The sequence below is a fragment of the Malus domestica genome, chromosome 06 (assembly GCF_042453785.1).
Source record: "Malus domestica chromosome 06, GDT2T_hap1".
Lineage (NCBI taxonomy): Eukaryota > Viridiplantae > Streptophyta > Magnoliopsida > Rosales > Rosaceae > Malus > Malus domestica.
The window spans coordinates 18,404,946-18,475,790 of record NC_091666.1 but is presented as its reverse complement, the minus strand read 5'-3'; the positions used below and the strand labels follow the sequence as shown (position 1 = coordinate 18,475,790).

The 70,845-nt window shown below is 40.4% G+C and overlaps 5 protein-coding genes and 3 long non-coding RNA genes across 9 annotated transcripts; 5 read left to right on the top strand and 3 right to left on the bottom strand.

Moving 5' to 3' along the window:
* Positions 1-4,835: 4,835 nt before the first annotated feature.
* On the top strand, positions 4,836-6,776 carry LOC103410202 (uncharacterized). The gene is made up of 4 exons (XM_029104635.2): positions 4,836-4,891; positions 4,971-5,126; positions 5,202-5,701; positions 5,775-6,776. Coding segments are annotated over exons 2-4 (1,173 nt in total). The 5' UTR covers positions 4,836-4,891; positions 4,971-5,125; the 3' UTR covers positions 6,447-6,776.
* Positions 6,777-12,694: 5,918 nt separating this feature from the next.
* Positions 12,695-17,905, bottom strand: LOC103411618 (probable LRR receptor-like serine/threonine-protein kinase At1g63430). Its single transcript, XM_008350248.4, has 12 exons — positions 17,170-17,905; positions 16,605-16,743; positions 16,403-16,474; positions 16,154-16,297; positions 15,917-16,066; positions 15,380-15,496; positions 14,847-14,911; positions 14,255-14,506; positions 13,825-14,163; positions 13,589-13,746; positions 13,264-13,479; positions 12,695-13,147 (listed from the first exon to the last, which is right to left on the bottom strand). The coding sequence occupies exons 1-12, from the start codon at positions 17,255-17,257 to the stop codon at positions 12,902-12,904; spliced, it is 1,986 nt and encodes a 661-aa protein (XP_008348470.3). The 5' UTR covers positions 17,258-17,905; the 3' UTR covers positions 12,695-12,901.
* A 1,092-nt stretch (positions 17,906-18,997) lies between these two features.
* Positions 18,998-20,204, top strand: LOC139197037 (uncharacterized). Its single transcript, XR_011582012.1, has 2 exons — positions 18,998-19,429; positions 19,607-20,204. It is a non-coding gene; the product is annotated as an uncharacterized lncRNA (long non-coding RNA).
* A 14,996-nt stretch (positions 20,205-35,200) lies between these two features.
* LOC103429307 (serine racemase) lies at positions 35,201-37,841 on the bottom strand. Of its 2 annotated transcripts, none has more exons than XM_008367456.4 (7): positions 37,414-37,841; positions 37,100-37,311; positions 36,911-36,997; positions 36,594-36,824; positions 35,984-36,060; positions 35,676-35,862; positions 35,201-35,538 (listed from the first exon to the last, which is right to left on the bottom strand). In XM_008367456.4, exons 1-7 carry the CDS (start codon positions 37,483-37,485, stop codon positions 35,292-35,294), a joined length of 1,113 nt encoding a protein of 370 aa, XP_008365678.1. In that variant the 5' UTR covers positions 37,486-37,841; the 3' UTR covers positions 35,201-35,291. The 2 variants fall into 2 exon arrangements, with proteins under 2 accessions (XP_008365678.1, XP_008365679.1); XM_008367457.4 differs by having other exon boundaries at positions 37,456-37,655.
* Positions 37,842-46,299: 8,458 nt separating this feature from the next.
* On the top strand, positions 46,300-46,815 carry LOC139196845 (uncharacterized). The gene has a single exon (XM_070823189.1). The coding sequence runs from the start codon at positions 46,300-46,302 to the stop codon at positions 46,813-46,815; it is 516 nt and encodes a 171-aa protein (XP_070679290.1).
* Positions 46,816-61,513: 14,698 nt separating this feature from the next.
* Positions 61,514-63,231, top strand: LOC114825531 (uncharacterized). Its single transcript, XR_003774288.2, has 3 exons — positions 61,514-61,720; positions 61,940-62,016; positions 62,886-63,231. It is a non-coding gene; the product is annotated as an uncharacterized lncRNA (long non-coding RNA).
* Positions 63,232-66,324: 3,093 nt separating this feature from the next.
* LOC103429050 (probable CoA ligase CCL9) lies at positions 66,325-68,612 on the bottom strand. The gene is made up of 4 exons (XM_008367198.4): positions 68,141-68,612; positions 66,990-68,034; positions 66,794-66,897; positions 66,325-66,716 (listed from the first exon to the last, which is right to left on the bottom strand). Exons 1-4 carry the CDS (start codon positions 68,579-68,581, stop codon positions 66,498-66,500), a joined length of 1,809 nt encoding a protein of 602 aa, XP_008365420.3. The 5' UTR covers positions 68,582-68,612; the 3' UTR covers positions 66,325-66,497.
* A 936-nt stretch (positions 68,613-69,548) lies between these two features.
* Positions 69,549-70,206, top strand: LOC139197036 (uncharacterized). The gene is made up of 2 exons (XR_011582009.1): positions 69,549-69,784; positions 69,863-70,206. It is a non-coding gene; the product is annotated as an uncharacterized lncRNA (long non-coding RNA).
* Positions 70,207-70,845: the final 639 nt, after the last annotated feature.

The window sequence follows — 70,845 nt, the reverse complement described above, 5'->3', positions numbered from 1 at the left end:
TGTTGGGAGTGTTTTCTCGAATGTGAGTAAAGGTTAGGCATTTTTGCCAGTCTGCTTTGCAACAGAGCACAGAGGTTGATACATATTAGGACTTTCTAGTTATGAAGCAATGGGTTGTTCCTTTACCCTTGTGGGTAATAGTAGGGTAGCTGGATCTTCAAAATTTATGTGTCTAAACTTTGTCAGAGATCTTTAGCAAAGTTATCTGCGGTACCCGAGGAGCTAATGTTGCGTGTGGAAAGTGGTGTCTCTTCAAAATCCAGAGAGTGGTACCTCTTCGATTTTTGAACCAATAGCCATGTTGCCCTTTCTTTTATAAGGGCACCAATTGTGTGCAAGAAGTACATTCAGAGAGTTATTGCTTGTAGGAATTCTCCCCTTACTTCAGAGATTTATTGCACCTCATTTCTCTTTCATCATTTCTGAGAATGTCTGGCCCATCCGACCGTCGTTTTAACTTGAACTTTGGTGAAGAGGCAGCAATGCCTTCTCAAGACAACATATGGCGCCCATCCGTCTTATCTCATACTGGTCCTCTTACCGTTGGGGACTCTGTGATGAAGAATGATATGACCACTGCGGTGGTGGCCAGGAACCTTCTCACTCCCAAAGATAACAGACTACTTTCCAAACAGTCTGATGAGTTGGCTGTTAAGGATTCTCTGGCTCTCAGTGTTCAGTGTGCAGGTTCTGTGTCTAATATGGCCCAACGCTTATTTGCTTGAACCCACCAAGTTGAATCATTGGCTGCTGAAGTGATAAGTCTCAAACAGGAGATCAGAGGGCTCAAGCATGAGAATAAACAATTGCACAGGCTCGCACATGACTATGCTACAAACATGAAGAGGAAGCTCGACCATCTGCAGGAATCTGATGGTCAGATTTTACTTGATCATCAGAGGTTTGTGGGTTTGTTCCAAAGGCATTTATTGCCTTCATCTTCTGAGGCTGTACCGCGTAATGAAGCTCCAAATGATCAACCTTCGGTGCCTGCTCCTTCTGGGGTTCTGCCTAGTACTGAGGCTCCGAATAATCACCCTCTGGTGCCTCATCTTTCTGGGGCTCTGCCGACTGCTGAGACTTCTCCTGAGCAACCTTTATGAAGGCTCCCTCTTGTTTGTTTATTTTGATTCATGTATATGTACATATTTGTAACTTATCGGAGATATCAATAACCAAGTTTTGCTTCATTTCAACGTATTGTGTTAAATACACCAAGGCCTTCTTCACTAAGTTCTTTGAAATTTTCCTTTTGTTGAAGCTTTGTGAGTGAAGCATGTAGGTTGAGGTAATGCTCCCTTAATTTCCCGAGTGAGGAAAACTTCTCATTTGGAGACTTGAAAAATCCAAGTCACTGAGTGGTCGTGAGACTTCCGAGTATCAAGGTGCAGTAGCATATGGTAGGAGTCCCCCAAGTCTCCGGTCGAGGAAGTTGACGAATGAGGCATTTCCTTTCTAAGTGGTAGCCCAAAACTCCTTCTTCATATATATTTATTATGAAAGTTGTTAGGCCCAAAGAAGAGGAGGCCTAGGCAATTCTTTTTTTTTTTCGAAATTTTTTTTTCGACTTTTTTTTTTCGAATTTTTGAATTTCCGAATTTTTGAATTTTCGAATTTCCGAAAAAAAAATTAAATATATATATATATATATATATATATTAAAGCTTTGTAGGTGAAGCTTTGTTGGGCACCATGAATTGATTTTGCTTCACACTATCTTGATCAAGATAGTGTGAAGCTTTTGTAGGTGAAGCTTTTGTGGTGAAGTTTTGTAGGTGAAGCTTTTGTGGGTCAAGCTTTTGTAGGTGAAGCTTTTGTGGGTCAAGCTTTTGTGGGTCAAGCTTTTGTAGGTCAAGCTTTTGTGGGTCAAGCTTTTGTAGGTCAAGCTTTTGTGGGTCAAGCTTTTATGGGTGAAGCTTTTGTGGGTGGAGCTTTTGTAGGTCAAGCTTTGTTGGGCACCATGAATTGATTTTGCTTCACATTATCTTGATCAAGATAGTGTGAAGATTTTGTAGGTGAAGCTTTTGTAGGTGAAGCTTTTGTGGGTGAAGCGTTTATGGGTCAAACTTTTGTGGGTCAAGCTTTTGTAGGTGAAGCTTTTATAGCTTTTATGGGTCAAGCTTTTGTAGGTGAAGATTTTGTGGGTTAAGCTATTATGGGTCAAGCTTTTGTAAGTCAAGCTTTGTTGGGCACCATGAATTGATTTTGCTTCACACTATCTTGATCAAGATAATGTGAAGCTTTTGTAGGTGAAGCTTTTGTGTTGAAGTTTTGTAGGTGAAGCTTTTGTGGGTGAAGTTTTTTGGGTCAAGCTTTTGTGGGTCAAGCTTTTGTGAGTCAAGGTTTTATAGGTCAAGCTTTTATGGGTGAAGCTTTATAGGTCAAGCTTTTGTGGGTCAAGCTTTTGTGGGTGAAGCTTTTATAGGTCAAGCTTTTGTGGGTTAAGCTTTTGTAGGTCAAGCTTTTGTGGGTGAAGCTTTTGTGTTGAAGCTTTTGTGGGTGAAGCTTTTACGTTGAAGCTTTTGTAGGTGAAGCTTTGGAGTTGAAGCTTTGTAGGTGAAGCTTTGGAGTTGAAGCTTTTGTTGGGTACCATGAATTGATTTTGCTTCACACTATCTTGATCAAGATAGTGTGAAGTTTTTGAGAATTTGTAGTTGTCCTCCATTGATGAAGCTTTTGTGGTTGAAGCTTTTGTGTTGAAGCTTTGGAGTTGAAGCTTTTGTTGGGTACCATGAATTGATTTTTCTTCACATTATAGTGTGAAGCTTTTGTGAATTTGTAGTTGTCCTCCATTGATAAAGCTTTTGTGTTGAAGCTTTTGTGTTAAAGCTTTGGAGTTGAAGCTTTTGTTGGGTACCATGAATTGATTTTGCTTCACACTATCTTGATTAAGATAGCGTGAAGCTTTTGAGAATTTGTAGTTGTCCTCCATTCATGAAGCTTTTGTGTTGAAGCTTTTGTGGGTGAAGCTTTTGTGTTGAAGCTTTATAAGTGAGGCTTTGGAGTTGAAGCTTTTGTTGGGTACCATGAATTGATTTTGCTTCACACTATCTTAATCAAGATCGTGTGAAGCTTTTGAGAATTTGTAGTTGTCCTCCATTGATGAAGCTTTTATGTTGAAGCTTTTGTGTTGAAGCTTTGTAGGTGAAGCTTTAAGGTTGAAGCTTTGTTGGGCACCATGAATTGATTTTGCTTCACACTATCTTGATCAAGATAGTGTGAAGCTTTTGAGAGTTGTGGTTGAACTTCTTTGATGAAGCTCTTGTTTGCACCATAAATTGGTTTTGCTTCACACTGTCTTGATCAAGAGTGTGTGAAGCTTTTGAGAATTGTGGTTGCCCTTCATTGATGAAGCTCTTATTGGCACCATAAATTGGTTTTGCTTCACACTGTCTTGATCAAGAGTGTATGAAGCTTTTGAAAATTATGGTTTCCCTCCTTTGATGAAGCTCTTGTTGGCACCATAAATTGGTTTTGCTTCACACTGTCTTGATCAAGAGTGTGTGAAGCTTTTGAAAATTGTGGTTGACCTCCATTGATAAAGCTCTTGTTGGCACCATAAACTGGTTTTGCTTCACACTGTCTTGATCAAGAGTGTGTGAAGTTTTTGAGAATTGTGGTTGAACTCCTTTGATGAAGCTCTTGTTGGTACCATAAATTGATGAAGCTAATATGTTCACCTCCTCCCTTTTTTTTTTTTAAGGGGGAGAGGGGGTGCTGTAAATTTGAAATTTGAAAACTCCCTAGCTTGTGCGGAAGTCTGAAGACTTTCCATGTGGGGTTTTCTCATGGTTTGAATTTTGAATTTCGAATTTCTTTGGCCATGTTGAACCCTATAAGAATGAGAAGTTTTCACTATTTTCATTGTCTTCATTTGCTCATTTTGTAGTGATTTTTGGAGATAAAGTGCTCTTATAGTTGAGAGGGATTCCGGCATTGCTTTGCACCATCTTCAGGTTGGTAATCTTCTCTACTAGATCACATGCTTTCATTCTTGTTGAATTGTTTGAGTGTTCATGTATTTGGTTGAGAACATAATGAACTGATTGAGCTTTTCTCCACCCCCTAGGAATTTCGTTATGTTTAGATCTTTCATGTGGTGATAAAGTTTGTTTCTATTTGTTGTAGATGTCAGAGTTTGGAAGTCCTAATGATGGGGGCTCCCCTAACACTAACTCTAGGTTTGAGCTTGCAACGTTGGAGTCTTCAGGACCTTTGTTGGAGTCTTGTACAAAAAATTCAAGATTGGGTGATCCTCGCAATTGCCAAGCCTTAGCCAATATTGGTTCTTCCTCCTTAATGTCAATGGGTGAGGGGGTTCTTTGTGACGTCATACCCATATTTCACTTTGAGCTCACAGCAGACCATTTAGTGCAAAACTTGTTAGATAGCGAAAAGCAGCTTGAGGCCCTAAGGCAGTCATGTAGTATCCCCCGTAGTGTAGGAATGCGTTTGGGGCATCATGAAGAATTGTCCTCTGAACCACGCAAGGGTCATGTTATGTTCTATACCCAGATATTATTGACTTTAAGGGTGAAGTTGCCTTTGCACCCGTGGTTGCAACAGATGCTATCTTTCATTGGATATGTGCTTGGGCAACTCTACCCTGGTTTTTGGGATACCTTGATCAGGTTTTATATTATTTGGATGGAATGTGGGTTAGGTGAGCCTTCCTTTCATCAATGGTGCTACTGCTATAAAATGCGCCCGGTGAAAGCATGCACTGGGTATGCCGAGTGTGCATGTTGGAGTGAGAGATAGTGTATTGTCTTTGGTAAGAAAAAGGCGTACTGCACTTGGAAAAACCTTTAGTGCTTTCTTTATAATGATTGGGAGTATGTTAAAGGTGTCACGCCTGAGCGACGTGTTCCTACTCACTTCCAGACTGTAGGTTGTAATGTATCCATTGTTTGCATTATTTGCTATTTGTTGTGATTTTCTCTTGCTTCTAACATTTTTTCTTCGTGCAGTGACGCGAGGGACCATCAAGCTGTCTGGACGGGAGCTAGCTGACATAGAGAAGGTGTTAAGGGTGCCCAAAGAGGATAGACATTTGGGCAAGCTACGACCCTTATTTCGAAAGTACGGTTTCCAGCCCCTAGTGTCAGAGTGCCAGAGACGAGCAAGTAAGTTGTGTCTTCCATTTCACCCCCTCTTTCTTTTACAAAGTTGCATTCCTTACTTTGATTTTTCTTGTTCAGTGGAGAAAGTGGGAAAGAAAGGGGAGACTAACGCCAAGAAAGGGAAAGTACCCATGTTAGTTCCCGTAGATGACATTTTGTTTCACAAGGGAGCTCGTAAGCACCGGGTGAGGCCAACCCCTAAACTTAAGTCACAAGAGGAGGTCCTCAAGATTGCTGCCTCAAAAAAGGCTGAAGCTGAGGCCATCGGGTGTGCTGCTACCATAGTTACAAGGGAGGAGAGACGATTGTTGCCTCATCTTCCTACCATCAATCCCATATTTCTTCCAACCATGGAGTCTACTGACCAAGAAGGTGGCCCTAGCTGTAGCCATAAGAGAAAGTACAAGGAAAAGGTTGGCAGCATTCATTGGAAGGACTTGAAGGTTGCCATGCAGCCAAGTAGTTTTAGGTATGTCAATAATTGCCTGGCAAGACGTCGATCCACTATTGATGAGCTTGGCAAGCCGTTAGATGAAAATGAATCAGATCGTGACCGGATGATGAGGTTATCTTCTTATGTAAGTGTTACTTTGTCATTTCTTTGCTTTCTCCCCTCTTTTTCCTAGTAGTGACGATTATCTTGTCATGTAGGTCATGACCAAGTACGATGACAGATTACGAGAAGTCGAGCGGTACAAGGCAAAGTTTAAAGAGAATAAGCAGTTTGTGAATGACGCCAGAAAAACAAGCAAAGCTTTGGCTGATGCCATCCACCTTAAGGATGAAAACTTTGAGAGTTTGAAGAGGCGAAATGGTGAGAACGTGAGGCTCAAGAAACAATTGGAAGCGACTAAGGAACAGTTGGAGACAACCATCCTTGAGGTTTCCAAGGTTAAAGGGGAGTTGGATAGTACCTTGGTTGAGGTTTCTAGGCTGAAGATGAGTATCCCAACTGAGAGGGATGCTGCTGTGCAGGAGTTCTTAGGTTCCCAGGCCTTTCACGATGCTTTTAGACCTCACTACATCCGAGCAGCTAATTATGAGAAAAGGAAATGGATGGCCGTCCTTGAGCGTTACAACAATGGAAGCATTATCCGAAAGTACCGTGATGAGATGGATGAGTACCGACAAAAGGGTGAATCCTTCGTCCTCTCAGTTGATCCTAATAGTGATGATGACTCTAATAATGAGGCTAGTATCAGTAAGCAGTCTCAGGAGAGTGAGGATGGTCCTAGAGATGCTGAGGAAGGTGGTGATGACGATGGGGTTGAAATGCAGAGTGATATTGTCAGGGGTTCGGCCTCAGATGAGGATAACTCGTAGTGCCCTATCTTTCTGCATGTACTTTGGATGTACGAATTTGTTGTTTGTGTGGCATGTGCCATGTACTCTGGATGTACTAGTTTGTTGTTTGTGTGGCTTGTGCCATGTACTCTGGATGTACTAGTTTGTTGTTTGTGTGGCATGTGTCATGTACTCTGGATGTACTAGTTTGTTGTTTGTGTGGCTTGTGCCATGTACTCTGGATGTACTAGTTTGTTTGTGTGGCATGTGCCATGTACTTTGGATGTACTAGTTTGTTGTTTGTATGGCATGTGCCATGTACTATGGATGTACTAGTTTGTTGTTAATTACCAAGTATTTGCACTATCATTGATGAATGCCTAGCTATGTTTGAGCAAATCCTTTGTTTAGATATAAGCCATAACTTGGATGTACTAGTTCTGTCCAGTACTGTTTGTTTATTTGTATAGTCTTATTGACATATACTTAGACTTGATTTCCTGTTGGAAGCATTCATGTCGAAGCTTTTAACCCGAGTGTTTCATTGTTAGGAATGTAAGAGGATTAGGACTGAGTTGTCTAAATCGCTTCTTTATTGAATTCATGCCAAATAGTCTTCGTTACATAGGATGCCGAACGGCTGAAGCTTAACACTTGTACAATGTGAATTTACTTGTAATAGTACTTTAAGTGATCAGCGTTCCATGGATGGCCAAGGGTCTTGCCATCGGAGCTTCTAAGCTTGTAGGAGCCAGGGCGACTGATGCCAACAAATTCAAACAGTCCATCCCAGTTTGGACTAAGTGTTCCTTCACTCGGGACTCTGTCGCAGAGTAATCTTTTCTTCAATACACAGTCCCCCACTTTGAAAGAACGAGGTTTGACCCTAGAGTCATAGTAGTTGAAGATGCGCTGCTTGTAGGCGACATTCCTCAAGTGAGTCTGGTTTCTGTGTTCCTCGACTAGATCTAAGTTGAGGGTAAGTTGTTTGTCATTTTTGCTTTGCACGTAGTTCTGGACTCAGAACGTTGCTTGCTCAAACTTAACTGGGACAACTGCCTCTGTACCAAAGGCAAGTGAGAATGGGGTTTCTCCTGTTGATGTCCGATACGAAGTGCGGTATGACCAAAGAACTTAGGGTACAAATTCTGGCCAACAACCTTTAGCCTTGTCCAAGCTGGTTTTCAAAGTTCGCTTGATTATTTTGTTGATGGCTTCAACTTGTCCATTAGACTGGTGATGAGCTGGGGAGGCAAAACATAAGTTGATGTTGAACTTAGAGCAGAACATCCTAAACTTATTGTTGTCGAATTGTCGCCCGTTGTCAATGACTATCGCATTGGGAATGCCGAATCTGCAAAGGATGTTCTTTCATACGAAGTTTTCTATTTTTGCCTCAGTAATGGTTGCCAAGGGTTCTACTTCGGCCCACTTTGTGAAGTAGTCAACTGCAACAATTGCATAGCGGACCTTACCCTTCCCTGCAGGCATTGGGCCGATCAAATCCAGTCCCCATTGAGCCAAGGGCCAAGGGCTGATCATGGAAGTGAGCGGCTCGGGAGGGGAGTAAGGAATAGTTGCGTAGCGTTGACACTTATCACATGAGCGGGATATTCTGATGGCATCTTGGTGGAGTGTTGGCCAGTAATATCCTTGGCGAAAAGCCTTGTGTGCTAGGGATCGAGATCCAGCATGATCTCCACAGACTCCTTCATGTATCTCCCGAATGACGGTTATCGCATCGGGAGAGATGCCTAGCATGTCCTCGTATGACTAGGCGAAGACCTCAGTGTTCTCTTGCAAAAAAGAGATCAATGCCAACCGAATGGGTGGTGACAAGGTGGTACCAATCTTCACCATGCGATCCGGATAATCTTTTGAGATAGAGACCTTCTCCAACTCTTCAGCGGGTTGTGCTTGCTAGGTGAAAGAGTCATCTCAAGAATCGTCAGGTTGACTGTTGCCACCGTGAAGATCCAAGTTGGCTTCGTCTGGGCTAGTCTTTATGACTTGGTCATGTATAGAAAGGGTTTCCTTAGGCACATGCATGTGTTGTTGCTTGACCGAAGTGTTGTAACATGATCGTGCACTAAGTTGATCTCCTCTGATGTAACCATTGCCATAGGGGGTTGGAAATTTCATCAACAACATATGTGTGGATACCATGGCCTTGAGATCATTGATGCATGTGCGTCCGAAGATGACATTGTATGCCGTTGGGCAATCAACCACCAGGAAGTTAGTGGTAATGGTAGTTGTGTAAGGGCTTGTACCAATGGTGAAAGGTAAGTGTATGCTCCACAAAGGTTGCACAATATCACCGGAAAAGCTTATTAGAGGGGAAATCGAGTGGTCGAGCAAGTGTTCAGCTACATTAAGTTCCCTGAAAGCTTCAACAAACATGATATTGACCGAAGCCCCCGTGTCTACCAGGATTCGTCGTACTTCAAAGTTGGCTATGTGAGCTTCCACGATCAGTGGGTCGTTGTGAGGGTAGATGATACCTCTTTCTTCCTCAGGGTAGAAATATATTGGATCCCAGTTAGGCTTTTGATACTTAACTCCCCTGATGTCTTCCACGTGAAACACTTGGTGGCCAGACCTTAAAGCTCGTTCACTATTTTTCATGGCCCTGTTGGAAGATTTAGATATGGGTGTGCCACCACTTATGGAATATATCGCATTTACCTGCCGTTGGTTACGGTTACCCCTTGGAGGGTGAAGGAGGAATTGATCAATTTTTCCTTCACGTGCCAAAGCTTCAATATGATCACGAAGGGTGATACACTTCTCGCCGTCATGGTCATTATGCTCGTGGTAGCAACAAAACATGCCCGTGTTCTTCGTGGGCTTGTAATCCGGGTGCCTCGGCTTTGGCTTCGGTATCAAGTGTGCTATGCTGGGGTAAATGGCCACACATGTGGCGTTTAAAGGTGTGTATGCCTCATACCTCGGGGTAGGGGTTGTCCTGACACGTGCTTGACCCACTGTGTTGACTGCCTGGGGTCGGGGATTATCATGGCGATAACCTTGGTTATCGCGGTAGTGTCCCTTACTCTTTTTACTAAAATGAGACTGTTGAGGATGGAAATCTTTCCTTTTGCCCTGAGATTGATATGTCTGTTGACTTGGCAAAGTATTAAGTAAGGCAGGGGGAGGCACCGCTACCGTTTGGAAGGTCGAGGTCTTCTCATTTGGTTGGATCTGGCTTCCACTCCCTACTTGCTGATAAGGGGTGGTTGTAGGGGGTTTCCCTTGATATGTCCTTGCCTCGGCGGAGGCATGGTTGTAAGCCTGTGTCATCACCTCAGAGTAAGTCTTCCAAGTGTTGGCATTGATCATGTACTTAAAAAAACAATCACGTACGTGAAGGCCTTGATGGTGGTTTTGTCATCTGCCTTAGCGCAGCGAGAATACTCATGGATGAAACGACCAACATACTCTCGTAATGACTCATCCAGCTTCTGGTGAATAGTATACAAGTCATCTGCAAAATGCAAGCGATCGGTTTGGAAGATGTGTTGAGAGACAAACAGTTTCTTTAGTTCGTCAAATGAGTATACTGTCTCAGGTGGAAGACAGCAATACCAGTTTAAAGCTCCGCCAGAGAGGGTAGAGGGGAAGAGAAGACATCGCTCTTCGTCGGTGTGCATCTGATATGCCATGGTGGACTCAAAGAGGATAAGGTGTTCAATTGGGTCCTCCCTTCCAGTATAGAGTTGTAAACCAAGCTTTTGTTTTGTCTTCGCTTGAAGGAGGTGTCAAAGATCCTCCTTGTGAGAAGGCCAGGCCTGGGTTGGTTCCAGTCAGGTATCTCGGCCTGACGTTCGGCCTTCAACTTGTTTACTTCCTCAATGAGCTGTAGGACAAGGGGGTCTTGAGTGAAGTCATGTACCACTGGGATTTTCTTTCGTAAGTCTCCGTCGCCTCTTTGAAGTAGGAAAGTTTGAGCAAGGGCGTATGATTTTTCCTTGGACTAGCTGTACTAACTTCTAGGGCGAGAGTGTCGGAATACCTCAGAGTCCCATGTACCTTCATGTTCCTCTAGGACATGTCGTTCCTTCCTTAGATTGGCAGCTGGCCTGGGTCGTGGGAGGGGACCGAGTCTTTCAGAAACCCTTGGGTCATTGATCTTCGAGCATATGTGAAGGGGATTCTCTCGACATTGCTTTAGGAAGTCTCGGCAGTCACGATAAACGGGTTTCGATCCTTCCAACCCTTCTGCAAGGAGGTGTCTGCCTCCACTTCTCTTGCTTCGGGTCGAAGCAGCTGGATTAAGAAAAGTCTCATGTTGATCAATGTTTTTATGATTAGCTCGCTCCTCATCAGGAATACCTGTGTCCAAAGAAGGTGACCCTCCGTGTTGGAGGGCACCCAGATTATGGTTGATATCCACAGGGGCAACAAGCTCGCGTGTTTGAGTACGCATAGTTTCGTGGAGCGTCTCAAAGAATTTCTCATACTGCTCCTGGAGAACCTCATTCTTCATTGCTATCTTGTTGTTTTGAGCTTCTAGCTCATCGACTTTAGCTTGAAGAGCAACCCTCTTTCCTTCCATCTTTCGTTGTTTCGCACTAAGTGCAAGAAGGGTGTCATTCTGTGTGATGTGGCTTCCTTCGCTCTCCATGTTGGAAAGGGATGCCTGGTCAAAAGAGAGTGTACGAATGGTGGAAACCAGCTTGACAAAGCTGAAGAGAGTGGGAATAAGTGTTGTTCCCACAGACGGCGCCAAATGTTGATGCACAAAATCAGTGAGGACTTTGGTACAACAGAAAGTGTTAAGTTTGTGACCTTCGCTAGATTGCTCCGGTCACTAGTATGAATAAGTATGTAAATGGATAGAGATATGGAAGCAAACACAAGATGTACGTGGTTCACCCAGATTGGCTACGTCCACGGAGTAGAGGAGTTCTCATTAATTGTGAAGGGTTTACACAAGTACATAGGTTCAAACTCTCTTTTAGTGAGTACAAGTGAATGATTTAGTACAAATGACATTAGGAAATATTGTGAGATAATGATCTCTATTTATAGACGAGAGTTTCTAGTTTCATTCTGACATTGACACGTGTCGTGTTGTGATTGGCTTCTGATGTTGACACGTGTCGCACTATGATTGGCTTCTGATGTCGACACGTGTCGCGCTGCGATTGGCCTCCTGGTTGTAGGGAAACTCTTCTGTGTCCTTGACGGTATAACGTTGACCAGTGCTCAGTAGTTTCGGGATTTGTCAAGTATGGTACAAACAAAATGTGTGTTTGGTATTAGAAGTAGAAAATTAGAAAAAAAACATATATATAATTTTGGTTAAAACCGTAAACCGGCATGAACCCAACCGGAATCGTCACGAACCGAACCGTACGATTTTAGTAATAAATTTAAGTAGAACCGCACTGAACCGAACCGTTGAAATTTTTCGATTTCGGTTCCATTTTGAGGGCCAAACAGGACCGTGCCCACCCCTAAGATCAACCAATATGGCGGCAGATACTTTGGCATCGCAAAGCAACACGGAGATGTGCAATATCACTTGGGTCAACAGACCTCCATCTTCGTTGGTTCATGTACTCAATAAAGATGGCTTACCTTGTCCCCCTTGAACTATTGTGGCAGTCGAAGGGGCGACGCTTGAACTCGGTTCTAGTGTCTTTCTCCCTATCCCCTTCGCTGCTTTGTTTTTTGTTGCTTCGTTGCTTGTTGGCCTCGGTGTAGGCTTTCTTTGTAGCTCTCTGGCATCTTTGCCCAAGTAATATATTTCCAATTTCCCAAAAAAAAAAAAGAAAAAAAAAAACAACAACACTTTCCTTCCTTATCTGAATTAGCCTTTTTCTAAAGCACGCCATACAATGACGTAGTACGATTCCATCCTTTCCCATTGGCCTTAAGAATCTAAACCATACAGATGTGGATTGATATTAACTATTCATCTTGGTTTATATATCGGATGAATGCAATAATTGGCATGGGTCACGTCCCTTACTAAATATTAAGCTTCTTGTCCACAAATATCTCCTTTCCTTTTTCCAAATACCCAAACTTGAAACTACGACGTTTTACAGAGTTGTTTGTCGAGCTTTTTGATACAATAATGTTGGGGTTGGGGTTTAAGCGAAGCCACATAATGCCGCAAAGATAATAACTGGTATCGTACTCATCATGCATAAGAGTCAAACCTAAGATCTCTCACTTACAGAAGAATACTAATAAACTATAAGTTTGTAGATAACATCTGTCACGTGTAATATATCAAACATCGGAAATGCACTAATGACCAGAAACACGAGTCATTGAACAAACTTGATTAGCAACTCTAGTTTTACTGTAATCTGGGGCTTTCCTGTTCAGAAAATGGTATACAAAGAGATTTTGTCCTGCTTATGCATCCTTAAGCTCCCTCTCCAATTACAAACATTTACAAGGAACAAAACGTCGAGAAAACGAAAAGGCGAGTATTACATTTGTATATTTCTTTACGGTATGTTAACTTAGCTCATTTATGACGACAGTGCAAGCTCCGCCCATGCTAGATTAGACGCCTTGAGCTCAGCCGAAACTGATGTGTCGATTTTGCTCTCCAACATGGTGCATAGTTCCTGCATCGAAGGCCGCTTGGTGGGGTCAGGATGGGTGCAAAGATTCACCACATCACATAGAACTTTGAGATCATCATAACTGAAATGTTTCAGTTCAGGATCAACAACGTACGACATCACATCTGGCAGCTCAAGATAGTCTTTCGCCTGCAGAAGACAGGAGCCTTAAGTTGTTTGACGCATAGCTAGCATAGACTACACTTCTCAGATTACCTTAAGAGCAAATTTGACAAAACACAAAAACATCCACAAAATTTACTTACCCAGTCTATCAAGCACCCCTTATCCTTGCAGAATGGAGGCCTCCCGCTTATTATTTCAAGTAAAAGAATGCCGAAAGCATAGACATTGCCTTTAACATCCAGGTGGCGTGCTTCCATAGAATTCGGAAGGACACAAATAGCACCTTGGCCGCTAATAGAGCCCAACTTCTTTTCTGACCTCGCAAGAATTGTCTTCCAACTTTCAAAATCAACCAGCTATAGTAGAAAAAAGAGTATTAATCACGTAGACTTGTGGAATTTTCATACATCTGAATCATGTTTGAACAAATCTGAATTAAGGGATTTGCTAAGTTTTATGGCGTACCTTGGGTAAAAAATGTTCTGTAAGATATACAGCACTAGAATTCAACTCTGATATGGTAAATGGTGGCTCAAGTTCCGAGTGAAAATACTTGAGTCCCTGAGCAATGCCTATAATAATTTTCATGCGCCGTGTCCAACTTAACTGGCATCCCTCTCCAACTGCATCAAAATAAATTATGGTTAGAGCCCATGAGACCTATAGAAATCAAATGCACTTAAAGAAAAATCTTCACTTACAATGGAGGTGCTCATACAGTGTCCCATTTGAAGCATATTCAAAAACCAGCATCCTCGTAAAAGGGGCACTCTCATTACAATAACCCAATAATTTTGCTGCATTTTCGTGATTTAATCTTGCCAAATCTGTCACCTCTCGCTGAAAATAGAGTTCAAGATAGCTCGTCCAATGCTCTTCGTTAATGCAAAAGGATATCACAGCAATCTCAGGCCCACCTTTTATGTTGCCTTTGTATACCAAACTGTCAGGTGAGGAACCAATAATGTTGCTAAAGTCTTCACACGCAACCTCTAGCTCTTGCCTGCTGAATCTGGCAACATCTTTCAACATCTCGGAATCTGTATTGAAACCAGTAACCATATTAGCAATTGTTGCTTTCCTATATACAATTCAAAAACTCAATTGCACTGAGTTCAACAAGGAACAAACCTATGTAGACTGCGATATGGTCCTTTTCACTTGATGATTTCTTCCAAGGAATTATGATAGATGATTTGCTATTGCATTTCTGAACAGCAGTGAAAACAGCAACTAGAAAGAGCGAACACACCATGGTTCCAGTCACTATTTCCAGAGCCAAAAGCCAGGCAGGTTTTGAAGCCTCCCGATGTTTGGAGACCTCTTTAGCAGGTTTATGCTGTGGGTTACTTCCGGGATGGCCTTTCGAAGGGGGCACACCAGCTTCATAGGACCAACAAAAGAAAAAGTCACTAACTACAACAATCAGTACTGACACAAATTATCACACATCAGATTCAGTTTTATAAAAATCAACTGAGCATCAAGTTGACAAAACTTTCCTATTACATATTAGGATCACCAAAGCAATTTCGGCATCACAAAATTAGTATTTAGTGATATAGGATGCTCACTCAGAAGGATCATAAGAACATTTGTTCACGATTTTGAATTTGCTAAAGGGTTTGGTTTGTGTTCAGCGTCCACTATAAAAGTTCTTGAAACTACTAAGCATGTATATCCAAAGATAGTTCACTTCAAAAAAATATAAAATCACGCATACCACATAGTTCTGCAGGACGCTGCTTGGGATCCTGTTTCTGGAGACAATTTCCTTGAAAACTTGTCCTGCATGGAATAACTTGAGTAAATGAAGGTTCACAAGTAGCATACAATCAAGGATAACAAGGGCAATTTTCAAAATAGTGCAAGTGCGACACAAGATTAGGAGATTATAATGGTACTTGACAAAAACATGAAAATAGCACAATTTTGACAAAACAAACTTCTTAACTAACAATGTAGGAAAAGGATTTATGACCTCCTACATTTGTTGGTCTGGTATTGCATTAATCCTTGTTTATTTGATTTTATGGGAAAGCAACAATTTGGTTTCAAGATAACAGGGTCCTAAGGCTAGAGTATTTTGTCAACCCAAACATGACCCAATCAATAAGCAGGCGTGTTAGGATCAAACAGGCCACAAAAATTATTAAGATTTGACACAATAATTAAACAGGTTAGGATTGATTAATACTGGACATGAACAAACAATAATACCACCTACACATGATGCGTCCTTGGATAGGACAGTACCTGGGAAGATACTCCAAGCACTCAGGTATGCTACCAACAAAGAAGTTGTACGAGAAGTCTGCAACTTTTAACTGAGATGATCGACAGAGGCCTGTTATGTTTGAAGTTGAGGCATACCTGAAGCAGAAAAAGAAAAACTATGAGCAAAAAATTCAAGAAATAAATTGCTAGTAAAGGTCAATAAACTTCTCAAAATCTTTATGACAAATCAAATTTAAACAAAGTCTTCGCTGACCCTTGAATTTTAATCCCGACTTATTTATCTCAAAACTGCTATTTCAATGTCTTCATCTTTTCTACTTCAACAACATAGTACTAAATACAATGCCGGCAATCCAATGATTCACAATGCATGCAAGAAACACAGCAGTATGGCCATCGACACATTTTTCTTTTCTATCTCAATTTTGAATAGCTTAGCTAATGTTATGATGATCATTTTACATCCTCAAAATTATTGTTGGCTCTAAAAACATCGGTTTGTGTAAATGCAGAGCTGCATGAATTATTCAACACTGTAGCACTTCTGCAACTTACATTCCATGTACGTTAGATGGGAGTCCTGTATCTCCATTGGCTGGAACGGTTCCTTGAAGCTTATTCCTATCTAAACAAAGTTCCTCAAGGTGTCCCAAATTGCCAAGTTCAGGAGGTAGCCGACCAGACAACCCATTTGACTGAAGATTTCTGCAACAAAAGTAATTCCCACAATAAGAGAAATCCCAAACAACCCACAAATGATCATTCAGAAAATGAATGTGAAATTCCTAGTACATTTTCACAACACTGGTTAAATTCCCAAGCTCTGGAGGAATTGGACCAGTGAGTTCATTCGCCCCCAAGTCCAAGACCGTGAGGTATTTTAACAAGCCCAACTCTTTAGGTATTATCCCAAGCAGCCTGTTCCCATGCAGAGTTCTGTAAAACAACAAGACACGTAATCAAGCTTCAACCAACTAAGATTGGAATTAAGGTTAAATATCTTCAGAGTCACTGTGGTAGGTGGGAAGACGGGAAGCATACAGTTCTTGCAAGAAGCTGAGCTGACCCAAGTCTGGTACAAGAAATCCCCTTATTGATGAACTGGAAATATTACTGCAAAAAAAGTAACAAATCGAAAACAAATTGTATACCAATCATTCTAAAAGTCTGCTCTCGAAATCGGAAACAAACTGGAAATAATATGCTATGATTTAGCACTAATATAGACAAGATCATATCTTACATTTTTATAACATGGTCTCGAGCCACAGAACATGTGATGCCGGACCAGGCACAAGGATCGGCATCCAAGGCATTCCAATTGGAAAAAACCAGATGCGGGTCTTCATATATCGCTTCCTTAAACGTTGTAAGGGCCCAAACTGTGCAAAATCCATTTTTCACTCAGAAGAATTTCTACTAAAACAACAAATGGGCAAAAACACATAAACACATTACACCTTGTCTTAATTTTTTTCATATGTAGAGCTAATCTAGTTGAACACTTCAATCAAACTAGCAATGCGATTATATTCGATTAGATAGTGATTTAAGCATCACAATCACCCTCACCCTACTCCAAGAGCAGTCGTTCTCTGCTAATTAAGAAAGAAATTAATCACAATCTTGAACCCTGTACAATTTTCCATCAACTGTAAAGACAGGAAACGTAGTTCAATCAATGTAACCGCACTTAACCCAAGATTGACAATCATTTTCACTTTTCTCCCCACATTTTCTCAGCAACCAAACAGAGATTTGCATAAACCAAGATCTGAGAAACAGAGCGAGAACACAGAAACACATACCTTCATGTGAACCAAAAGATTCACCTCCCACAAAAAGAACCCCAGCTATCAAGCAGCACAGAAGCTGAAAGGAGGCAAAACCTCTCATTTTTCTCCTAGTTTCTCAAGAAAAACACAACCCAGAAGAGGTTATCTACCCATCACTCAAAACCCAAGAAAAAAGAAACCCCAAATGGCCTAAAGCTTCAAACTTTATGAGAGAATAAAGCCTTACTAATACTGTAAAAATGTAGTTACTACCCAACAAAGTAGAAAAAGAAATGCTACCCAGATACGAAAAGGATGTGAATTTCTTGAAGCAAATAATTCCAAGTCTCAAATCCAAGATTTTGGCAACTACCCACCAAAAATACTGAGCAAATTAGTGACCAGACGAAGCAAAATTTGGAAGATGAAAGATACCAGAGTTGTGGACTTAAAACTTGGATTCAAAGGGAGGTTTGGTAATGGCAATAGTAATGCAGTTGCTTTGGTTGGTTGCTGCTACTAAAAGCTTTGGCAAAAGGAAAATGGATAACAAAATTACTCGGAGAGAGAGAGAGAGAGAGAGAGAGAGAGAGACTATTTTCTTTGAGAATGGCGGTCTTGGATTTTTCTTTTTCTTTTGCTTTTTGAGTAGTGGGTATTGGTGTCGTGTGATGTGAGTGTTTGGATCTTCGTATTTTTGCAGTAACACTTGCTTCACTGTTAACTGGATCCGGAGCCTGGTAAATTTAGGGGATTTGAATCCTCTCCTAAGCTAATGGAAAGGATCTTCCTGACCCATTATCTTGGACTGTTGGATTTTTATCCAACGAATACAAACAGGGAGTCCTTTTAAAATTATAATAATTATAATTGTTGGATAAAAATCCAACGGTCCACGATCATGGATCAGGAGGATCCTCTCCATTAGCTCAGGAGAGGATCCAAATCCAAATTTAGGTATTACGATATCTCGTGATGTGATCTATTGCAACTGAATATCTCGTATTTTGTATTAGGGGGTGATGCGACCATTGTACGAAGGTAGGTTGCATTGATGGGGTAATGGATCCGACGGATATGATTACGTGGCCGCTCAAATGTCGGCCTGTAGTCATTGATCCTTGTTATATTATTATTTTTTTTATTTAAACAAACTGTTCTCAAGTCACTTAGGTGATTATATAGTCACTCAATTATGGTGGCTCAGTAATATGAGATGAATTTTATATTTATATTTTATATGATACGTTTTGCAGGGGTGAAATTTTTGGACTTGGATTCTCTGATCTCCCATTTCGGTGTCCTCCTCGTGCCTTCCTGTTTTGTGTGGTCACGGTTAATCCATGCTAACATTTTATATTGTTTTTTTATAAAAATAGTAAGACAAAAAAAAATAGTAATATAAAATATTGACGTGGCTTAACCGTGACCACACAAACAGGAGGGCACGGAGAGAGCACCGAATTGGGAGGGCAGAGAATCCAAGTCCGAAATTTTTTCCTTTTACGGATGTACAAACCAAACCTTACCAGTTGGTTTATATTGGTACGAATATGATAGTATTTTGGTAAATTTTCATAATCGATAGGTAATAAGACCGAACCAATTCATAACGGTTGGCTTTGGTATGGAATGTTGTCTACCGGCAGCTTACCATACCGGTTGCTGCTTCAATGATGTTGCCTTATCAAAATTGCAAATTATTTGTTTTTAAATTATAACTAAACAACAACAACAACAACAAAGCCTTTTCCCACTAAGTGGGGTCGGCTATATGAATCCTAGAACGCCATTGCACTCGGTTTTGTGTCATGTCCTCCGTTAGATCCAAGTTTTTATTCTTCTGTTGAGATATCCATCTAATTCTCCGTTCTCTTGCAAGATAGATCCTAGGTAGCGAAAACGGTCACTTTTTGTGATCTTCGCTAGATTGCTCCGGTCATTAGTGTGGATAAGTATATAAATGGATAGAGATAGGAAAGCAAACACAAGATGTACGTGGTTCACCCAGATTGGCTACGTCCACGGAATAGAGGAGTTCTCATTAATTGTGAAGCGTTTACACAAGTACATAGGTTCAAGCTCTCCTTTAGTGAGTACAAGTGAATGATTTAGTACAAATGACATTAGGAAATATTGTGGGAGAATGATCTCGTAACCACGAAACTTAAGTACCGGAGTGTGGTATCGTCTTGACTTGCCTTATCTGTCTCATAGGTAGATGTGGCATCTTCTCTGGAAGTACTCTTCCTCCATCCAGGGGTGGTATCTGTAACTGGTGGAGATGCACAAGGTAATGTATCAATTTCACTTGAAGCTTACTTGTAGTTTCAGGCTTGGTCAAGCGCGATACAAACCATGTAGTATGAGTCCCCTAAGTCGCCGAGCTAGGGTATCTGCTGAAAGATGTGACAGACAAGGTAAGCAATCAGAGCTCCGGCTGATTGTTCACATTCTCCCTATCTTGCAGGCAGCATGAAGGATAAAGAGAAGAAAAATGAGAAGAAATGATATGGGATACTTTTGCTTTTGAAGAAGTAACTTTCCACAGGCTTATTCTTGAACTGGGCTGGAGGGTTTTCTGGTTTCCTCCAGAGTATAAGGCCGACTGAAGAATTTGAGGGTCAAAACAAGTCCATCAAATCTAGAGTACGTTCGACCCTGCTGATATGGGATACTTTTGCTTTTGACAGAGTAGTGGATGTATCGGCACGTGTGCTGTTACGCTTGTCTCCACATGCTTCCTTGTATCCTTCTCACTTGCCCTAGCTGTTCCTCAGGCAGATGTGGTATCTTCCCTGGAAGCCTAAGATGTTGAAGATGAGTACTCGAGAGCAATGCCAGGTAAGTAATTCCAGGCAGTCAGTTCCTGGCTGGAAGCTTGATTCCAAGTGCTGACTGATTGCTCTCTTTCTCCTTGTCTTGCAGGTGAGAACAAGGCCAAAGGAAAAGACAGGGAAAAAGCATGATATGGGATACTCTTGCTTTTAACCCTGATGATATGAGATATTCTTGCTCTAGTATAGCTTGTTTACAGAGGTATTATCGGGGGGAAAGAAAGCTGAAAATTTCGAAAGGCTTCGTTGGGAGTGCCCTCTCAGATAAGAGGAAGGGTTGAGCATTTTTGCAGGTCTGCCTGTCCGTTGGGGATGGAGGTCGACATATATAGGAGTATCCCTAACATCAAGTAATAATGCTATTCCTTTACCCTGCTTGGTCATAGCACGGTAGTGGGAGCTGTCAGCTTCACATGTTTTAACTCTGTCAGATCACTTTGAAAAAGTGGTCTGTGGTATCTGGAAAGCTGATGTTGCGTGTGAAGATTACAGACAAGCTTTATCCAAGGAGATCCAGCTCTTGAAGTTGGGAAAGTGGTGCCTCTTCGGTTTTCGAACAAGCAATCCTGTCGGGGATCTGGCTCTCTAGATTCGGAGAACGATGCCTCTTCGATTTTTGAGAAAGCAATCATGCTGGGGGTCTGGCTCTCGAGATTCGAAGAGCGGTGTCTCTTCGATTTTTGAGAAAGTAATCATGTTGGGAGTCTGGCTCTCGAGATTCGGAGGACGGTGCCTCTTCGATTTTGGGGCAAGCAATCTTGTTGGGAGTGTTTTCTCGAATGTGAGTAAAGGTTGGGCATGTTTGCTAGTCTACCTTGCCACGAAGCACAGAGGTTGACACACAGGGACTTTCCAATTATCCAGCAGTGGTACTGTTCCTTTACCCTCTCTTCGATTTTTGAGAAAGTAATCATGTTGAGAGTCTGGCTCTCGAGATTCGGAGGGCGGTGCCTCTTCGATTTTGGAGCAAGCAATCTTGTTAAGAGTGTTTTCTCGAATGTGAGTAAAGGTTGGGCATGTTTGCTAGTCTACCTTGCAACGAAGCACAGAGGTTGACACACCGGGACTTTCCAATTATCCAGCAGTGGTACTGTTCCTTTACCCTCTCTTCGATTTTTGAGAAAATAATCATGTTGAGAGTCTGGCTCTCGAGATTCGGAGGGCGGTGCCTCTTCGATTTTGGAGCAAGCAATCTTGTTGGGAGTGTTTTCTCGAATGTGAGTAAAGGTTGGGCATGTTTGCTAGTCTACCTTGCCACGAAGCACAGAGGTTGACACACCGGGACTTTCCAATTATCCAGCAGTGGTACTGTTCCTTTACCCTTGTGGGTAATAATATGGTAGCTAGACCTTCAAAATTTATGTGTCTAAACTTTGGTAGTGTTGTTTCTTTGCTATTCTTTTACCCTTCTTGGTCAGAGCAATGTAGTGGGAGCTGCAAGCTTCACGTGTCTCAACTTTGTCAGAAAACTTTGGCAAAGTTATCTGTGGTACCCATGAGTTACTGTTGCGTGTGGGAAGTGGGTGATTGAACAGTACGATTCATGTGCTTTCTACTTCGCCAGAAATCTTCGACAGAATGCCCATAATTTCCGCAAAGCTGAGTGAGCGTGTGACAGGTGTTGACGAGGCTGGAAAAGTAGGTGCCTCTTCGATTTCTGAGATTGGCCCTCGTGGTCTCTGAGCAGCCCAGCTTTTGAGAAAGCAAGCCTCTTCGATTTCTGATATCGGCCTTCGTGGTCTTTGAGCAGCCCAGCTTTTGAGAAAGCCAACGCCTCTTCGATTTCTGAGATCGACCTTCGTGGTCTCTGAGCAGCCCAGCTTTTGAGAAAGCAAACGCCTCTTCGATTTCTGAGCAGGCGCCTCTTCGATTTCTGAAGCTTCGTCGAGTGCAGATTTTTATAGGGGCTGACATTAAGTTCCAAAGCACACTTGAATATCCACCAGTAGAAGCTCCATTCTTGCACTTCTAAGATCTTGATTTGTCCGACCTCTTCTCTCTTCAACACCTTTGAAAATGTCTGGCCCCTCCGACCGTCGTTTTGACTTGAACCTTGTTGAAGAGGTAGCCCCGCCTTCTCCAGACAACATATGGCGCCCATCCTTCGTCTCCCCTACTGGTCCTCTTACCGTTGGGGATTCCGTGATGAAGAATTATATGACCGCTGCGGTAGTGGCCAGGAACCTTCTCACTCCCAAAGATAACGGACTACTTTCCAAACGGTCTGATGAGTTGGCTGTTAAGGATTCTCTGGCTCTGAGTGTTCAGTGTGCAGGTTCTGTGTCTAATATGGCCCAACGCCTATTTGCTCGAACCCGCCAAGTTGAATCATTGGCGGCTGAAGTGATGAGTCTCAAACAGGAGATTAGAGGGCTCAAGCATGAGAATAAACAGTTGCACCGGCTCGCACATGACTATGCTACAAACATGAAGAGGAAGCTTGACCAGATGAAGGAATCTGATGGTCAGGTTTTACTTGATCATCAGAGATTTGTGGGTTTGTTCCAAAGGCATTTATTGCCTTCGTCTTCTAGGGCTGAACCGCGTAATGAAGCTCCAAATGATCAACCTCTGATGCCTCCTCCTTCTAGGGTTCTGTCCAGTACTGAGGCTCCGAATGATCCCCCTCCGGTGCCTTCTCTTTCTGGGGCTCTACCGACTGCTGAGACTTCTTCTAAGCAACCTTTGTGAATGCTCCCTCTTGTTTGTTTATTTTGACTCAAGTATATGTACATATTTGTAACTGATCGGGGATATCAATAAATCAGCTTTCCTTCATTTCAACGTATTGTGTTAAATACACCAAAGCCTTCTTCGCTAAGTTCTTTGAATTTTCTTTTGTTGAAGCTTGTATGTTGAAGCTTTGTGAGTGGAGCATGTAGGTTGAGGTAGTGTTCCCTTAATTTCCCGAGTGAGGAAAACTTCTCGGTTGGAGACTTGGAAAATCCAAGTCACTGAGTGGGATCGGCTATATGAATCTTAGAACGCCATTGTGTTCTGTCCTGTGTCATGTCCTCCGTTAGATCCAAGTACTCTAAGTCTTTTCTTAGGGTCTCTTCCAAAGTTTTCCTAGGTTTTCCTCTACCCCTTCGGCCCTGAACCTTTGTCCCATGGTCGCATCTTCTAATCGGAGCGTCAGTAGGCCTTCTTTGCACATGTCCAAACCACCGTAACCGATTTTCTCTCATCTTTCCTTCAATTTCGGCTACTCCTACTTTACCCCGGATATCCTCATTCCTAATCTTATCCTTTCTCGTGTGCCCACACATCCAACGAAGCATCCTCATCTCCGCTACACCCATTTTGTGTACGTGTTGATGCTTCACCGCCCAACATTCTGTGCCATACAGCATCGCCGGCCTTATTGCCGTCCTATAAAATTTTCCCTTGAGCTTCAGTGGCATACGGCGGTCACACAACACGCCGGATGCACTCTTCCACTTCATCCATCCAGCTTGTATTCTATGGTTGAGATCTCCATCTAATTCTCCGTTCTTTTGCAAGATAGATCCTAGGTAACGAAAACGGTCGCTCTTTGGTATTTCTTGATCTCCGATCCTCACCCCTAACTCGTTTTGACCTCCATTTGCACTGAACTTGCACTCCATATATTCTGTCTTTGATCGGCTTAGGCGAAGACCTTTAGATTCCAACACTTCTCTCCAAAGGTTAAGCTTTGCATTTACCCCTAACTCGTTTTAAATTATAACTAGAACAAGTTTTTTTACGTTTTTGTTTTGCTTTTTGCTTTTGCAGAGGTTTCTGCATTAGATGTAAACAATTATGAGTCAAGAGTCTTAAGACTTTTGAGTTTGGGACTTTTTTGTATTATGTTTGCAGATATTGTTGTTGGCTTATGAAGTTACGATTTAATTTATATTTTATATTTTTAATTTAGTTCAGTAGTTGTTTTAGGGCTTAAAATATGATATCATATTAATAATGCTTTCCAGGGTTTGATGTAGTTGTGTGTCCTAGACCTCCATCCTCTCTTGTCCATATATTGAAATGCTTCTGTAGTGTTCCTGACATCCGCAATGGACTGGCAAAGCCACCAGCTATCTTCTTTTTAAAGAAAGAAAAAGATTATATACTAACTTTTTTTTATTTGATATTAAGAATGGAGAATGTCACATCCTGGCCCGGGCTTCATCACTTTTCAGGCCCGACTCCATCGTAGCACGATATTGTCCGCTCTGGGCTTACCATTCCCTCACGGATTTGTTTCTGCAAACTGGTCGGGGCCCAAAGCGGACAATATCGTGCTATGGCGGAGTCGGGCCCGGAAAGTGGTGGAGCCCAGGTCAAGATGTGACAGAGAATGAATAATGTGTTTTTAGTGTTTTAATCTCCATTTTTTATATCAAATTTAGCAATGTGTGACCATAAATTTTTTGTCCTTAAGTGACTAAGAGAACGAGACCCTATCTTAATATGTATTTGATTGTTGCAATGGCATACAATAACAATAGTTAGGACGTGATTTTCAATTATACCATTTTTCTCTTCATGCATGCTCATGTTTACTTTTTAATTTTAAATTTCCTCATAAAATTATTGACACTTAGTGGACAAAAATAAATACAAATGTATAGAACATAAAAAGTGCATAAATTATTTTTTGTTTTTAATGGTTGAGAACTTATAGAATGAATAATAGAAAACCGTTGACCACCCCAACAAAATTTATATTTTTTTTGTTACAAAATATAAAAATAATGAGTTGATCACATGTGGTTGGAATGTTGTAAGCTAGATGGCAATTATTTTTCTATTTTATAGAGGAAGCAGCTGGGAAGGAGGAACAAATATATCTTTAACAAGAAATGCCAATATCATATAGAAATCTAATTGTGAAATAAACAATTAATTGATTTTGTATATTTATTTTTAATGGTTGGCTAGCTTTTGCAAATGCCTTCGCCCATGAGCGGTAGGTCTCGGGTTCGAGACTTGAGAGCAGCCTTTCCATAAATGGGGGTAAGGCTAGCCGACATTCACCTCTCCCAGACCCTGCGTAAAGCGGGAGCCTTGTGCACTGGGTACGACCTTTTTTATAAGTATAACAAAACAAATTAGCACAGTAGTTTATTGATAAATTGATATTTACCTTAACTCGTAAGTAAAAGATCTCATGTTCAACTCACATAGACGTATTATATTTGTGTTAGGTTCAATATCCGGTTAATGACTAGCTCATTGGGTGGCTTAGCTCAATACTCACTCATAATAGAATATCCTTCTTCTTTAAAAGCAGAATATTGTTGTATTTATGTTTTTAGAGCAAACTAATGGAAGACAATAAAAAATGCAAGGCATCTTTAGAAGCATGTAGTGTCCGTAGTTAAAAAAAAATCGCCAATGGAGAGGTAATTTTCTTAATGCTCATGGAAAAGAAATATACAGCAAAAATTTTTACACGAAATTTAAAAACTAGAAAAGCAAAGAAATATTTGGAAAGGAGTTGTCCCCCTTTCCTAAGAAATAATAGAAGAGAAATTTGGAAAGGAAGGAAGCATGTCCCGGTAATTGCGGCAGTAATCATGTGCCTTAACCTCATAGTCACCACCCACTTCCCCCTAATTATTAGCACACCCTGCACATGCTTGCTCGCTCTCAACACTATGATAATCTCCTACTTCTCGTAAAAATATCATTACTTTGACTCTGACTTTTTTTAATAAATAACTTTTACCTCTAATTTTCTTTTGACCTGTAATTTTGCTCAAGGTAATTTTTACTTTGGGAAATGAATTGAATTTTTCTTACCTGTTTTTTCACACTTTATTTATTTATTTATGATCATCTGATTGAATATGTCAAATGAAATCAACGATTAAGATTAAACAAGTATGCAATAGGCTAAAAAAGGTATGGAAAATCACTTCTCTTTCAATTTTTGAGTTGAGTGATAGCATTAGTAGGTTAGAAGTTAATTGTTAGGGGGGCAAGGGAGTCGGTAGGAATCGAACTCACACCAAAATGCATAGGCCTGAATACTCTCCACTACTGTGATAAAGTGTCATTTGCACTCTCTTTCAATTTTACCTTCTCTACTCGTAATTCTTCATTTTAAGAAAATGATTTCTAGGCACATTTACTACCTATATAAAAGGTTTATTCTAGCCCTTGAAGTGGATTAAGAGAGAATAAAAAACAAAAATAAACATGAGGGTGCAAGAGGAGAAAATAGGTGCCAAAATTCATTTCCCTACTGCACACACATTTTTCGCTTTGTGCACAACCTTATTTGTCTAGGGAGTTGATCTTCAAGTCATTTGACTGAATAAATTAAACAAAAACAACTAATTATATTTAAGCATGGGTGTGTAAGAGGAGAATTAGGGACATCCCATACTAAGTTTGGGGGCGCCTCAAACTAATAAGAATCAAAATTAGAAAACAATGCTAACTTGGCCAATTTATACGTCAATTTAATCCCATTCGAATGTCTTCAATTTTTTTTTTATTATTATTTTTAGTTAAACAATTCAAAGATCACTAATATATTATGCGAAAACAACACATTTTTTTAAACTACTATTAGCACTCCAAAAATCTTCTTGTGTACTCCAAATTTTCTATAATTAAAAAGAAAAATACACTTGTGAAAAAATGTAGGATGAGATTTTCAGAATCCTAATACAATTCCTTTTTTTCTTTACCTTAATATGTAGGAAATAGTTCGTGGAATCAATTTTTTCCTTGAAAATCTCTTACGTGACTTAAACACTACTAAATTTTAAATTGTAAATTTTAAGAGAATAAAATATAAAAAGAAAAGTTTGGTTCTAAAGCATTTTCCTAGTAATTTACTTGGCCATTTGTGCTACTTTCTTTTTCTTTGGCCACCTCTATGATGCCGTAGTATTAATTAAACCCTATTTGTAGTATTGTTTTGAGTTTAAGGTAAGTTACACTTGAAACTTACAAGCATTATCTTCGAATTTGGTGGACCCACTCTTGGTCTAAATTCTAAAGCTAGCCAGGTGTTCATGGCTCCAAAGGCACCAAAAACATGAACAATTTGAAAATATTTGGCTCTAACAAGTCTTGAGTATTAATATATCTCTTCTAACTTTTCTTGGTCAAGCCAAAGATTGATCATAAAATTCAAAATAACTTGACTATATTACCATTCACATGTGAGTTACACTATTTGTGAGAAATAAGTTATGGTAAACGAGCAATCATATTCATCAACAACACTGTTTATATAGAAATGTAAATTACATCACATACTGCGATGAGAAATGTGATTGGTGATATGATATTTAATTACAACTGTATAAGGCTAAATCCTAATAATAAATAAATGGGTTGGGGGTTATACGTCAATGTTAGTCACGCGGTTAAATTGCTCATCAATCTCCGTTCTATCAAACTTCTCATCTAAACTTTTTTTTTTTAATTAGTTTGTCTACGCCTCATACAAAATCGTGAAAAGGTCATTTAAAACATTGTTTAAAGATCGAACAAGCTTCAATGTCTTAAAATGGCCTTGTAGATGAGTAAATTTAGGATGGAAAGTTAAGTTGGATTAAGATTGACTACATGTTAATCACAACAACTGACATTGACATAACCCACAACATAGATTGATAGTGCAATTTGAAAAAATTATAGCCCAGGCCTAAATGTGTTTGTTAATCACAAGTATTATTCCCTCTAATTATGCCGAATGAGTTTAACTTTTTTTTTCCCTTGGTTTAGCCCAAGGCATTTCAGACTTTTTGTCAAAACATTAAAGTACATACACATGATCATTGACTCACGGAAATTTTTGCCCGCAATTTTTTCCATGAGTGAACGGTTAAAATTCAACCATTTTTTGTCCTGTGATGTGCAGGAGAGCAAATCCAGTGACTCATCGTTGATTGTTTTGGTTTGATTTTGTAAATTTGCAAACTTGCACCCCTCTCTTTCTTCGACTTTAAATCGTGGTTTCTCTTTCCCTTTTGACTTTAGTATGATATACAATAGATGTTTGTCACGTCACTAAATACTAAGATCTGGTAGTATTCATTTTTACTTAGAAGTGATAAGTCTTAGGTTTGAATTTCGTGGATAACGAATTTGATACCAAATTAGGTTGCCTATTATGTGACATAGCCGAACTCTCCCTCCCCTTAGTGTAAAAATATCGATGCATTATAAAAAAAGATGTTTGTCACGTATTTAAAAAAATGAACTACTCATCATTTGATAGACGTTTGTTTACATTAAAAGTTAATGACATAAGAGTATTTCTCGTATATGTTCTTTAATATAAAAAAAAAAGGCCAAAGAGATTGAAAATTTGAAATATCTCCTCAAGTTTACACATCACAATCCAGTTGTTCTCCATCAAAATTATCAATGGTGTTTGTTCACAACGACCCCCACTCTGTTTCCTCTCTCTTTTCTCTAGATTGTGTTATTTTGGGTATTACAAGGGACAAACACCAAATAAAATAGGGAACTTTAACGAAAAGCACCCGGTACTGTTCACTTTAACGAAAAACCACATTTTTACACTAAAAAGTCAATCCTGATACTATTCACTTTACCCTTTATTTTGTCCTTATCATTAAAACTCAAAGTTTTCAAACCCTTTTCATTAGTTTTCCTAATAAAATATTGCATGCATCTGGTACGTTTTACTAAGATTATTATATATAAAAACATAAAATATAAATAAAAAAAAGTTGCACATGATTAAAATAGCAAAGTAGTTAAATATGCGGACCATTTTGTAAATATATTATGACATTATATGATCGCCTTTACGTTTTAGCTTGATTTTTTTTTTTTTTTTTGTCTAATTTGGATGTGACATAAGAACTGGTCCTTGTTTATAAACATTATGGTGGGTGTCCTCACCGACAAGGGCTTCTACTCGGAAGAGAATCCTCTCCATGTTATTTTTGTGAGAATTTTAGAGATTAATTTATTTTAATTGTTAATAATATATTTTATGATTAACTTTCGTTAAGTATTATTTGTATTTAATTTTAAATGAAAATTTTAAAGTAATTTTTAATTACATAATAATTGATAAACGAATAGAATGCACGGATAGAATCCTGTACCCTTCCGCTCTATAAAAGTTTTTGAGTAATTTTGAAGGCAGGTGAGGGAGCCTCGTGATTTTGATTTAAGTACCATGCGTGGATTAAAATTCAAAAAGTATTCAAAACCCCGGCTAATCTTGATCAACACACGTGTCAAAATGTTATTAGATAAACCTTGGTGCGTCACTCAAAGTAATAGAATGAGGGGGCTCCATCTCCATCTTAGAGTCGAAAGACATTTGACATGCCATGATGCCATCACATTTTATGAGCTTCATCTGCAGAATTGGCTATTAGTGTCATATTTCATATAGGCGATAATATTACGCTCTAATCTATAACATGGAACGAATGAATGGAAAATTAAATCTTCGATCATACAATTTAAACGATCAGTGATTTAGCAATCAAAGATCTCAATATATAAATGTCAATCGTTAATTGATTGTAAAACTTAATTTTATCAACGACTAATAGTTGTGACTACCTGTCCCGAATAAAAATATATTTTCTCCCCGAATGTATGTAAAATGATGATTATACCCTCGTTGGCTTAGTGACGTGAATGTACGTATATAGTTTAAATTATTTTTCCCGCTGACATGATTAAATTGTACTCGACGTCATGAGAGCATCAACTCGAGTTAGGGCCGAATCGGGTTCATAGTGGAAATGCTTTGAAGGAATAAGGGAATTTGAGTTGGTTTTCTTAGTTGGACTCAATTATTTGAGCCCTAAACAATGCAGCTCAATTAGGGCTTGAGGCCATTTTAAATTGGCCAACCTGTGACCAATTACACACACATACACGTGCCAAACCTCCTTCACACTCTCCTTCTTTCTCGAACACTCTCCCATCCGTACAACCCATAACTCACCATACCCAACCACCCTCAAACTTCACAGATCGAACATGAACTTTACATCATCGTGTTCCTCGTGGTCTCACGATCCTAGTAATACCTTTGGGACAAAGAACAGTTCACGGGAACTCAAGAACTTAGGAGCTCCGATAGGGTGCCATGTTTCCCTGACATGATCGCCGAAGTTTCACTTGATTTTGAGACTTAAAAGGTATTCATGCGACTCCCCTAGTGGTTTAGACTCGTTTTGGTTAAGGTTGGACGTCGGAATAAGCTCGACTGTGGGTTTCTAGGTTTAGCCGATTTTTCCAATGATTTTTTCGGCCAGTTTCTGTTAGATTTTGGACTTCAAATAGGTAAGGTTATGTTCTGCTCTCTGAGAGCTTCAAATCCATATAAAATTCATGAATTTTGGTTGAAAAATGAGTGAGATATTGAAGTTTGAAGTTTTTCCATAAATCTGCGATACAGACGGCGGCCGGCAACGGATCCCGACGAAGCACCGAAGAAGAAAGGAGCATATTCCATCAACTTTGACTGAATATAATGACGGCGTCAGGTAAAGTTAATGGTATATACTACTATTTAACGGAATATTCCCTAACGCCGTTAGGGATTCCGTCAGTGTGCCAGGCACGTGCCTGCGCGTGGCCGGCACGTGGGATGTCGGAAAATTATTCTTAAAATATGGCGATGCTCGTGGTGTTGAGTATGCCATGATAATATATTCAAACATCCCAATTGAGCAACGTATGAGAAGTTATTACACGGTTTTGGTATTGGGGTTAAAATTAACGTTAAAATAGTTGTTTCACATATAGGTGAGACGTTTCTGGAGGACGAGCACAGCCAGGCGAGACTCGAGGGTTACGACCCTGCAACATACCAGTGAGTGGGCTTTTGGTTTTCTATATATATATATATTCTTTACATTTTTCCCAGAAATTATTTTAAATGGATTTACATTTTTAAATGCCATGTCAATTGCATTACACTTTAGTATATGTATTAGTATAGATATGCATATTATTGCATGATGCTACGGACGCACAGGTAAGCTTCAGGTGAGTACATATTGATAATAATGATTGTAGTGTGTATGGTTATGTTGAGATACATTTAGTGCTCATTATCCTGCACCTCGGCGTTAGTGCTCCGCCCGAGGCCAGGGCCTAGGCTTCACGTGATCGTTCACCTCCCGCACCACATGCTCACCTTGGATCCAAGGCAGGTGCCAGCCCGTCATACAAACCACATTAAGTGGTTTCGATTTGTAGGTGACTTGCGATTCTTCGCACAACCTTCACGTGATCGTAGCACTTGAGCGTGCCTATTTACACCCAGCCTGTCGTACAGACCACATTAGGTGGTTCTGACTCGTGTGTAGGATTTGGTAGATGAGATATAGGTTCAGTCGTACAGGTCACGTTAGGTGACTCCGGCTGACATATCATTTTACATTGATTTATTCCACCTGGTTTACTTATTTCATTGCTGAGATACTTGACATGGCATATACTTGGTTTTCATTACTCTCGAGCTTCATTTCTATAAATACATATTTATTACTATTTTTTGGGAAATTATACAGGTTTTACGGTGAGGGGTTATTACTTTTGGAAAGAGAAATGGTTTTGAAAAGCTTTGTTTTTGCCCACTCATGTTTTCTGTTTTGCGCCCCTCCAGGTTCTAGGTAGAAGTTCGTGTTGGTGGCTTACGAGGATTCTATGGCGGTTCTGATAGACTTCAAATAATGTAGGAACTTTATTTCTTTCATATTATGTTTAATTAATATTTAGCCTGCTGGACTGCACTTAGGTTACTTATGCTTTGAGTATGTGAATTTATACTTTAAACACCCACACTCATACTTATATACTCACCTAGTGTAAAGTAGCTAGTTTGGTTTTTTTATTTACCCACATTTTCATGTTGCTATCACTTTCGCACTGCACACATGACTACGTCATCCTCACGTGACGGCCAACATGCCTCGATTTAGGTCGGGATGTGTCAATAGTAGTCCACGTATCACTTTTTGAAATTTTTTCTTCTTTCTTAAGTAGAGGTAAAACTATCCTCTTTGAGAGATTTTTGGCAATTAAATTGATTCCCTCAACACCACCATACCACATCACATACTCTTTTTGTTTTTATCAACTTTTTATTCTGGCTACTTAGTGCTACGGTCTAGTGGTATTCCTCTTCACTTGCAAGTGAGAGGTCTTAGGTTCAATTTTTGTCAAAGGCGAATTTGAACCACATTATTGCTAGCTCATTGTGAGGCTTAACCTACTTCCCCATTCTTTTAGTGTAGAGAATATCATTTGTTAAAATATATATATATATATATATATATATATATATATATATATATATATTCTTCTGAATGGTTCAATATTTTCTTATTTGACCTAGTGAAGGTAAGGTTAAGAAGAAATTCAAATGCAAAGCCTTTAATTAGTTGAATAACTCAGCCAGCGAAAGGGGACAAACCATATCTAAAATAAAATAAAATAAAGTTGAACTTAATTTAATGTGTTAGTTTTGGGAGTTTGTGGCTTAATAGTGCGATATTAGATAATCTGTCTTCGTCACAGTGGATATAAAAGGTAAGAAATTTCAAAGTGGTCAAATTAGGAAAGGGAAGAAGAGCTCATTCCTCATTGATTTGGTAGAAGCAGCTTGCAGGTTCTTTTCTTTAGGGGATGAAAATGGTACACACTTTGGTGAGATTAATTCTTCGTCAACGATCACATGTGAGCTATCAATCATTTGGTAAAGGAAAAAGGACCACCACAATCAGAAACCCATACATCAAAGTAAATCAGTGAAAACGATAATGAGGGTTAAAAGACAAGTCTCGACTATGAGCAGAAGTCACAGATCCTAGGATCATAGATCACCGATAATAAGTACACGCTGCAAACCCATAAAAAGCTAACAAATTAACAACCTGATTACCTTCTCGATAGTTATGTGCGTAAATAAATCTATCAAAGACACCTAAAAAAATGAGTCATTTATCTAGTGAAACAAATAGAGTTTTAATTCATGTCTTGTTGTGACTTTCGACGCTTTGTAATTTAAAGGTGGCAAGTTTGTGCCCTATGTCATTTTGACACAAATAATCACATTGGATCCATCAAGTAGTATCATGTTTTCTCTTCATCAAGAAATTAAACTATTTGTATCATCTCAATTGATCATACGAGTGCATACTAGACTACATGTTGAAATGGTTACAAGAGCTACCATCAGTCGCTCGTCCCATCGTACGCATAAACCGTCCGCCATCAACAACTGCGATCAATACAACACATATACAACTGACCCTAGCACTCGTTGAACGTTTCACAACCAACAAAGGTGGTCACCATGGCAGTGGTGCATGTGATTCTCAAATTGTACGTGCAATATGCGTGGATCTGCATCAATCACTTTGTTATAAATGTGCGAATTGAATTAAAAGGTCCATCCCCAACGACATTAATTTCGTCACCTCACACACTAATTAACCACAACAGGGATACGACAGCTTCTCAATCATATTTTGCTCAAAGAAAATGCTAACATTGATATACATACATATATATATATATATATATATATATATGTATGTATAGAAACAAAACCTTCTTGAGCATGAACTTGACTTTGATGCATTAGACAAATGTTAATCATAACCAGATGCATGAGGGTTCAACATTATGAATGGTAGGTTTCGTTTTCTCGGGCTACATTATACTTCGGGAAAGTGAGTTCCACACACCATTTTCTCCTCGTGTAGAGTCCTGTTTATTTTTGGTCTATAGTATAGATTGAATCAATCAAAGGAGAATCAAAGTGACATAGGTAAACAAAGTGCGCAGAAATCATTTCTCTATACTTTTGGTTCATGTGGTTTTACTTGTTTCCTATTTCGGTCGTGTCATTTTAATTTTGGGAATTTTAGTTGCGGACCTCGGTTTGATTTGCAATCAAGTCCAAATCATAAATTTCGTTAAATTTATCGATGGAAATTTATAAATGCTCTTAACAATTAAGAGTGAGGAGTAAAGGAAAAGAACCTAGAACTTCTGATGCAGAGGTAAATGCTCTTGACAATTGCGCTACAAGCCCCTTGCTTTTTCTTAACTAGACTTATATGACTTACATTGCTAACTAAACCAAACTACATGGCCAAAATTTTGTGACCTAAAAATTTCTGCAACATTGACATCATATCCTTGCTTTTTCTTAACTAGACTTATATGACTTACATTGCTAACTAAACCAAACCACATGGCCAAAATTTTGTGACCTAAAAACTTCTGCAACATTGACATCATATCATAGTGGTCCCTAATTGCTAGAAAAATAGTTTACCACATTTAATTGATAGCGTTGCTACTGCAAACATAGTACGTATATCAACCTGCCAACCGCAACAAACATTGATGAGTGATGAAATATAGATATCAGTCACATTCTCCTCTCCTACACCCCATTGTCCAAGAAAATTGTAGTCACCCACCTTTCGATCTTTCTCCAAGGGGGATGGTCATCTAATTTTCGTTCTTGTACTTTCTTCTTTACCGTTGGACTAAGATCAGAACGGTGGATGACCACAATTTTCTTGGACCAGAACTCGTAGAGATATATAGATATATGGATATAAAGATATAGAAGTGGTAAAGCCACTGTACCGTGGTTCATTGAATAGCAAGACCAACTCACTGAAATATCTGATTGCACTAGGATAGGCTATCAGAGGGGTTATCACAACTAGCATCTGGTCCTACTGGTAGAATTTGATGCCATCACTTTCCTTTTCCTTCCCATTATTTAATGTAAGAACCAACAACAAATCTTTCAAGGAGATTCTTACAAGCTGTAGCTGCTGTGCAAGATTGGCTGCTCAGAAATTTATTGGGTTTTGTATGAACAATTCAGCCTTGTTTTGTTTCTCGATGATAGATCCGAACTTGGCCCAAAACTGTGAGTATAGATTGACACGGGTCTCCATTGGAGATGGTCTAACAAGACATAGTTTTCTAAAGGGTTTTTCTCCAAACTGTGAACATCTGTCTATATATTGGGCAGTCAATTCAAGCACATTCCAAGTCTCCCGTAAGTTAGCGTTACAATCACCAACAGGACAAAGAATGCAAGCAATGGGTGAACATATAAATCCAAAAGAAATTTAAACAGGTATTCATGAATTTCGTTTCTTGAACTTTTGAAGCAGAGAGAGAGTTCTAAAGCTGTTAATTGAGAATACTACTCACGTAAAGCAAATTAGCGGCTACCGTGCATGATACATGAAAAGTGTGAAGGTTTTTCGTTTCAATTTCCGAAGAACAAGTATCAGTATTAAGGGAAATAGAGAGTTTGCAGACAAGAACAAAGTAATTTAGACTTCACTTTTTGTAGGCATCCCATAGGATGCCTAGATCTACATTACCTCCAGAAAGTATAATTCCGATGTTGCTGCAATCCTTCCAAGCAGAATTTTTCTTGAAACTTTTGGACAAAACAGCAGCAAGGCCTATTGCTCCACTGGGTTCTACTGCAACCTTCAAAATCTCGTAACAGAGTTTCATAGCATTTATTATCTCCTCGTCATTTACAGTTATAACGCCATCGACAAGATCTCTCACAATGGGCCTGGTTCCAGTGCAAAGAAAGAAAGAGTTAAGGCAAATTGCTAACTATGAGTAGAAGCTCATTAATACTGAGCATTATCGACAAGATGAAGATAGATTTCTAATGAACTGCTTGGATAAAATGTGATCTTCCTTTACCAAGTAAGGTCTCCAAGAAAAGCTCGAAGCCCATCTGCAACAGTGTTGGTCTCAGGCAATGTTATTATCCTCCCAGCTGATTTGGATTGAGCTGCATCGTTAGCACCCTCAGGTTCAGCTGCAAAAATTCGAATCGCGGGGTTGATGGACTTGGCGGCCAAAGCCACCCCTGATATCAAGCCACCTCCTATACAGACAGATATACATAAATCAATACTACTACAAAGATTAAAAGTCAACAACAGAATATTCAGGAACAAAAGTGAACTAATCAAACAAATTTTATGATTATATGTAACTAAACCAACCGCTTATGGGTACTATAATGCCGTCTAACTGCGGAACTTGTTGCTCCAGAAGCTCCAGTGAAATGGTACCCTGCCCACTGCAAGAACAGTTAAACTTAAACATGCCATAAAGCCCTAATCTCATTAGTTACGTTAAGGAATGTTACTGTTTTCCAATACGTCAATACGTAGTATAGCATTGTCTAGCAGCATCTAATGGATTAACCTACAAGGAACAAGTTTCGCTAATGCATCTGAAATTATTTAAGTAATAGTAATACTTGCCGAGGAGTAACCAGGGTAGTACATCGCCATGAAATTCAAGGGAACGGCTATTGGTGTTTTTCCGAGAGAAAATATGGGAAACGCAATACTACCAGCAGTTTCACAAATCATAATATGATTTTGATTCGGTTCTTTAAGTAAACACACACTCTTACTGTAAAGCAATCTGTTTAAGTTGTCTTTATTGTGCATCAGCTCATTAGAATTTCAACATACATTTTACGTTTCAATAACATTTGCACAGAACAAGCCTATCTTTGAGCAAAAGATTCATGTTCTTCCCTTATCATAGGCGAAATTTCAAACATAAGTGATTAAATGCAAATAAACTGAGGTCAATTTGTACCTTATTATGCGCCTATCATTGTAAGGATGGAGAAGAAGTGCGCCAGTTTCATGCAACACCTTAGCTGCTGTACTTTCCCTTGACTGCATAGTGGCCTCACTCCAGATAACCTGACCACCGTAACGAATGACATTCTCAACTTTGCAGTTGGGAGCATTTTTTGGTATAACTATGTATGCAGGGATCCCCCGTAGTTTTGCAGCCAAAGACAATGCTGCAGCATGGTTACCACTAAATTCGGAGGACAAAATCAGGGCGTAATCAGACAAATTGGTTAAGGAAAGTAGCGATGACACGCAAATGAGCGGAAATCAAACCTGCTGTGTGTTACAACCCCCTTAGCAGCCTGATCATCATCAAGTGAAAACACGGCATTGCAAGCGCCTCTGAATTTGAAAGCGCCACTGCATAGGCAGGCACATAGATTACCCTAATGAAATCCAAACCAAGTTACGAAAGAAAAGAAGACACGCATACGCATGATTGAGTGCGAAGTAGAGTCTCACCCCTTCTGTAAACATTCGCATTTGAAAAAAAGGCGTCTTCCTGAAAGAGCATTGAGGGATTCCGAGGTCAAGACCGGAGTTTTGTGCACGAATGGCTCGATGCGTGCTTGCGCTTCCTTTATAGAGGAAATATCAGCAGCATATTTCGTCTCCGGCATTTGACTCCCTGCTTCCATCTCTATCCCAACACCAACAGAGTCTTGATTTTGGAGCTGGATTGCAAAATTGACATGGAATTCACAAAATTCAAGTTGGATATTTAGAAAATTGACAAGTAGTGCGAGTATTTGGAGTTTAAACTCTCAACAACTTACGGTGTTCGTTGGCCAAATATTCCAGAAACGCAGATTGCTCACCTCTTCTACTTCCACACTTCCAGAGTTCATATGTTGCTATGCCCAGAACCCCTGTACCCACCCCCCGCCTGCCTACGGTGTTGACAAAGGAAGAACAAGTAGACAGGTCGCCGACGGTTTGAGCGTAGGTGCCAGTTTCAGTGGCTGGTTTGGTTTAATTTTTCTAATTTTCACGCCCTAATCAGATTATTAGTTTCCGTGATAAAATGATAGTTCTATGATATAAAAAATTAAAATTTAACCTCCTGTTGTAAAGTTTATTAGGACTTAGACATAAAATTAAAAATTATATAAACTTTCTGTTAATTATTAACACATGAGCCATACATATAAGGCTAAAATCGAAGCCGCATGTGTAAGTCTCATGTGCTATTTAAAGGAGAGTTAAAGGCATTTTCAATTTTTGGTTTAAATCCTAACGGATTTTACTACAATGACTTAAACCTAATTTTTTTAACCACATACGCTATTTTAATATTATCCTCACAAGGGAACTATTAACCCAACTAAGTTAATTTTCAAGGCTAACAGAGTTATAAAAGTGTTATTAAGAGAACACGTGTCCAAACTATAAATTTTGTGACAGGCTGGGCACATCGTCATTTGGCACAGCAGAAATAAGCAGAGCACGCCAATGAAGTTGTTTGTGGATAAGCAACGGGCATCATCTTCCCCAAAAGTCAATAAAAACGACACCTGAAAGGGTTTTGTGAATTGGAAGTTCCTAAAAACAAATATTGTTGTTTTATGGAAAGGGATTTGGGGGAATCCGGGCAATTAAAGTTTAATCAAACGGTTACAAATAGGAGTTAATTTTAACTGTTTGATCAAATTTCAATGGCCTGAATCTCCGAACTTTTTAGATTTGGAGAAAGGGATCCGGAGGGAAACCATTTTCTTGTTTTATAACCTAAAAAGCATTTTAGACTTTTTGTGCATAACGCTTGCAAAATAGAAATGCTACAAAGACTCTCTCGAAGTGAATTTTTTTATGGAATTTTTGTCACCTTATAGTTCATATACCAATATTATAAAACATTGTGCTAAAAATATGAGGTGGTAGAGAGTCTATGGAGAGTCTCACTTTTGAAAGAGTCTCTTTAGTATATCTCTTTTTAGAATTGATAATTCAAAAAGCGATTCGCAAATGAAGAGCTTGTTTGAAAGTGCTTTTAAATTAAAAGCGTTTTCTGATCACAAAAATCACTTATGACCACGTTTGTGGAAAAAAAAAACACTTTAGAAGAAGCACCTACTATGTGTTTTTTTTTCTTCGTGAAACCAAAATGTCAACATGCTTCAAATGGATGCGTTTTTATTGAAAATGCATAAGCATAAATGTTTTTAAAGAAGCAATTTCAAACAAGTATGAAGTCTATGCGTTCAGTTCGACGATAAAATGTTTGTCAGCTATGCTTCCAAATTCTAATTTGTTAAACCATAGTTGAAAATTCTAATTTGTTTGCCAAAAGAACTTGGCCTCTTGACACACCCCGATCCGGAATGTCCACTTGGACTCTGAATCGAGTTGTGCTGGCCGACACCTGGAAGGTGACGAAACCATAAAGTGTAGTGTGGTGGAATATGTGAATAAATTTAACCTAAAAGTGCTTAAATATAAGAATGCGTTTTGAGCGGGAATGAACCCATTTCATACATGATGTCAAAGCATAAGTACATTACAGTAAAATAGGGTGAGAATTATACCATAAGGTAATCATCTACACCAGCCAAGAATCCTCGTTGATAAGAAAGTTCAGCTACTAAAACCTAGAGGGGTGAAAAATAAGGATGAGTGGGCCTGAAAATATAGTTTTAATAAAAACATTTGAAAATGTTATAACCCCTCGCTATAAAACATGTATAGTTTCCAAGATTTACATACTACATATAGTATGAAAATACTCACCGTAGCCTGCAAAATATTAAGATATCAATACGGCACAATAGTTCTTATATAAGTGCATGACGTCAGTAATCATATACTTTCGCATAAGCAAACATATCAAACTAAGTGCTCATCGACATATGTTAACACACAAGTTCATGCAAAGTTATTATGACATGAACATGACTGAGTGTAATAATGATATACGCTCTAGTGCTACAATAACTTGAAGACTGGCGCTATTCGCGGTCACATACGAGTCGGAGTTGCCTATTGCAACCTGTACAACATGACTGGCACTTACTTGGATTCAAGGCGAGCTTGCGGTGCGGATGTGAACATACACGTGAAAGACTGGCCCTGGCCCTGGGCGAGCACTAACACTGGTGCAACAAATGATGAGCATAAAATATAAATATTGTTTGTACCATACTTGACCCATCTAGAAACTACTGAGCATCGGTCAATACCGCCAAGGATCCACAATAATCTCTCTCCAACCAGGAGGTCAATCACAGCGCGACACATGTCGACATTAAAGGCCAATCATAGTGCAACACGTGTAAACATCAGAGGCTAATCAAAGCATGACACGTGTCAAAGTCAAAACAAAGCTAGAGACTCTCTTCTATAAAAGGAAATCATTCTTTCACAATATTTCCTAATGTCATTTGTACTAAATCATTCACTAGAACTCACTAAAGGAGACCTTGAACCTATGTACTTGTGTAAACCTTTCATAATTAATGAGAACTCCTCTACTCCGTGGATGTAGCCAATCTGGGTGAACCATGTACATCTTGTGTTTGCTTCTCTGTTTCTGTCCATTTACATACCTATCCATACTAGCGACTGAAGCAATCTAGCGAAGGTCACAAACTTGACACTTTCTGTTGTACCAAAGTCCTCACTGATTTTGTGCATCAACATTTGGCGCCATCTGTGGGAAACATGTTGGAAATGTGCCCTAAAACCAATCATATGATGATACTTTACGGACATTTCACATGTTAAACTAATCTAGTTTAATATCAAGGGCATAGATTATTGTTTTAAGCCGTCTCATATAAATGTTATATGCTTAAACAATAAGTCCAAGGAATATGTGATTGGGAGAATACGATCTAAAGAAGTTAGATTCATGAGACAATTCTTTCGTAGACACATCCTAAATGTTCCTGATCATAGGATTGCCAATTGGGCATTAACAGTCCGTTAAGATCAGTACGTACTGTGTCTTCTCTCAGGGAGAGTGACTAGTCTCGAGTCATTGGTGTGTGTGACATCAAGACAAGTACGTAGGTGCTCAATAGAGAATGAGTTCACTGAACACGATCAACGAAGAGTTCTCATATTCATGTCACATGAGAACTCATGGTTGGGATAATGCAAAGTAGTCCTTTGACCTGAGGCATCATAGATGTCTAATGGTTAGGTCCTTGATCTTTGATCATGTCAAACGGCATTCCATTGGAGTGTCCACGACATTGTTGGGGTCAAGCTATCTAGTCATGTAGGCATATGAATGCGCAACAAGGGATCTCTAACCTTCAAACCGTTTGAGGGAGAATACTCTATGATATGATTAAGAATCTTTGGCCAAAGTATGAATGAGATTTAGGAAAGCGTTCCAAATCACATTCAAGGTAATCATATAAGCACACGAATCACATTGGATAGTAGACATGAATAAATAAACTATCAAACCAAACAATGTGGTCAAGAGTATTGTATTAGAGAAATACCGTATTGCATTTGTAATCCTAAACTGAATAGGTTCTCCACCTCTTCTGATTAGCTTGGGTAACCATGATATGCTGCTAGGTGTCACTCATGGTTTGTGGAAGCCCTAAACGTGTGTAATCACTAAAGGGAGAATTGAAAGTAAGTTTCAATTCACAATCGATTTGAAAGAGTTTTAATCGCCCACTGCCTCGCTAAAAGGAACCTAATGGATCGTACACCGTGTAAGGTGAAGATTGAAGAAACAATGGAGATGAGTAAGAATGATTAAATGGTTTAATTATTTATTAATGGCAATGATTAATTAATATGTTAATTAATCAAACGAATAAGTTCGTTAAAGACCTCGGGATAGTTTTTGGACCTTAAGGCCCAATGGGCTTCGAACGTCAAGCCCATTGACTTAAGTTGTATGACAACTTAATGACTAAATATTCACAAAGGCCCAAACAACCCAAATACACCCTAAGGCCAGCCATATTGTTAAGGGTGGTGAACTTGGACTTATTTACAAGTTTGCCACTCAAATGAATAAAGGTATAAATATGACTTTATAGCCAAAATTCATTTAGGGTTTGTTTTGGAGAAAATTGGAGAGAACATGTCTCTCCATTTCTCTCTAAAGAGGCCGGCCCCTTGGAGGGTGCATCTAGCAATCCCACTACTCCAAGGTCACTCATTTCTTCTCCAATCTAACCTTGGTGAAGAGACTTAGAGGTTCTCAATTTTGGGAACTTGGAGAAACCTTTTCATCCATCCAAATCCATAGATTTAAGATGCAAGGAATGAAGGCCCTCTCTTTGGGTGATTAGCCTTTGCTTATGCAAAGAGGAATCTACAAAGGTATAAATCTCAACTCACTTTGTTTTGAGTTGATTAATGGTTCACCAATCTACTAGGCTTTGAATTTTATGGTTAATGTTTTGTTTTTGAATGCATGCAAGCATGATTCCGCCTTTTAATTGTTAAATGCATGCTATAGATGTTATTCAAATGAACATGTTTTCACAAAATATTCCTTCAAAACACACTTATTCCTACTCTTTTCAGCTTTGTCAAGCTGGTTTCCACCATTCGTATACTCTCTTTTGACCAGGTATCCCTCTCCAACAAGGGGAGTGAAGGAAGCCATATCACACAGAACGACACCCCTTCGCGCCTAGTGTGAGGTTGCGAAAGAATGAACGAAAGAAGCTCGTTCTTCAAGCTAAAGTCGAGGAGCTGGAGGCTTAGAACAACAAGATAGCAATAAAGAATGAGATCTTCCAGGAACAATATGAGAAGCTCTTCGACACGCTCCAAGAAACTAGGCGTACTCAAACATGAGAGCTTGTTGCCCCTGTGGACATCAACCATCATCTGGGTGCCCCCAACATTGAGGGTCACCTTCCTTCGACATGGGTATCCCTGATGAGGAGCGAGCTAATCATTAAAACATTGATCAACATGAAACTTCTCTCAACCCAACTGCTTCGACTCGAAGTAGAAGAAGTGGAGGAAGACACCTCTTTGCAGAAGGGTTAGAATGATCGAAAGCCGTTTATCGTGACTGTCGAGACTTCCTAAAGCAACGTCGAGATAATCCCCTCCACATAAGCTTGAAGATCAATGACCCAAGGGTTTTTGAAAGAGTCGACCCCCTCCCACGACCCAGGACAGCTGCCAATCTAGGGAAGGAACGATAGGTCCTAGAGGAACATAAAGGTACATGGGACTCGGAGGTATTCCGACAGACTCGCCCTAGAAGTCAGTATGGCGAGTCCAAGGAAAAATCACATGCTCTTGCTCAAACTTTCCTACTTCCAAGAGTCGATGGAGACTTACATAAGAAAATTTCAGTGGTACATGACTCTACTCAGGACCCCCTTGTCCTACAGCTCCTTGAGGAAGTAAACAAGTTAAAGGTCGAATGTCAAGCCGAGATACCTGACTAGAACCAACCCAGGCCTGACCCTCTCACAAGGAGGATCCTTGACACACCCTTCAAGTGAAGACAAAACAAAAGCTTGGTTTACAACTCTATACTGGAATAGAGGACTCAATTGAACACCTTAACCTCTTTGAGTCCACCATGGCATATCGGATGCACACCGATGAAGAGCGATGTCTTCTCTTCCCTTCCACCTTTTTTGGCGGAGCTCTAAACTGGCATTGTCGTCTTCCACCTGAGACGATATACTCATTTGAGGAACTGAGGAAACTGTTTGTCTTTCAACACATCTTCCAAACCAATCGCTTGCATTCTGCAGATGACTTGTACACTATTCGCCAGTAGCTGAACGAGGTAGTACGAGAGTATGCTGGTCGCTTCAACCATGAGTATTCTCGCTGCGCTGAGGTAGATGATAAGACCACTCTTAAGGCCTTCACGGCAGGCTTACGTGACTGTTTCTTCAAGTACATGATCAATGTTAACACTTGGAAGACTTGCTCTGAGGTGATGGCACAGGCTTACAACCGCACCTCCGTCGAAGTAAGGACATATCAAGGGAAACCCCATTCAACCACCCCTTATCAGCAAGTAGGGAGTGGAAACCAGATCCAACTAAATGAGAATACCTCAACCTTCCAAACGGCAGTGGTGCCTCCCTCTGCCTTTGCCAAGTCAACAGACATATCAATCTCAGGGCAAAAGGAAAGATTTCCATCCTCACCAGTCTCATTTTAGTAAAAAGAGTAAGGGACACTACCGCGATAACCAAGGGTATCACCACGATAATCCCCACCCCTAGGCAGTCAACACAGTAGGTCAAGCACGTGTCAGGATAGGCCCTACCCCGAGGTATGAGGCATACACACCTTTGAACGCCACATGTGTGGCCATTTACCCCAGCATAGCACACTTGATACCGAAGCCAAAGCCGAGGTAGCCGGATTACAAGCCCACGAAGAACACGAGCACGTTTTGCTGCTACCACGAGCATAATAGCCATGACGGCGAGAAGTGTATCACCCTTCGTGATCATATTGAAGCTTTGACACGTGAAGGAAAAATTGTTCAATTCCTCTTTCACACTCTAAGGGATAACCATAACCAACGCCAAGTGAAAGTGATATATTCCATATGTGGCGGCACACCCATATCTAAATCTTCCAACAGGGCCATGAAAAATAGTGAACGAACTTTGAGGCCTGGCCACCAAGTGTTTCACGTGGAAGACATTAGGGGAGGCAAGTATCAAAAGCCTAACTGGGATCCAATATCTTTCTACCCTGATAAAGAAAAAGGTATCATCTACCCTTACAACGACCCATTGAACGTGGAAGCTCACATAGCCAACTTTGAAGTACGACGAATCTTGGTAGACACAGGGGCTTCGGTCAATATCATGTTTGCTGAAGCTTTTAGGGCACTTAATGTAGCTGAACACTTGCTCGATCACTCAGTTTCTCCTCTAATAAGCTTCTTCGGTGATATCGTGCAACCTTTAGGGAGCATACACTTACCTTTCACCATTGGTACAAGCTCTTACACAACTACCATTACCACTAACTTCATGGTGGTTGATTGCCCAGTGACATACAATGTCATCTTTGGACGCACATGCATCAATGATCTCAAGGCCATGGTATCCACACATATGTTGTTGATGAAATTTCCAATCCCTTATGGCCATGGTTACATCAGAGGATATCAACTTAGTGCACGGTCACGTTACAACAGTTCGGTCGAGCAACAACACCTGTCTGTGCCCAATGAAACCCTTTCTATACATGACCAAGTCATAAAGACCAGCCCGGACGAAGCCAACTTGGATTTTCACAGTGGCAATAATCAACCTAACAATCCTCGAGATGACTCTTGCACCCAGCAAGCATAACTCGCTGAAGAGTTAGAGAAGGTCTCTATCTCAAAAGATTATCTGGATCACATGGTGAAGATTGGCACCACTTTGTCACCACCCATTCAGTTGGCATTGATCTCTTTTTTGCAAGAGAACACTGAGGTTTACGCTTGGTCATACAAGGACATGCCATGCATCTCTCCCGATATCATCTGTCATCGCTTGAGTATTGACCCCAAGATCAAACCGGTGAGATAGAAGCGAAGATCTTATGATGTTGAACGATACGAAGCAATGAAGGTAGACGTTGAAAAACTCAAAAGCATAGGCTTCGTCCGCGAAGTCAATTACCCAACATAGGTAGCAAATGTGGTCATTGTTAAGAAAAATCCGACCAAAGAAAGTATCTCGCTTTAAAAGATCTTGTGGAGAATGTGTGTCGACTACACCAACCTAAACAAAGGATGCCCGAAAGATAGTTTTCCCCTTCCCCTTATTGATAGACTTGTGGACTTTACAGCAGGGTGTGAACTCTTGAGCTTCATGGATACTTACTCGGGGTACAACCAAATCCTCATGAACCCCCCGGACCAAGAACACACTGCTTTCACTACTAACATAGGACTATATTGCTATAAAGTTATGCCGTTAGGCCTAAAGAATTCAGGGGCGACTTATCAGAGACTAGTCAATTCAATGTTCGTTGAACAGATTAGGAAGAGCATGGAAGTTTATGTTGATGATATGCTAATCAAGAGCAAACATGCTGACCAACACATCACCAACCTGTCTGAAACCTTCACCATCCTGAAGAAGTATCGAAAGAGGTTGAACCCCAACAAATGCGCATTCGGCGTGGGCTCTGGAAAATTCTTGGGTTTCATGATTAACCAACGAGGCATTGAAGCTAACCCCGAGAAAATCAAGGCAATCACTGACATGAAAGAGCCAATAACTTCAAAGGACATCCAAAGCGTTACTGGCAAGGTGGCAACCTTGACCAGGTTCATTTCTAAGGCTACAGACAAGTGCGCTCATTTTTTCAAAGTGCTTAAGGGAAGTAAGAAGTACATTACATGGACTGATGAATGTGCCGAAGCATTCAAGAACCTCAAAGAGTATATGGGTAAAGCCCCTATGCTCTCCAAACCTGAAATTAGTGACACCTTTATTGTCTATCTGTATGTTTCGGCTTTAGCGATCAATTTCGTTCTCATTCGAAGGGATGGTAATGTCGAACGACATGTTTACTACGCTAGCAAGGCTTTACAAGATGTTGAGACACGATACTTCAAAATTGAGAAATTAGCTCTAGCATTGGTCATGATTGCTCAGAAGCTTTGCCCCTACTTCCAAGCACACTCCATCATTGTACTTACCAATCACCCCCTTCAACAGATACTTCAGAGTCCTGACACTTCAGGGTGAATGATCAAATGGGCGATAACACTGGGTGAGTTTGACATCTCCTACCAACCAAAGCCAGCTAAGAAGAGCCAAGCAGTGGCTAATTTCATCGCCGAATTCACTTACCCTGTTGACATTGCTTCTACACTTGAAGCGGTGGCTTCATTACCTCCAGAAGCTCAGAAGATAAAACCAACTTTCCCAGTATGGACTCTATATGTTGACGACTCATCCAACCAACAGGGCTATGGAGCAGGACTAGTCTTGACTACCCTAGATAAAGTGGCAATGGAGTATGCTATTCGTTTCAAATTCAAGGCATCAAACAATGAGGCCAAGTATGAAGCCCTTTTAGCATGTTTACGTTTGGCCAAACACCTTAGGGTTAAACAAATTGATATCTTCAGTGACTCCCAATTAGTGGTTAACCAAGTCACAAACAACTTTGATGCTAAGGATAGCTCTATGACAGCATATCTTGCACAAACGCAACTTTTGCCCAAGCACTTCCACTACCAGATCACCCAAGTTCCTTGAGCAGCAAATAGTCATGCAGATGCTTTAATTAGCCTCGCCTTAGTAGTGAAAGACAAGATTGGGAGAAAAATTCAGGTCGAATTGTTGGCAGCACCAAGCACCATAGCCACGGAAGTGTGCAACTTACGACAGGGGAATAATTGGATTACCCCAATTTATAAATTCCTTGATCATGGCACCCTTCTAAAGACAAAGTCCAAGCCAAGTAGATTCGATACAAGTCTACCGTTACTTGATCATTAATGACCAACTCTACAAGCAGGGTTTTAACCTACCATACCTAAGATGACTTACGCTCGCGGAGGAGGAAATTGTCATTCAGGAAATACATGAAGGAGTCTGCGAGGATCATGTTGGATCTCGATCCCTAGCATACAAGGCTTTTTGCCAAGGGTATTACTGGCCAACACTCCACCAAGATGCCAACAGAATATCTCGTTCATGTGATAAGTGTCAACGCTACGCAACTATTCCTCACTCCCTTCCTGAGCCGCTCACTCATATTATCAGCCCTTGGCCCTTCGCCCAATGAGGACTTGATTTGATCAGCCTAATGCCTGCAGGGAAAGGTAAGGTCTGCTATGCAATCGTTGCAGTTGACTACTTCACAAAGTGGGCCAAAGTAGAACCCTTGGCAACCATTGCTGAGGCAAAAATAGAAGACTTCGTATGGAAGAACATCCTTTGTAGATTCAGCATTCCCAATGCGATAGTCACTGACAACGGGCGACAGTTCGACATCAATAAGTTCAGGATGTTCTACTCTAAGTTCAACATCAACTTATGTTTCACCTCCCCAGCTCATCCCTAGTCTAATGGACAAGTTGAAGCCATCAACAAAATAATCAAACACAACCAGCTTGGATAAGGCTAAAGGCTGTTGGCCAGAATTTGTACGCCAAGTGCTTTGGTCATACCGCATTTCGTATCGGACTTCAATAGGAGAAACTCCATTCTCATTGCTTTTGGTACAGAGGCAGTTGTCCTAGTTGAGCTTGAGTAAGCAACGTTCCGAGTCCAAAACTACATGCAAAGCTAAAATGACAAACAACTTACCTTTAACTTAGATCTAGCCGAGGAACACAGAAACCAGGCTCACTTAAGGAATGTCGCCTACAAGTAGCGCATCTCCAACTACTACAACTCAAGAGTCAAACCTCATTCTTTCAAAGTGGGGGACTGGGTATTGAAGAAAAGATTACTCTGCGATAGAGTCCCGAGTGAATGAACACTCAGTTCAAACTGGGATGGACTGTTTGAAGTTGTTGGCATCAGTTGTCTTGGCTCCTACAAGCTCAGAAGCTCCGATGGCAAGACCCTTGGTCATCCATGGAACGCTAATCACTTGAAGTGCTATTACAAGTAGACTCACATTGTACACGTGTTAAGCTTTAGCCGTTCGACATCTTATGTAACGAAGATCATTTGGCATGAATTCAATAAAGAGGTGATTTAGACAACTCGGTCCTAATTATCTTACATTCCTAGCAATGACACACTCAGGTTCAAAGCTTCAACATGAATGCTCCCAACATGAAATAAAGTCTAAGTATATGTCAACAAGACTATATAAATAAATGAACAGCTCTATAGTATATTTGTTCAATCTTACCCAAGTCATGGCTTATATCCAAACAAGGGATCTATTCAAACATAGCCAAACATCCATCAATGGTAGTGCAAACACTTGGCAATTAACATTAAACTATACGACATAAAGTCGTAAACATCCATAAATAAAAAGCTCTCAGGCTTACAACATGGCACATGCCATATAGACAACAAACTAGTACATCTAGAGTACATGGCACATGCCACACAAACAACAAACTAGTACATCCAAAGTACATGCAGAAAATGAAGGCACTACGAGTCATCCTCACCTGAGGTCGAACCCCTGGCAATATCACTTTGCGTCCCACCATCATCTTCTGCATCTTCAAGATCATCCTCACCTTGCTGAGTCTGCTCATCAGCACTAGGCTCATCATCAGACTCCTCTTCGCTACTAGGATCAACTGCGAGGACGAAAGTTTCACCCTTTTGACGATACTCATCTATTTCTTCACGATACTTTCAAATAATACTTCCATCGTCATAACGCTCAAGGACGGCCATCCATTTCCTTTTCTCAAAGTGAACCTCCCGGGTGCAGTGAGGTCTAATGGCATGGTGAAAGGCCTGGGAACCTAAGTACTTTTGCACGGCAGCCTCCCTCTTAGTTAGGATACTCCTCTTCAACTCAGAATCCTCGACCAAGGCACCATCCAACTTTCCTTGACCTTGGATGCCTCTAGGGTAGCTATCTGTAACTGTTTTTTAGTCGCCTCAAATAGTTTCTTGAGCCTCACGTTCTCACCATTCCGCCTCGTCAACCTTTCCATGGTTTGGTCCTTAAGCTGGATGGCCTCAGTCAAAAGTTTCTTATTCCTCCTGGCATCATCCATAAGCTACATATTCTCTTTCAATTTTGCCTTATACCGCTCAGCCTCTCGCAGTCTATCGTCGTACTCAGTCATGACCTATATGACAAGATGATCATCACTACCTAAAAATAATAAAGAGGAGAAAGTAAGGAAACGACAAAGTAACACTCATATAAAAAGATAGCTTCAATATCCGGTTGCGATCTGATTCATTCTTAGCTAATGGCTCTCTGAGCTCATCAAAAGTGAATCGACGCCCTGCCAGGCAATTGTTGACATACCCAAAGCTCTTTGGCTGCATGGCAGCTTTCAAGTCCTTCCAAGGGACACTGCTAACCTCTTCTTTATCCTTACTTTTGCAGTTGGAATTAGGATCACCTTCTTGGTCAGTGTGCTCCATAACTGGAGGAAAGATGGGATCAATAATAGGAAGAGGAGGCAACAATCGCCTCTCATCCCCTATAACTATGGCAGCAGCACGTCTGATGGCCCCAGCTTCAGCTTTCCTCGAGGCAGCAATCTTGAGGACCTCATCTTGAGATTTAGGCTTAATGGCTGGTCTTACTCAGTGCTTGCGAGCTTCCTTGTGAAACAGGATGTCTTCTGAGGGAACTAACATGGGTGTTTTCCTTTTCTTAGTGATAGTCTCCCCTTTCTTGCTCACCTTCTCCATTAAACAAGGAAGACCAAAGTGAGGAATACAATTTTATATAAAATAAAAAATAAAAAATAAATAAAAAAAGAAGGGAAGAGCAAGGGCCAAGTGAAAGATACAACTTACTCACTCGTCTCTAGCAGTTGGGAAATAGGGGCTGGAAACCGTACTGTCAAAATAAGGGTCGTAGCTTGCCCAAGTGCTTATCCTCTTTGGGCACCCTCAACACCTTCTCTACGTCAACTAGCTCCCGTCCGAACAGCTTGATGGTTCCTCAAGTCACTGCACGAAGAAAAATGTTAAAAGCAAGAGAAAATCACAACAAATAGCAAATAATGCAAACAATGGATACATTACAACCTACAGTCTGGATGTGAGTAGGAACACGTCGCTCAGGCGTGACACCTTTAGCATACTCCCAATCATTGTAAAGAAAGCACCAACGGTTTTTCCATGTGCAGTATGCATTTTTTCTTACCAAAGACAATACGCTCTCTCTCGCTTCGACACGCACACTCGGCATAACTAGTGCATGACTTCACCGAGTGCATCTTATAGCTGTAATGCCATTGATGGAAGGAAGGCTCACCCAACCCACACTCCATCTAAATGATATAAAACCCGACCAAGGTATCCTAGAAACCAGGGTTGAGTTGCCCAGGCGCATATCCAATAAAAGATAGCATTTGTTGCAACCACGGGTGCAAATGTAGTTTCACCCTTAAGGTCACTAGTATCTTGGTGTAGAACATAACATGACCCTTAAGCGGCTTAGAGGGCAATTCTTCACAATGCACCAAACGTATTCCTACACTACGGGGGATACTACATGACTGCCTTAGGGCCTCAAGCTACTTTTTGTTATCTAACAAGTTGTTCTCTAAATGGTCCATTGTGAACTCAGAGCGAAATATGGGTATGGCGTCAAAAACAACCCCCTTACCCACTAACATGAAGGAGGAAGAACCAACATTGGCTAAGGTTTAACAATTTTGAAGATCATCTAACATTTCTTTTGTACAAAACTCTAACAAAGGCCCTGAAGACTCTGACATCGCAGGCTCAAACTTAGAGCTAGAGCTAGAGGAGCCTTCATCATTAGGACTTCCAGGCTCTAACATCTACAACAAACAGAAACAAACTCTATCACTACATAAAGGATCAAAACCTAAGAAGTTCCTAGGCATGAAGAAAAGCTCAACCAGTTCATCATGTTCTTAACCAAATACATGAATACTCAAACAAAAAGAGTGAAAGCATTTGATATAGTGGAGAAGACTACCAACTGAAGATGGTGCAAAGCATTGCCGGAAACCCTCTCAACTATAAGAGCACTCTATCTCCAAAAATCACTACAAAATGAGTAAATGAAGACAATGAAAAGAGTGGAAACTTATCATTCTTATATGGTTCAACATCGCCAAAGAAATTCAAATTTCAAATTTCAAACCATGAGAAAACCCCACATGGAAAGTCTTCAAACTTCCACACAAGCTAGGGAGTTTTCAAATTTCAAACTCACAGCTCCCATTCTCCCCCTAAAAAAAAGGGGGGGGGGAGGAGGTGAACACAGCAGCTTCATCAAAGGAGTTCAACCATAACTCTCAAAAGCTTCATACACTCTTGATTAAGATAGTGTAAAGCAAAATCAATTTCTGGTGCCAACAAGAGCTTCATCAATAGAGGGCAACTACAATTCTCAAAAGCTTCACACACTCTTGATCAAGACAGTGTGAAGCAAAACCAATTTATAGTGCCAACAAAAGCTTCACCTACAAAGCTTCACACACAAAGCTTCACTTACAAAGCTTCAACCACAAAGCTTCACCTACAAAGCTTCATTTATAAAGCTTCACCTACAAAGCTTCAACACAAAAGCTTCACATACAAAGTTTCAACACCAAAGCTTCACCTACAAAGCTTCAACATTAATGCTTCACCTATTAAAAAAATATTTTCGAAAATTAGAAAAAAATTCAAAAAAAAAAGGCCTAGGCCTCCCATTCTTTGGGCCTAACAACTTTCATACCAAATATATATGAAGGAGGAGTTTTGGGCTACCACTTAGTAAGGAAAATGGTGAAGTTTTGTTACTTTGGAAAATTGGCTACTAGCAAGACACCTCATTCGTCAACTCCCTCGACCGAAGACTTGGGGGACTCCTACCATATGCTACTACACCACGATACTCGAAAGTGTCACAACCACCCAATGGTCTGGATCTTTCAAGTCTCCAACCGAGAAATTTTCCTTACTTGGGAAACTAGGGGAGCACTATTTCAACCTACAGGATCCACCCACGAAGTTTCAACATGCAAATTTCAACAAAAGAAAAAAATCAAAGAACTTAGTGAATGATGCCTTAGTGTATTTAACACAACACACTGAATAAAGTAAAGCTTATTTATTGATATCTTCAATAAATTACAAATACGTGCATACACATAAATCAAAACAAACCAACAGGATGGGGCTTTCACAAAGGTTGCTCATGAGAAATCTCAGCACTCGGCAGAGCCCCAGAAATAGAAGGCACATGAGGGTGATCATTTGGAACCTCAGTATTGGGCAGAACCCCAGAAAGATGAGGCACCAGAGGTTGATCATTTGGAGTTTCAGTACGTGGTATAGCTTCAAATGATGAAGGCAATAAATGCCTTTCGAATAAACTCACAAACCTCTGATGATCATTTAAAATATGACCATCGGATTCCTACAACTGGTCAAGCTTTATTTTCATGCTTATAGCATAGCTATGTGCGAGCATATGCAACTGTTTGTTCTCATGCTTGAGCGCTCTGATCTCATGTTTGAGACTTATCACTCTGAACACTGAGAGCCAAAGAATCCTTAACAACCAACTCATCGAACCATTTGGAAAATAGTCTGTTATCTATGGGAGTGAAAAGATTCTTGGCCACCACCACAACGGTCATGTCGTTCTTCATCACAGAGTCCCCCAATGGTAAGGGGACCAATATGGGATAAGAAGGATGGGCGTCATATGTTGTCTTGAGGAGACATGGCTACCTCTACCACAGTATTCAAGTCTAAACGACAGTCGGATGGGCCTAACATTTTCAGAAATGATGAAGAAAAAATGAGGTACAGTAAATCTCATAAATACAAAAATAGGGGGAAATTCCTACAAGCGGTAACTTTATCAACGTATTTCTTGAACACAATTGGTGCTCCTATAAAAGAACGGGCAACAGGGCAATTTATTCAACAATCAAAGAGGCACCACTCTTCGAATTTCGAGAAGCAGATTTTACTGAGTAAAATTTATCAGCAATATTCACACTCGACATCAGCTCCTCGGATACCAAGAATAACTTTGCCAAAGAACTCTGACAAAGTTGAGGCACGAGAATTTCAAAGTTTCAGCTACCCTACTATTACCCATAAGGGTAAAGGAATAGCACCACTACTAGCTAATTGGCAAATCCCTAGATGTGTCAACCTTCATCTTTCGTGGCAAAGTATGCTCACAAGAATGCCCAAATTTTCCTCATATCCTAGAATACAACTTTAACAGGTCTGTTTGTTCAAAAATCGAAGAGGCAACGCTCTTGGAATTTTGAGAGTCAGATCTCCAATAGATTTGCTTATTCAAAAATTGAAAGGGCAACGCTCTTCGCATTTCAAGAGCCAGATCTTCAACATATCTTCTTGTTCGAAAATCGAAGAGACACCGCTCTTCGAATTTCAAGAGCCAGATGTCATTGGATAAAATTTGTCTACAATCTTCACACGCAACACCAGCTTTCCGGATACCACAGACCATTTTGTCAAATATCTCTGACAAAGTTAAAACACGTGAATCCTGCAGCTCCCACTACATTGCTATGACCGAGAAGGGTAAAGGAACAGCATTACTACTTGCTGTTGGAGAAATTCATATATATGTCGATCTCCATCCTCCATGGATAGGCAGACCTGCAAAAATGCTCAACCCTTCCTCGCATCAGAGAGAGCACTCCTAATGAAGCCTCTCAAAATACTCAGCTTCCTTCTCCCATGATAATACCTCTGCAAACCAGCCACACTAGAGCAAGAGTATCTCATATCATCAGGGTTAAAAGCAAAAGTATCCCATATCATGCTTTTTCCCTGTTTTTTCCTTTACCCTTGCTTTTACCTGTAAGACAATGAGAAAGAACGCAATCAGTCGGAACCTGAAATCAAACTTTCGATCTGGAACTGATTACCTGAAACCTTTTCCTGGTTGTTTACCTAGCATTGCTCTCAAGTACTCATCCTCAACTGTTGTCAAGGTCACGAATTCCTTCAGCAAATACCTCAGAACAGTTGATATGATATTGACGCTTTACACTAAAGCTGCCATGCATAGATAAGTCGATGATGAGTAGTGCTCTGAAGGACCATTTAAATGCAAAGGTTACGCACCACTTTTACGACGCAAAAGATTGAAGCAGAAGGTTCAACGATGAGCTGGAACAGATCACTACCGCACAATGCCCTTCATGCAGAACCGCACAATGCCCTTCCTGCAGAACCGCACAATCCAGACGGAAGAGTCTAAGTCAAATCCAAGCTCGTATCGCTGCCCTATCTGAAGAACTTGAGAAGCTTCAACAACCTTTCACTAGCACTGTCGCCAAAGAGCAAAGCCTCGTCATACGACTTCAACTACTTTGTTAACAGCAAAAGTATCATATATCATCAAGGTCGAACGAACTCTTGATTTGATGGACTTGTTTTGACCCTCAAATTCTTAAGTCGGACTTATACTCTGGAGCAAACCAGAAAATCCTCTAGCACAGTTCAAGAATAAGCCTGTGGAAAGTGAGGGGTCCTTTTATAGAATAAGGACTCCTCACTTATTACATATTTGCCCCTTCCTTTATCACATAATTACATTTAAGTCCCCCGAGTATTTGTACGAGGTCTAATACGAAGGCCCTAAATATGGTATAAACAGTAGTCCCCAAAGTCTTCAGTCAAGAGAGTCTTTTGGCTGGGGACTTGAAATTCAATCCATGTGTGGGCTGAAATAACTAGATGTTATCTTGAACTGATGTTCGATATGAGGCGGTGCCCAATTTGAAATGATGTTCAACTATAAGTAGCACATGCTGCGAGGCTGCTCGGCTCGTGGCTTATGTTGCCTTGGTAGCTCGGCTTGTGGCTTTAAAGGTGAGGGAGTCCTTTTTATAGAATAAGGGTTCGCTCCTCAATACATGAATGATGGGCTAAAGTTGATGCTTGCGGCGAGGCGGGTGCTCAGTAGGCGGCGATGCTCTCTAATGGTGGTGAGGGAGTCCCTTTTAAAAAATAAGGGCTCGTTCCTCAAGACATGAATAATATGCTAGAGTTGATGCTCTCTAATGACGATGAGGGAGTCCATTTTATAAAATAAGGGCTCGCTCCTCAATACATAAGTGATGGGCTAAGTCCCCCAAGTATTTTTCATGAGGCCCAGTTGAGGCCCAATATATGGTACATAATGTAGTCCCCCGAGTCTTCGGTCAATAGAGTCTGTTGGCTGGAGACTTCAAATTGAATCCATGTATGGGCTGAAGTGGTGGTTGTTCGGAGGCGGTATTTGTATACCCTGCACTAAAGCTTCGTAGGTGAAGCTTTACAAGTGAAACTTTGAAGCTAGAACTCTGTAAATGAAGCTTTCGAAGCTGGAGCTTTTGTAAATGAATCTTTTGAAGCTAAAGCTCTATAAATGAAGCTTTTGAAGCTAGAGCTCTGTAGATGACGCTTTTAAAGCTGATTGACATGAGTGATGCTCATGAATGTTTATGTTGATTGACATGAGTGATGCTCATGGATGTTGTTATGAGTGATGCTCATGAATGTTAACATGAGTGATGCTCATGAATGTTGACATGAATGATGGTCATGAATGTTTATGTATGATTGTCATGAGTGATGCTCATGAATGTTTATGTATGAATGACATGAGTAATGCTCATGTATAATTTGGAGTACTGGGCGTACTTTTGATCACCTGGTTGGTGGCATGAAGGAGAGTACGGGTTGTACCTTTCATCACCTAGTTGGTGGCATGAATGGCTAGTTGCCAAATGATATTGGAGTACAGGTTATACATTTCATCACCTGGTTGGTGGTAATAGCGGCAGGTTGCCGAATAATTTTTGGAGTATTGGGCATACTTTTGGTCACCTGGTTGGTGATAATAGAGGCATGTTGCCGAATAATTTTAGAGTACTAGGCGTACTTTTGATGACTTGGTTGGTGCTATTTTAGGCTTATAGGCCTTCGCCCTCTACAAAACATTCCAGCCCATTTATTTTGGGCTGTTTTTTTTTTTTTAGTTACCCTCTGATAGGGTTTATATAGATGTCTCCGAAAGATAAGGAAAATAAATTACATCACTCAAGAATAAGGAAAGTACATCACATCATTCTGGTGGGGTGTTTATTCCTTACTTTTGCAGTGTCACCATGTGCTCTTGCAGAGGAAGGCCTCTCTTTTGCTTCCTGCTTTTTCTTGGTTTTTTTATGCTTTGCTTTCGCTTTTGTTTCTGTTTTTTCTGCTTTGTTTCCCACTACTTTTCTGCTTTTCAAAACTGCAGGGGTTGGATTCTTTCTACTTGCTGGGAAGAAAAAGTAGGGAAGGATGATGGGAAAACCACAAAGTTGCACTACTGTGGCCAGCCATTGCCTTTTACTTTTCCTGTTTCTGAAATATTCTCCCAACACCATCATGATCTTGTTTTTTTTATTCCTTTCCCCTGATCTCGTATCCTCATCCTCTTCCACTCGTAACACTAACCTAACAGACAAAACGCCGTTGTAACACTGTTACCTCATTCGTCGACTTCCTCATCTTCAGATTGTATGAGCACGTATTGATAGAAATTAACAACAAGAAAGGAAGAAGATTGAAGTCTCTCTCTCCTCACTTTCTCTCTTCTCAACGCAAGAACCAGGATCATTTGTTGTTGCTGTTATTCTAGAGGCAATGGAAGTAGAGTTGGATCTCCGCCTGAAGGGTAAGACGGGAATGACCTCCGCCTGAAGGGGACGCTTCGCAGTGATCTCAGACTTCCTGTTCCCAAACAGTTTCCAGCTCCAATGACACAAATAGTTTGGCCATGGCCGAAAACTGGTGAGCTATCGGCATGCATCTTGGTTTTTCATTGTCAGGGAGATAGTGATTGAGTTGACATTGGTCGCTGTTGCTGCTGCATGTCTCGTCCGTCAGAGGAGAGAGATGAGAAGATAGTGATGCTATCGGCATGCTGTTGCTGCTGCATGTCTCGTCTTTCTTCGAGCCCCTTCATGAGTTCCCCAGGCGTTGATAACCTCCGAATCTTCCCGATGCGGTGAAGATTTCATCGCGACCCTCTTGCTCTCTGCCATGCAATCTTTGATGAGTTGTTGGCCATTTTCGAGGTTCAGAACGTCATAAATGCTGAAAATGAGAAAGTTGACGTGGTTGATGACGTATTCGCCACCGCCATTGTTGTCTTATTTCTTGAACAGTTTCGATGAAGCGCAGCCCATTGACGAGTGCGCTGGGATCTTTGAATTTGGAAATATCCAGGGAGGCGGGGACAGCGGCAGCGCGGTCGGTGTAGGAGCCGTAGTCAGCGTAGCTCTCGATGACGACGTCGTCCAGGTCAAAGTGGTTGTTGGAAGCATGGAGATTGTCGCCGTCCATGCTGAACGCGTCGAAGGAAGCCATTTTTCGTGGTGGCGATTTCTCCCTCTCTATCTTTCTGTCTGCTTTGAACTTGGACGTTAGACCACTTTTCCATGAACTTTTTTACCATCGTGGAGATGTTGGGATCCGAGGGCTTGGATTTGACAATGGCGCGTGAGGAAGCGGGGTGCTTGAGCTTTCTGGAAGACGAGGGGTCGGAGAAGTGCGAGGACGTTGAAGAGCGGGCATCGTACGAACTGTACCGCGACGAGGGCTTTTGTGAAGTTGGATTCCAACTCATCCCACCAGAAGGAGAAGACTCTCAAACAAACCAACCTCAAAAGTAAAGCATAAAAAATGAGGCTTGCTTATTGCCTACTGCCTACTGCATGCTGCATGCTGCCTGCTCTGATGATTTCAGTGGATTTGACTAGACTTCAGGTGGTGAACAGTCGAGGAAATGAAATGAAAGTACGAGACAGAGAGAAAGGTTATTGGGTTTCTGAGTTTTCGTGATTTTGCAGATTCACGGTGGAGGTGAAAAAATGAAAGAGAACCGACATAGCTTTTCGTGTCGATTTCCACAGACGGCGCCAAATGTTGATGCACAAAATCGAAGGTCTTGGAACAACATAAATCCGACCTTGAATCTGCAAATGTAAATAACACAAGATGTATCGTGGTTCACCCCAAGGTTTAGGCTACGTCCACACTGATTGTATTGTATTTTCTGAGAGGTGAGGGAGAGAACCTCTGTAATGAGAGGAGATGTGAGAGGGGGTGAGAAGGCTCCAGAAATAGCCTCCTGTAATTGTGAGGGTGAGGGGTCCTTTTATAGAATAAGGACTCCTCACTTATTACATATTTGCCCCTTCCTTTATCACATAATTACATTTAAGTCCCCCGAGTATTTGTACGAGGTCTAAATGCGGAGGCCCTAAATATGGTATAAACAAGACAAATAAGGCAAGTGAAAAATGATACCACACTTCGTTAGTTAGAAGTTTCATGATTACTCAATGGCTTGGATCTTGCAAGTCCCTAACCGATGAGATTCTCTCACTCGGGAACTTAGGGGAGCACTGTTTGTACCATACTTGACCAATCCCAAAACTACTGAGCACTGATCAACGTTATACCACCAAGGATCCATAAGAATCTCCTTCCAACCAGGAGGCCAATCATAGCGCGACACGTGTCGACATCAAAGGCCAATCATAACGCGACACGTGTTAACATCAGAGGCCAATCAAAGCACGACACGTGTCAAAGTCAAAACAAAGCTAGAGACTCTCTTCTATAAAAGGAGATCATTCTCTCACAATATTTTCTAATATCATTTGTACTAAATCATTCACTAGAACTTACTAAAGGAGACCTTGAACCTATGTACTTGTGTAAACCCTTCACAATTAATGAGAACTCCTCTACTCCATAGACGTAGACAATCTGGGTGAACCACATACATCTTGTGTTTGCTTCCCTGTTTCTGTCCATTTACATACCTATCCATACTAGCGACCGGAGCAATCTAGCGAAGGTCACAAACTTGACACTTTCTGTTATACCAAAGTCCTCACTAGTTTTGTGCATCAACAAATATAGTCATGCCATAGTGGTTCGATAATTCTAATCAGCATAATATCATTCATAGTCGTAGGTATATTCATGGTATCAATAAACATACGCATACATATGCATCCCATAGAATTTATGATCACTTCGTAATTTTTCGTTATTTCGCTAATTCTTATAAGCGTTAGTCTATAAGCTAGGCATACGTAGTAAATTCTATTTCAATTTATAAATGGAAACTAACAAATACGTATATACTATATAAAAGAAAAGACCCACTCACTTGAAGTCCGTGCTACAACTCCCTAGCATGAATATCGAGGAGTCACGAACGATCGTCGCTTAGAACAACTATCAAATCACATCTTAGAATTCTTATCAATAGAACACGTAACTTACATAAAACATATCCCGAAGGATGTTCTAGAATGATTTGTAACCCATTGACCAAAAGTCAATCGTCGGTCAAAGGTCGACGGTAGGGTCCACAACCATACATAACTCGATCCTGAAGATCCACACTTCGAATTTCTGATCCATAACTTCCCAAAGTTTCATTAAGCTTCTAGAACATCATCTTAAAGTTTCGGAATGATCCAACGGTCGGATCTCCGCCAATCGCTAAAATTAAATGACGACCGACATTTAGATTTACAAACTTAGAAAACCCATCCGGGAAGATCCATACGTCATATTCTCGATCCGTCAGTTCCTAAAATCTTCAAATATTATGTACTATTACGTATTAAAGTTTGGTTACAATCCAATTGTCGGATTGTCAAATCATATAATAACCAAGTGGCAGCTCTTAACGGAAATATAACCAAACAATGGAATTTTGTCAATCGGATGTCTAATATGGAATTGAGGTACCCATTTTAGCTTAGGGAGGTAAAGTGGTGTCTTTGTCCATGCGTAGCTGGATGCGGCAGCCGATTGTCCTGACTCGCCGGAAAATTCAACTAATTCCAAAAATTCTCAAATTTCACAGAAATGTAGAACAAGCCAAGGGGAACAACTTTCATACCTGAGCTGAAGTCCAATTCGGGCAGGAAACGCCTGAATTTTCCCACGAACGGTCGGAACCCTAGTTTTGGGTGTGCTTCAAATCGACCTCCATACCCGCTCCAACGCCTCCACCATTGTTTGGGCTTTGTTCCTGGTCTCCAGAGAAGTGTTTGGTGGTGGTGATTGAAGGTAAGTGTTTTGGAAATGGATGGATTACCACAAGTGTCTGTCGCATCCATCGGTGCGGTTCTTCTCGAAACTGGGGTTAAACCCAGTTGGGTTTGGATGAAATTGGAAGCTTGGATGGCTCTAAGGTGTATGGTGGTGGTGGTTTGCCAATTTTCGCCGAAGAATTCGATGAAAATCCCATCGAAATCATGCAACCCTTCGGGTTGCAATCAGGTCGTAAGGAGAAATGGGCGAGGATGGGAAAATCCGTAGCTTCTCACTCTCTCCCTTCCCCTCCTTTCCTTCTCTCTCCATTGGGCAGCCTCTTTCTCTCTCCTCTCCTGATTCGCCACCACCCCCTTTCTTTCCCCTCCTGAAACTCTCATCCTCCCTTACTCTTCTTCGTTCATCACTCTCATTTCTTTCAACTAATTTTAAAATAATAATATAATAACAAAATAATGTTAAAATAATAATATAGTAATTATGAGAAATATATAAAATAATAAATAGTAGTCTTTACAAAAGTACTTTTCGAATTTATAGTTCTGTAAAACCTCCGTCATAGTTCCGATTTCAATTCTGCTTGCGTGCACGTTCGCACCATCGAGTACTTTTGGAATATGATAAAGTAATAGTTCATAAGTGTCATGAACTAACAGTCAACAAAAATCAATAATCTCGCCTCTAGGGCATTTTTGTCAATTCACGCTTTTAAAAATAAAAAAAAAATCGTAAAAGTAGGGACAGAGTGTCACACCTCTCCTCTAATATCTATAAAATGGACCACAATGTTTGTGTTATGACTTGCTCTCGTGCTCAGAATAGTGACCATGGGAAAACTTTAGTTTCCAACTCTGGTTGACCAACATCTTTACCAGAAAACTTATTGCTTTGAATATTAATTTAATAATAATTAAACATATTTACATTGAAATCCGTTTGGTCCTATTTTCTTGCACTTGCAACTTTTATTTGGCTAGTTGATATTTACATTGAGAAATTTGTTAGCTGAAAATGTGTTAATTATGTAGGTGCCCATGATCCAAATGTTGCAGCGGGTATTGTAAATATCAACTAGCCAAATAAGAGTGAATCACTTGTGATCTTTGTTAGCAAAAATTGATTTGCCTTATTTGAGGTTAGATCAATTGGCCTTTGGCCATTAAAAAAAAAAAAAAATATATATATATATATATATATAAAGAAAAAAAAAGGTAAAGTTGACGTTTGGGATAAAAAAAAAAGGGATGGGTTCTAGAAATCCCTATTTTCCCTTCATGCCTTCCCTCCAGCCGAAAGTAATGAAGGGGGTTTACCCCTTTTAGCTCTTCACTTGTCCAAAAGGAAATCTAAGGAAGATGAGTTTAGTTTTCTTTACTAGTGAAGATTAGAACAAGTGAGGATCTTTCCTTTGTCTCCATTTAAGGTATCCATTTCTTACCTTTGGGATCTATTTGATTTTTATGGTTTGTTAACCCATGAATTAGTTTGGGTGGGAGTAAAAGAACATGAAGGTATCATAGTTCATGTTATAGTTTTAGAGTTGAGCACCAAGTGTTTGATTTAAGTCCCCAATTAACCTTGAATTAGGGTATATTGTTAGATATTTGTATAAGTGGTGTGTAATGATTTTTCTTGTTTATAGATAAGGAAGAGAAGGACAAGGGGATGACACAAGTCGACGAACACCCTGGAAGTTGAATATCAAGAAATTGTGTTGAGGTAGGGGAGTTTTAATCAAAAATAAAATATTTTGGTTTTTCATTTTTTACTTGATCAAGGATTGATGGCATTTGAGCATTATTTGAAGCTTACTTAAAATGTTTTCTTTTTCGATTATGTGAAAGAAGTGAAGAAAATATTTCACTATGGTTTGATCTTAATGATTCGAATTCCGTTACTAAAACTTTGGTGAGTTTAAAGTGATTGAAATGATTTTTCAAGATTTTGTTTTGATGTGCATGCCTCTTATTTTACTCAATACCAAATACTGAAGCATCTCAATACGAATGTCAAATTGTGAAAGTAGATGGACAGTGGTGTAATACATGTGCAGTTGAGAATGTTGAGAAATGTATGAATGGGCACAATGACCCATGAATTTGTTTGATTATGGGCACAGTGACCCAAGGTTCCCCAGGGAAAGCTCCATGTGTGGGGGCTGTGAGAATGAGTTATGAAAGTGATAAATACATGTGATATGTGTATTGGCCAGGTATATTACGGTTCTTTCCAATCTGCTTGTCACTTGTTTGGGATAAAAGAAGATCTTTGTGATTTGGTGTGCTAGTGATTCTTTAAATGATAATGGCTTTGTTATTCTTAGGACAAAAGAAGTGATTTTTGAACTTGTGTGTTGTACCGTTGTTATCAAGCTGCTAATGCTCCGAAACCTTTGGTTTTTCTGTCACATGTTACTTTCCATAAATTTTTGGGCATATTTCAATTTGTTGGATTACGTGGTGGTGAAAATAAACTGTTTTGAATCACTTTTATTACTTTTGGCATGCACTAGAGATTTTAAATGACTACGGACTTACCCCTACTGGGCATTTTATGCTCACCCCATTTTTCTAAACATGTACTTTCAGGTGTGTAGAGTCGACTAGCTGATTTTCAAGTGGCAGCTCTAATGTGGGTTAGTTGACGGGAGTCCAGGAGTACACTTCTTTTGGGTGAGCTGCCAAAGTGTTTGTATCGTTAGTTTCTGTTTGTAAATGATCCTTTTGTGGCGTAGTAGACTAAAATGATATCGACCTCAGTGGGTTGGGGATTCTACTTACCTGGGCCATGAAAACCATGTATATATAACTACTCGTCTTTTGGCTCGTATAGTTTTGCTCATGTACATTTTCCTCAAATAGCCTGAAAATGTTTTCTTGTTAGAAGCCCTAAAGGTCTTTTGTGAACTTATTTTAATCTGTAAGGTTTTATGAACGGCTCTTGAAGAATCACTATGAGCTTGGTTATGTTTAAAACTGTGGGTGTGTATCTATTACCTAAGTGGTATGTTGAAAAAAAATTCAGATTTTTGTTCCTTGGAATATAAATAGTTTTATTTGCAAAGTAATTTGGAACTGCTAAAATTGTTCTTACAGGAAAACAGCAGCATGCCTGTTTTAGTTTTAACATTTTCCTATACTTCCCGATCTCGAAAATCAATGAAATTTTGACACAACTTAGTTTCATGGGTCTATTTTGGATCTGGAAATTTTCACGCATTTTGGTTGAACAAGCTATTTTCGGTGAATTTTACGGTTCAGGTCGCTTTTGTAGTTTGTATTACCATGAGATCTTTAACTCTATTTCTTTAAATTGACTTTTGTAGTTTAACTTTATGGAAATTGGGGGATTTAAATTTTCGTCAACATAATCTTAAGATGAGATTTGTTTTGCATCCTTAAACGACCACTTTGTTCTATTTATTTTACTTAATCTCACACCTCAAGTTTTGGGGTGTGACAGGTATTATGTTTCGTGTAAATGAGTGACACATAATAGATAATTAGATGTATAGTAAGCATATACCAAGGTTTAGGTTGGTGAGCAAAAATGCTCCTTATAGTGTTGTGCGTGCTTCTCAACAATATGACAAGATCATAAATATTGTTATTAGTCAAGCAAACTCAATAGCCCGTAGGCTACAAATAATTTCAGCTCTAAAGTTGTTTTCTACGAATATGTCTACTATCGAATCTATCATATAAGATGTCAAGTTTTTGCTACATTTGATCACTGAAGCTACTACGTCCCACATCCGTCGCCAAGCAAACTTTGTAACTCATAAGCTTGTTTGTTTTGCCCTCCATTGTGGAACTGATTGTGCTAGGTTTGATGAAACTCCCTCTTTGATTTGCGACTTTATTGAGGAGGATAGTTTCATCCCTTGTATTGATTTGCGACTTTATTGAGGAGGATAGTTTCATCCCTTGTATTGAGTAGTATATTCTATCCTCTTCTTGGCTTTGAATAAAAATCATATCGACTTTCGAAAAATATAAAAATTTTATGAACTAGAAATCTTTCACTTAAGATTGACTATAGTAATTATTCCGTACTATAATACGAAAAGTAGTAATGATGTGACAGTTAAATATAAAAAAATAAAAAACAAGTTTTGTGGAAGGTACAACCAAAGAAAGTGGATTATTACAGTAAGACATTTCCCTTATAAAAGTAAAAAGGCCGCCACCATTTGAGTAAGTGGCGATCGACTTGGAGTTGGAAAGTGGCAAAGTATGAGCCCTCGGAATCAAAACCAACCCAGATAAATAGTCCTAGCCCTACAAAGCCAGGGGAATCAAAGTCGAATCAAACAACATCCTCGTCAATATTCATTGTGGTCAAATAAAATACGCGCACACCAGTCCACTACACGTTAACAATTGTGCCACTGTCACACCAATGTGTTTTAAAGGGTAAATTACACAGTAGCCCTTCAGGTTTTGAGGTTTATTACAACCCCATACAACAACTTTAAAACATTTCACTTTCATACCTCAAGTACTATTTTATTTCAATATAATACATCCGTTAGATTTTCCATTCATTAATCCGTTAAATGCTGACGTGGCTGCCACATTTGTGCCACGTGGTTACCAAATATCTGCCACGTGACAAAAAAATAATTTTTTAATTTTTTTTAAAAACCTGAATTTTCTCAACCAAAAAAAAAAAATTGAAACCCACATCTGCAACCAACGATCAGAAGGAGGAAAAGAAAAAAAAATAATTTGTCCCTCCCCCAGCGACTAGAAGAAGAAGAATAATAAGAACCCCCCTCCCTTCCCCCCCCCCCCCCCGCGCCCAGCGACCCTCCCCCCACCCCGACCCAGCTCCCTTCCTCCCTCTTCTTCTTCTTCTTCTTCTTCTTCTTTTTTTTCTGGGTTTTTTTTTTTTTTCTTCCTCCGACGACCCTCCTCCCGTCCCCCCCCCCCCCCCGCGCCCCCACACCCCGACCCAGCTCCCTTCCTCCCTCTTCTTCTTCTTCTTCTTCTTCTTCTTCTTCTTCTTCTTGCAGATCTGGGTTTCTATTTTTTTTTCTTCCTCCGACGACCCTCCTCCCGTCCCCCCCCCCCCCCGCGCCCAGCGACCCCTCCCCCCACCCCGATCTCTTCTTCCTCTTCTTCTTCTTCTTCCTATTCCTCTTCCTCTTCTTCCTCTTCTTCTTCTTGCAGTGGGTTTCTATTTTTTTTTTCTTTTTCTTTCTTCCTCCCTCCTCTTCTTCTTCTTGTAAATGTGGGTTTCAAATTTGTTTTTTTTTTTTTGAGAAAATTCAGGTTTTTTAAAAAAATTAAAAAATTATTTTATTTGCCACGTGGCATATATGTGGCAGCCACGTCAGCATTTAACAGATCCATGGATGGAAAATGTAACGGTTGTATGAAATTGGAATAAAATAGTACTTGAGGTATGAAAGTGAAATGTTTTAAAGATGTTGTATAAGATTGCAATAGACCTCAAACCTGGAGGGCTACTATGTAATTTACACAATAAAAAATTAAAAACTTAAATGTTAAAATGATCTCAGTATTATTAAGAATATTTTTATCTGCCACTTAGTACTACATTATGATGGTATTCCTCTTCATTTGAAAGTGAGAGATCTTAGGTTCGAATCTCGTTAATGGCGAATTCGATATCAAATTAGGTTGTCAATTGTGTAGTTTAGCAGAACTCTCCATCTTCTTAGTATAAAAATATTGATATATTAAAAAAAAAATACCGTCATATAATCTCTGAAAATTTCATAAATTGTTATAAACTTATTTATAAAACTACTTATTTGATTTAAAATATTTTCAAATGAAATAAAATTAAAAATTAAAAAAAAATTATTCTCCTCCCAATTCCCCAACCTCCTCCCTAAAGATAACCCCTCTTCTTTTTATGTCAACCTTAATAATTTTTCAGATTGGAAGTATTATCTCTTATACATGTATGTTATGTCTCATTGATTAGGATTGTTTATGTGAAGAGAAATGGTAATTATATTCCTTATAATTTTTCATATGAATTTTTTACGAGAGGTTAAATGAAATGTCCTTAATTGGCTAATAAAGATAAACATGATGACCAACTTGGCCAAATTGAAAATGGGAATTAAATTGACCATATGACTATAACACATGACCATTTTGACATTTAAGCCAAAATTAAACTAAAAAATGTTCTTGTGCTAGGCTGGTGGAATTGTAGTAGAATTAAGCGCCAAACTTGGGAACTTTGGCGGTGGATATTTGTGCAAGGAAGTGCTCCCCCACGATCCGCCGTTGGATTTTCCCGGTGGCAGTTTTCGGAAGAGAGTCGGTGATGAACACCTTCTTGGGTACTTTGAAAGAAGCCAGATTCTTCTTGCAATGTCGCATCACTTGTTCCTCGTCTAAGCTCGAGCCTTCTCTTGGGATTACGGCACAGTTAATCTACAAACGTAACACATTATACGTAAATAATCAAGCACAAACAATATCGACTTCTTGAAATGTCGCATCGCTTATACCTCTTCGCCATATTTATCATCAGGAACTCCAAATGCAACGCCTTGGGCAACCTCTGGATGTGACAAAAGCACTGCATCGACTTCAATCGGCGAAATCTTCTCCCCTGAAAGCAACAATACAAAACACATTGTCAGCCACACTTCACTGCCGCATTTTATTAAACCCTTGGAGTGCACTTTGGATTCATCTGGTTACCTCCGCGGTTAATCAGCTCCTTAATCCGACCCACCAGGCTCAAATACCCATCGGAATCCAAAACTCCGATGTCCCCAGTATGAAACCACCCGAACAAGAAAGCTGCTTTGTTCGCTTCTGCGTTGTTCTTGTACCCTTTAGTCACATTGGGCCCTCTAATGCAAACCTCGCCGTTCACGCCCTCCGGCTGAATCGCACCGTTCTCGTCCAAAATCGCAAGCTCCTGACCCACGGGTCGACCCACTGACCCGGGCTTGTGGGCTCCGTCTTCCGGTAACGGATTCGAACACATCAAATGGGTCGCCTCCGTCATCGCATAGGCCTCTAAAACCGGCGCGCCGAACGATTCTTCCAGCCGCGCCAAAATAGACGGAGCCAGCGAGGCGCTGCAGCTCCGGATAAACCGGAGATTCGGGTATTGCGGTTCGGGTTTGCTGCTGTGGCGGTCGAGGATGATTTGGTGGATGGTGGGGACTGCGGTGTACCACGTGGCGTTGTATGCGACCATGTCGGACCAAAAGGTTGAAGCGGAGAATCGACCCGCGGCTGGGAGGGCCACAGCGGCGCCGGCGGAGAAGGAACTCAATAACCCGGCGATTAATCCGTGGACGTGAAATAAAGGGAGGACGACCACCGTCGAGTCCGACTCAGTGAGTCTGTAGACAGATTTGATGTTCTGGACGGAGGAGGCCAGATTGAGCTGCGTCAAGGGGACTCCCTTGGGCCGGCTCGTGGTGCCCGACGTGTGGAGGAAGATCGCCACGTCGGACGGGTCGTTGACGAGTTGCGATACCGAGTCGGGGCTCGCCTCGACGGCGGATGAGAGAGTCACGTGGCTGGCGGCGTCGGACAGGTTGGCGGTCAAGTGAGGAATGTTGAGCTTCGAAGACGCCGCTTTGGCCGCATGAATCGGTTCTTCCGGCGTGATCAGGAGCTTCGACTCGGAGTCGGAAAGGTAGAACTCGAACTCTTCCGCCGTGTACGCCGCGTTAAGCGGCGCCGCTGTCGCCCGGCACCGAATCACCGCCAAAAACATCACAACAAACTACAGAAAAAGGGGGAAAAAACCCGTCATATATTTTATTTTTTAGTTAAAAAACTTGTTTGGTTGCGGAGAAAATGCTGGGAAACCAAATAAAACGATGAGATACCTCGACGGTGTTGGGGAATGTGAGTGCGACGGTGTCGTTTGGGGCGACGCCGGAGGCAATTAAGAGGGTGGCGGCGTGATCGACGAGCTCCTGCAACCGCGCGTGGGTCAAATCGAATTTTCCGGAAACGGAAAGGGCGCGGTGGTTCGGGAACTCCGCCGCGACCTGCTTCAGCAATCCGGTTAGAGTCGGACTTTTCATTTTTAAGAATAAAATTAAATATTTTGAGAGAATAAAATAGAATAAAATAGAAATAATAAATGGAAGCGAATTTATATGAAGATTGGAGAAGTGAGGTTTGATATTTATAGGGTTCGGGAAAGTGAGGGGAGGGGTGGGATTTGGTGGAGGCTGGAACCGGAGGGGAGACGTGGAGCTCTGTTGCTGGTCAGTTAGAGTGTGCGGCACCTTGGGAGGTGCATATCCAGGTATCCGCGTCATGTCGTTCCTTCCGACACGTCAACAAGTTGCTGGGTTGGAGAAATTTTTAGTTGTGATGAAAGATGATATACTACGTGTTTTTATCTAAGTGGTGAAAATTTTTATTTTTTATGTTATTAATTTTTTAACACACATATTTCATCATTTATATAATAGCACTTGATGTATCATTCTATATAACGATCCCAATGAAAAATCTCTTGCCAGGTTGGCCGACCCAGTGGGGACCATCGGCGGGATTGGTTGGGAAATGTGATGGATGATTCGGTGGCGGGGAATGGATGTTGAAAGAGAGGGCGAAGGGAGGACGAAGAGTCGTTTTGGGCTCTTTTATGGGATGGTTGTGGGCCCAGCCCATGTGACTTTCATGGACGGGAACTTCATTTTTAGTGTTATATGCCAATTTTGCTTTGTAGATTTTTTAATTTTTTTTTTGAAATAAAAGATAGGCTTATTTTATTAACACCCCACAAATTGTTGAATAAACTTCACATACTTAATACACCTCATATTTGCTTTTTCAATTAAAAATTATATTAATACACCCACTTCATTTCCCATAATACCCTCACACCTACATTCTCAATATACACTATACATTTTCTACATACACCCCATATTTTTTATACACCCCATATTTCTCAAATCTTATAACACTCATTTTTTATTTTGCCGAATGATTTCAAACCATCTAAACATTAGTTTGCCAAATAATTTCAAATTGAATGATTTGAAAAATGTTTAGGTTCATTTGAACGTCTTTCAATAACAATAATAATGACCGTGATTCCACATTGCTCAACTTTTCTTTCGAGAAATTGTGCGACTATGTGGAGTGCCTCAGTCTATTACTACTGATCGTGATTCAACATTTCTCAGTCATTTTTGGATTACCTTGTGGAAATTATTTGGTACAGATTTGTGGCGTAGTACTACGACTCACCCACAGACGGATGGTCAAACCGAGGTTACAAACCGCACCATGGGTAACATGGTTCGTAGTGTTTGTGGGACCTTGCTCTTCCTCAAATTGAACTTGCCTACAACAGTGTTGTTCACAACATAACTGGCAAGTCTCCTTTCTCCTTAGTGTATGCTACTATCCCCAAGCATGTAGTGGGCCTCATCAAGCTCCCTAAGGGTCCAAGTGTGAGTGTTGCTGCTAAAAAGATGGCAGAAAGCATCCAGGCTATTAAGGCAAAGGTTTGTGAACGTCTGGCACAGACAAATGCAAAATACAAAATGGCGGTTGACCAACATAGGCGTTCCCATGTGTTTCAGGTCGGTGATGCTGTGATGGTGTTTTTGAGGAAAGAAAGATTTCCAGTTGGGACTTACAGCAAGGTCAAGCCACGCAAGTATGGACCCTATAAGATTCTACAGAAGATTAATGATAATGCTTATGTTGTGGATCTTCCTTCTTCTATGAGCATTTCTCCTACCTTCAATGTTGCTGATCTTTTTGAGTTCTAAAATTAAATAATTATCGATGTCGTCCTGTTTGGACCCAAATTTACATCATCGGCCCGTGTAATCGAGACCGTAGAGTAAACATAGTTCTCAGCCGTCGGATGGAAAAGTGAAAATATTTTTGTTAAAAGATAATATTATGGTTTTTATCATAATTATCTTTTAATTTGAATTATCTTGACATATTCTTAAACGGGATGGATATGATGCAAATTATATCCTCAAGTAAGAGGTACAGTTCAAATTAATTTGGATGTTTAGCAATGAACGTGCAGATTGAAAAAAAACTTGGGGATTTGATGATTTTAAAGTCATGGTCTTGGATAATGATGGGATAAGGAACCTAGGTAGACTAGGTCTTTTTACATGGTGATGGCAAGACGGTTCAGGCTGCCGCACGCCTTAGACGTCATTATGGGGGATTGGCCATGTTAGAAGACGCCACGTGGCGAGTGGGTTAGCAGGGTCAAGATCGTGCGATCGTGCTCAATAAATGCGCCTTGGAACTCGGGTATTAGGATCCTGAGTGGTAGATTCGCTTCTTCAAGGCCGAAACTCGGCCGAAGGTTTCAGGCCGAGGACCTCAGAAGCGAGGGGGCAATGTTTGGGCCCAAAATAATAGTTTGGGCCGAGGGTAGGATCACTCTCGGCCCAGGAGGCCGGGCGGCAAAAGGACCATGGATCGGTCAACCCGTGGGAGTCCAAACCTAGGGCGGTTAGGACGAATCCTAGTGCAATGGGGAGTCTCGACGGGATCGGATATCCAGGAAACTAATCCAGCTTAGCTAAGGACT

Excerpts from the sequence above, each read along its gene's own strand:
- LOC103410202 (XM_029104635.2), top strand. Across the intron at positions 5,702-5,774 it reads TGATGAGGTTATCTTCTTAT|GTCATGACCAAGTACGATGA; the intron begins GTAAGTGTTACT and ends CTTGTCATGTAG.
- LOC139196845 (XM_070823189.1), top strand. The coding sequence starts at position 46,300 with ATGATCAAATGGGCGATAACACTGGGTGAGTTTGACATCTCCTACCAA.
- LOC103429050 (XM_008367198.4), bottom strand. The coding sequence starts at position 68,581 with ATGACGCGGATACCTGGATATGCACCTCCCAAGGTGCCGCACACTCTA. Across the intron at positions 68,035-68,140 it reads CATTCCCCAACACCGTCGAG|TTTGTTGTGATGTTTTTGGC; the intron begins GTATCTCATCGT and ends CTTTTTCTGTAG. Across the intron at positions 66,717-66,793 it reads ATGATAAATATGGCGAAGAG|ATTAACTGTGCCGTAATCCC; the intron begins GTATAAGCGATG and ends TTACGTTTGTAG.
- LOC103429307 (XM_008367456.4), bottom strand. The coding sequence starts at position 37,485 with ATGAACTCTGGAAGTGTGGAAGTAGAAGAGGTGAGCAATCTGCGTTTC. Across the intron at positions 36,998-37,099 it reads TGCGAATGTTTACAGAAGGG|TGGCGCTTTCAAATTCAGAG; the intron begins GTGAGACTCTAC and ends CTGCCTATGCAG. Across the intron at positions 36,061-36,593 it reads AATGATAGGCGCATAATAAG|TGGGCAGGGTACCATTTCAC; the intron begins GTACAAATTGAC and ends CTGTTCTTGCAG.
- LOC103411618 (XM_008350248.4), bottom strand. The coding sequence starts at position 17,257 with ATGAGAGGTTTTGCCTCCTTTCAGCTTCTGTGCTGCTTGATAGCTGGG. Across the intron at positions 16,475-16,604 it reads CGAGACCATGTTATAAAAAT|TAATATTTCCAGTTCATCAA; the intron begins GTAAGATATGAT and ends CTTTTTTTGCAG. Across the intron at positions 13,480-13,588 it reads CAGAACATTTTTTACCCAAG|CTGGTTGATTTTGAAAGTTG; the intron begins GTACGCCATAAA and ends TTTCTACTATAG.